At 43.0% G+C, this 72,089-nt stretch overlaps 1 protein-coding gene across 2 annotated transcripts; it reads left to right on the forward strand.

The window, feature by feature from the left end:
• The first annotated feature begins 15,163 nt into the window (after positions 1-15,163).
• LOC141735478 (ubiquilin-1-like) lies at positions 15,164-51,467 on the forward strand. Of its 2 annotated transcripts, none has more exons than XM_074568330.1 (11): positions 15,164-15,508; positions 29,461-29,612; positions 33,083-33,198; positions 34,406-34,668; positions 36,039-36,197; positions 36,814-37,054; positions 37,561-37,703; positions 39,210-39,293; positions 43,356-43,471; positions 43,824-43,983; positions 45,837-47,017. In XM_074568330.1, the coding sequence occupies exons 1-11, from the start codon at positions 15,362-15,364 to the stop codon at positions 45,987-45,989; spliced, it is 1,734 nt and encodes a 577-aa protein (XP_074424431.1). In that variant the 5' UTR covers positions 15,164-15,361; the 3' UTR covers positions 45,990-47,017. The 2 variants fall into 2 exon arrangements, with proteins under 2 accessions (XP_074424431.1, XP_074424432.1); XM_074568331.1 differs by lacking the exon at positions 45,837-47,017 and adding an exon at positions 51,205-51,467 and having other exon boundaries at positions 15,237-15,508.
• Positions 51,468-72,089: the final 20,622 nt, after the last annotated feature.

The raw sequence follows: 72,089 nt of genomic DNA on the forward strand, positions 1-72,089 counted from the left end.
GCCGGCTGTCCACTAACACTCCCAGGTCCTTTTCTGCCGGGCAGCTTTCGAGCCACTCTTCCCCAAGCCTGTAGCGTTGCTTGGGGTTGTTGGGACCAAAATGCAGGACCCGGCACTTGGCCTTATTAAACCTCATCCCATTGGCCTTGGCCCATTGATCCAACCTGTCTAGATCCCTCTGTAAAGCCTTCCGACCCTCAAGCAGATCAACACTCCCACCTAGTTTGGTGTCATCCGCAAACTTACTGAGGGTGCATTCAATCCCCTTGTCTAGATCATCAATAAAGATATTGAACAAGACTGGCCCCAAAACTGAGCCCTGAGGGACACCACTGATGACCGGCTGCCAACCAGATTTTGCTCCATTAATCACAACTCTCTGGGCACGGCCATCCAGCCAGTTTTTTATCCAGCGGAGGGTACACTTGTCTATGCCATGATTCTCCAGTTTCTCCAGGAGAATGCCGTGGGGGACGGTGTCAAAGGCCTTACCAAAGTCCAGATAGACAACATCCACAGCCTTCCCCTCATCGAGAAAGCGGGTCACATGGTCATAGAAAGAGATCAAGTTGGTCAGGCAGGACCTCCCCTTCATAAACCCATGCTGGCTGGCCCTGATCCCTTGGCTGCCCTGCACTTGCCCTGAGAGCTCACTCAAGATGATCCTCTCCATGATCTTTCCTGGTACAGAGGTCAGGCTGACAGGCCTGTAGTTTCCGGGATCCTCCTTCCGGCCCTTCTTGTAGATGGGCATCACATTAGCCACCCTCCAGTCATCCGGCACCTCCCCTGTTGACCAGGATTGTTGATAGATAATGGAGAGAGGCTTGGTGAGCTCTCCCGCCAGCTCCCTGAGCACTCTTGGGTGAATCCCATCCGGCCCCATAGACTTATGCATGTCCAGGTGCATAAGCAAATCATTAACTACTTCCCCCTGGATTACAGGGGAGTTGTCCTGTTCTCCATTCTTATCTTCCAGCCCAAGAAGCTGAACCCCCTGGGGATAGCTGGTCTGACTATTAAAGACAGAGGCAAAGAAGGCATTAAGTATCTCAGCCTTCTCCTCGTCCTTGGTTGCAAGGTTTCTCCCCGCATCCAGTAAGGGATGGACATTCTCTGTCACTCTCTTTTTGTTGATGTATTTATAGAAACTTTTTTTGTTGTCCCTTATGTTAATTGCCAGGTTGAGTTCCAGCTGGGCTTTTGCCTTCCTGATTTTTTCTCTGTATGACCTAACACGATCTCTGTACTCCTCCTGAGTTGCCTGTCCCCTCTTCCAAAGGTGGTAAACCTTCCTTTTTTCCTTAAGTCCCATCAAGAGCTCTTTGTTCATCCAGGCCGGCCATTTTCCCCGCCCTTTAATTTTGCGCCTCATGGGGACAGCCTGCTCCTGGGCCTTTAGGATTTCCCTCTTGAAGAGCGTCCAGCCTTCCTGGGCTCCTTTGTCTCTCAGGACTACCTCCCACAGGACTCTCCCAACCAGGGTTCTGAACAGGCTAAAGTCTGCCCACCAGAAGTCCAAGATGGAGGTTTTGTTAACCCCCCTCCTTACCTCACTATGGATGGAAAACTTAACCATTTCATGGTCACTAAGCCCAAGACGGCCTCCGACCTCCACGTCCCCCACTAGCCCTTCTTTGTTTGTGAACAGTAGGTCTAGCAAGGCACCTCCCCTGGCAGGCTCACCTACCAGTTGTGTCAGGAAGTTACCTTCCATGCACTCGAGGAACCTCCTAGCCTGCCTGCTCTCTGCTGTGTTATATTTCCAGCAGATGTCTGGTAAGTTGAAGTCCCCAACTAGAACAAGGGCTGGCGTTTGCGAGACTGCAGCCAGCCGCTTATAGAATACCTCAGCCTTCTCCATGTCAGTTGTCACCAGATCCCCTGTCTCATTTGTCAGGGGTAGGTGGGTATGGGGGTGTGGGGTGGTGGTGTACAATTTCTTTTGTCTTCCTTTTCTGGCCAACGTACTTGTGGAAGCCCTTCTTATTCTTCACATCCCTTGCCAAATTCAGTTCCAACTGTGCCTCAGCTTTCCTGATCCCACCCCTACACTCCCGGAAAGTATCTCTATATTCTTGCCGGGATACATGGCCCTGGTTTCACTGTCTGTGTATTTCCTTCTTACACTTTAGTTTGACCAGGAGATCCTTACTGAGCCATGCTGGTCTCCTGCCTTACTTGCCCGAAAATGAGTTTTACCTTTTCAGTTTTCTGACCTATAAAGACACTCTAATTTTAAAAATTCAACAAGAGATCCTCCCCTTTCTTCCTCAAAAAAAAATCCGTCGTGCTTGGAGAATCTGAGAATGAAAGCACTGACTTTGCTTTATGCTTTAAAGCGTTAGTTATGTTAGTCTGTTGCATTTTTGCTAACACTTTTTTTTTTCTCCCCTCTGTTTTGTGTTTAAATATTTCAGTTCTAATAAGCAGTCTACATATTTCTCTTAGCTGATCAGGATGCTATTTTCTGGGTACTTCTTTTAGGGAACATGAGAACTGACTGATAAAATGTATAATATAGTGTGCTCAGATGAATTTTTAATTTCTAACAGGAACTTATTTCTTATTTTCAATAAGTCAAGAGCCTATGAAATGTTATGAAAATACACAAAATTCTAACAATTATGCATCATAAAGAAGCAAAAATTACATATGCACTTTTGTGTAAATGCCTTTGTACAATAATTCAGTTTTGGGGAATACTATAATTACTAAAAATCAGTATTAAATTTGTGTATTAAAAGTTCTTTCTGAAAGTGAAGACTCTTCAGGCATACTGAAATAGCAGCTTTTGTAGACTTCCTGAGAATTAACTTTGCTGAACAATTTAAAGTGTATACCGTATCTCTTAAATATACAGTACACATGAGTATAGATAAACAATTTTGCTTTTACAGAAAGAAAAGCATTCAGTTTCCATTATTGCTTTCTATATAACAACCTTTTTCTTAAGATTTTTTTGGCTAAGAATCAAACCTAACATGTAGGATAGTGACAATTTGCTAAGAATGTTGATGCAGATGGGGGGTGGGGGGTAGCACAGGCAGGGCTTGGATTAAAACAGATATCATGTACCAGTCTGTCTGTTTTCAATAGGAGATAAGGTTGTTTGGTATAGCATTGCTGCACACTAATAGCTGTCTGACTCCTGGTGAATGAGTAAGTATATTTTGAGAATAAAGTGAAGGTATGGTATGCCTCCTGGTTTTTAAAGGAAGTGTTAACCTGCCGTGTGTAGCACTTTGCCTTCCTGTGTTTGACTACATTATACTTTCAGATTATCAGATTTTGGACAAAACTTTATCTAGGTTATAGGGGGTATTAGGCTGATAATTCATTCGCTACTTAGTGAAGAGCAATACTCCAGAGAACAGAGTTGATGTGAATTGCTGATTGGCTTAAAGAGTATAAAGCACCTATCAGAAGCCTGCAAATTACTGGACAGGCTAAAATCTGCTGTAGCATATTATAATTTAATTTTTTCTTTATAAAGCTTTGGGAAAAATATTTGGGTATTGACGAAAATTATACCAGCGGGACTTTATTCTTCCAGAAATATGAACACATGGAAAATACTTCACCTCAGTCAAAGTCTGTGAATAAAAAAGAGAAAAGAAAGAGCCAGCAACGAAAAATCAAACCTCTCACTGTATCTCTGAAAGATTTTCAGTCAGACAGTAATATAGGTATGCCTTATCATATTAGTTCATGAGCTATTCTACTTGTAATTTAGACAGCGTGTATATTAACAGCAAAATGCCCTCTGAGTTGGAACTCTATATTTTTGTCTCTGTTCATTAATACTGTGTGTTATGGTTTGAGAAAACCATAAAAACCTGTTGTCATCTAGACAATCATTCTATCACTCGATTACCCCTCCCCACTCAGGAAGGGGAACCGGGGAAAACAAGGAAACATGAGGGTTAAAATATAAATAGATTTAATAGGATAAGACTAAATAATTAACAATAATAATAAAGAGCCAGTATTAATCCCAATATTAATATAAAATAGACAAGGATTATGCTCATCCAATTCTATCAGTAAGAAGCTATGCACTCCAGCAGTGGGCAACAAATATTGGACACTGCGAGCGCTATGGCTTCAGGCAGAAGGGAAGGCCTCAGGGGTCCGGCACTGGGCAAGAAGTTCTCTGGACCGCTGCCATCAAGGGAGAGAGAAACTGCACAGCAAACTTTCTAATTTATACTGAATGTGACATTCATGGTATGAAATAATCCTGTTGGCCAGCCTGGGTCAAATGCCCAGGCCTCGCTCCTCCTCATCCCTGCACCTGGCAAGGCTCGAAAACACCGAGACCTTGAATCCCACATAGCCTAGCTGGTTATAAAGTAAATATTTTCACGAATTCAGACACTGGAGTCTTCTAAAAGTGCAGTTTTCCCCAGCATTAGAAGATAAATTAGTCCTGTGTCGCTCAAACGAGGACACTGTGCTTGAATGCTGTGTGTCCTATTAAGTCTAAAAGCTAAAAGTTCATTATATAACAGTGGACTAGTTTTAGAAGATGTTAGGGAAAACATAATTTCATGTATTCCTAGGATGGGAGGTGGTGGGGGACTCAAATACTCATAATGCAACTTTTTTTTTTCTTTCTTAGTGTCCTTTGTAAGTAGAGGGCTTTGGGGGTTGTACTAAGCCTGAACTTCTTGGGCTACTGAGTTCCTCTGTTCCCTAGGTATTAGCAAGGCACTGTTTGCCTTTCTTCATGGTACTTTTATTAAAATGAGCAAATGTTGAAAGAACTGCTGCTTTCAATTACATAGTCTGAAAGATCTGGGAAAAGATGCAAGTATAGGGATTGACCTAAAACAGTGTTTCATCTTCTCTTCTAATGCTTTAGTATAACTCTTTTTTTTTAATGTAACTTTGAGAGGAGAGATAATGCTGAAGAACTCTAGTAGATTTCTCCCCACTTTTCAAAATGCCTTGCTTTAATAGCGAGATGTACAAGATCTGAGTAACTTATTGTTGTCGCTTCATTTTTTCTTATGCTTTTTCAGATAATCTTGCTAAAAACATGAGTCAATTTTTTTAAATTAAACTAGTTAGAATAAATGTTTAGAAAGTAGCTATTTCTGCAAAAGGTATGGTCACTCACCATAGGAACAATCAAATATATATTCCAAAACTGACCGATCTGCATTTGGAAAATTTGTACAGATGGATACAGATTTACTAGAGTTGTATGTCTGCAGGTCTAGTATCTGAGAACTTAGCAAAAGCTAGCTCTAAGAAAGCCTTTAAGACTATTTGAAAGCAAAAGAAGTAAATTTTGCAATTTTCAGATTTAAAAGCATGTCCAAATGTATCAATTTTAGTACAGAAAAAAGAGAAGCAAAGTAGATAATAAGATACTAATGGTACTATGTTGCAGTACTGTCCGCTGATATTAGAACTCTTAGAGAGAAGAATAGTTAACAGTGAAATAAAACAAATTAGTGTGGGCATGGTACAAAAATATTAAATTCTAATTTAATTCTTTTGTGTAATCTCATCAGTTAAATGTTAATTGATTTCTAGACTCTTCAATTGGAATCATTTTTAGGTGGAAGTCACAGTGTTCTAATGACATTCAACAATAAATCTGGGTTTTGTGCTTTTCTGTGACAAGCTATTTTTTAAACATTTTTTTTCACTCAATATTAACTTATGTGTAAAGGGAGATAAGTTACAATACTTTTTTTTATTTTTGACAGAAACTGAACTCATCTCAGACTTGGTTACGTGATGGAGGGTTTTTCAGGAGGGTGGAAAATGATGTTGTCCTGGTTTGGGGTGGAGCAGACATAACTTTCTGTTCAGTGAGAGAGGCTCTTGCTTACACTTGTTGCTGTGGCAACCAGGGTCAGCTGACTTGGTTGTTTACCCTGTGGAGGGGTTGCACCTGCTGGGAGGAGGGGACAGGTCAGGTGACCCAAACTGACCAATAGGATATTCCATCCCATCTGCCTGCTCAGTATAAAAGCTGAGGGACCAAAGGGGTCAGGTTGGTTCTTCTTCAATGGTTCTTCTTTCTTCAGTGACTGATGTCTGAGGAGGACCCTGTAAGCTTGTCTGCCTTTGATCCTGATTGGTGTGATCTGGAATCCAGTTCCCATTTGTTGCTGAGTCCAGTCTGGAACTTTCCCAGTGCCTGCTGGTGACATCTCCCTGGGAGCTTGATACAGTTTTGTGTATATTGTATCTTTTTCATTATTTCCTTTTATTTAATGTTTCATTAAAGGAGTTTAGTTTTTTCTAAACTCATAACTCTCTTTATCTCTCTTTTTCCTCTCCTTGGAGCGAGAGGTGGGGGAGAGCATCTGCTGTCTTGTCATTGGTCATCTTGGCCCAAACCATGACAGATTTATTGGTGCCAAACACAGGGCGTGAGCTTCCAGCTTGCTCAGGGAATGTTGTTCCTAAGTGGAATGTTATATCATGCCTTTAGAGAGCTTAGTTTGAAGTTAATAGATACAATGCTGCTTAACCTACTGAATATGTTGTGTGGTTTACTTGCTCTTTGTATTTGTATGTGGTGGTTTAAATATGCTATTTTTGTATGGTTTGGCATTCAGATGTATAATATGGTTACTTGGATAATGGCTCTACCTGCATATCTTGGGCATCATGTGATGGATTCTATTGCTAGTTACACTTTTGGTTTTACTTGTAAAAGGTTTATTTTGCCCTTTAATGCTTATGTGAAACAGCTAGGGGATGGAAATGCTTTGGGCTGCTTAGAAAATGAATGTTACTTTCAAAAGCTTGTGACTTTGTTGCTGGTTCTGCTGAATGTGTTGCAGGTGTGTTTTTGTGTTAAAAAAATCAGTGCAGGAGTGAGTATTGTGTGCTATGTGTTGCTGCTACTTATATCCCACAGGCCAATTCACAGCTGGCACAGACACAAACCACTCCCCAAGCTACTGCCCCATCAGTGCCAGCCACTACTGTCACTACTCCAGCTGCTTCAACAATGAGTGCTGCTGCTACACAAACTCCAACAAAACCAGTACAAGTTGCCCCAGTGACCAGGAAACAGAAAAGGAAATCAGCTTGTTCCCCTGCCCCTTGTGACAAAGATCAGCTCAAACTAGACAGCATGGGAGAGTTTTTCTGACAAAGATGAAGGACAGGGTCCTTCTAAAGCAGCTCCAGGAGAGAGTCCTTCTTGGGCAGCATTAATGCAGGAGGAGGACTCAGATGTGGAGATAATTGTTAAATCCTTTTTTATGAAGGACTTGAGAAACATGAGGAAGGACTTCAGTTGTCAAGAAGGGGAGGCGCTTATCTCCTGGTTGCTCCAATGCTGGAACAATGGGGCTCATTCCATAGACTTAGATGGTAGAGAAGCTAGGCAGTTGGGAAACCTGGCTGGAGATGGAGGGATTGATAAAGCAATTGGGAGAAAATCAAGCACTGTTTCTGGAGGCGATTGCTATCAGCTGTAAAGGGCAGGTATCCCTTCAAGGATGATACAGAATGCTGTCCAAGTAAATGAACCAGTATGGAAAAAGGTATCAAGTACTTGAGGGAACCGTCTGTTCGAGAGGTGATTTATGGTGACTGGCAAGTGAATGTAGACCCTGATGAAATGCCATGCAAATGATCTTTGCTAAGGAAGTTTGTGCAGAGTGCACCATCGATGTATTCCCGTACATTGTCAACAGTGGTTTGGGGAGGATTTGATGCTGATACACCAACTGTAAATGAGGTAGCTAATAATGTGCAACAGTATGAAGGCAGTCTCTCTTGTTCCCTTACTCTGGCAGCTGTGGAAAAAATGACTGAGAAAACAGAGGAAATGACCAAGACAATAGCTGAGCAAAATGAGGAAATAGCTAATAAAAATGACAAACTGAAAAAGTGTTTGAAAAATTGTCTGGGATGGAGAAAGAATCCCACTCTTCCCCTCAACAGACCCACATCTCAGTAATTAAGAAAAAAACGCCCTCCTACAAAACCCATTCAAAAGAAACAGGACCTGATCCAGGGTTTTGTGCAGCTTTGCCTCTGGAACTATGGAGAAGACATGAGTAAGTGGGATAAAAAAACCTACCCTGGCCCTACAGGCAGGAGTGCTTGAATTGCAAGGTAAAGCAGATGGAAGGAAGAACTTCTGCAGGAGGGTGGCTGCTCTAGTCCATGGTAAGAGATTTTCTGGACTGTATAGGAACTCATCTTCTAATTGTAGATGTCCTCAACATTAGGGTTGCCCTGCCTCCATCTAGGAGGAGGAGAGGGACAACAGAGTTTATTGGACTGTGTGGATTCAATGGCCTGGCACATTAGAGCCACAAAAGTATAAAGCCCTGGTGGACACTGGTGCACAGTGTACCCTATTGCCATGGAATCATAAAGGGACAGAATCTGTTGCTATTTCTGGAGTGACAGGCGGGTCTCAAGAACTGACTGTATTGGAGGCTGAAGTGGGCCTGAATGGGAAGAAATGGGAGAAGCACCCAATTGTGACTGGCCCAGATGCTCCATGCATCCTTGGCATAGACTACCTTGAGAGGGTATTTCAAAGACCTGAAAGGGTGTTGGTGGGCTTTTGGTATAGCAGCTGTAGAGACTGAGGACATTACACAGCTGTCTGCCTTACCTGGCCTTTCAGATGACCCTTCTGTGGTGGGACTGCTGAAGGTTAAAGAACAGCAGGTGCCAATTGCTACTGCCACAGTGCATCAGTGACAGTATTGCACTAAGACTCCCTGATTCCCATCCAGAACCTGATTCATTGCCTGGAGACCCAAGGAGTGATCAGCAAGACTCACTCACCCTTTAACAGCCCTAGATGGCCAGTGTGAAAGTCTGATGGAGACTGGCAGCTAACAGTAGACTATTTGTGGCCTGAATGAAGTCACAGCACCACTGAGTGCTGCTGTGCCAGACATGCTAGAACTGCAGTATGAACTGGAGTCAAAGGCAGCCCAGTGGTATGCTACAATTGACATTGCTAATGCCTTTTTCTCTATTCCTTTAGCAGCAGAGTGGAGGCCACAGTTTGCTTTCACCTGGAGGGGCATCCAGTACACCTGGAATCAACTGCCCCAGGGGTGGAAACACAGCCCTACTATTTGCCATGGACTGATCCAGACTGCACTGGAGAAGGGTGGAGCTCCAGAACACCTCATACATCATTGTATGGGGTAATGCAGCACAAGAAGTTTTCAAGAAAGGTAAGAAAATAATCAAGATTCTTCTGAAGGCAGGTTTTGCTGTAAAAAGGGGTAAGGTCAAGGGACCTGCATGAGGCATCCAGTTCTTAGGAATTAAGTGGCAAGATGATTGTCGCCAGATCCCAATGGATGTGATTAACAAAATAACAGCTATGTCCCCACCTACTAACAAAAAGGAAACACAAGCCGTAGGTGTTGTGGGTTTCTGGAGACTGCATATTCCAGGTTATAGTCAGATTGTGAAACCTCTCTATGAAGTGACTTGAAAGAAAAATGAGTTTACGTGGGGTCCTGAGCAACGAGAGGCCTTTGAGCAAGTTAAACAAGAGATTGTGCCTTTTAGCCCTTGGAGCAGTCTGAACAGGACAGGACATTGAAAATGTGCTCTACACTGCAGCCAGGGACAATGGCCCTACCTGGAGCCTCTGGCAGAAAGCACCAGGGAAGACTCGAGGTCGACCCCTGGGATTCTGGAGTCAGGGATACAAAGGCTCTGAGGCCAACTATGCCCCAACTGAGAAAGAGACCTTGGCAGCCTATGAAGGAGTTAGAGCTGCTTCAGAGGTAATTGGTACTGAAGCACAGCTCCTCCTGGTGCCCCCATTACCAGTGCTGGGCTGGATGTTCAAGGGTAAAGTTCCTTCTGCTCATCATGCCACTGATGCTACCTGGAGTAAGTGGGTTGCCTTAATCACACAGAGAGCTCGAATAGGAAACCCCAATAGTCCAGGAATTGTAGAAGTGATCTACAGAATACCATCCTGGGCCTTGAAAAGCAATTCTTGTGGTGACATGGTACTCTAGAGAGAATTGAGTCAGACAATGGGACTCATTTCAAAAACAGTCTTATAAGTACTTGGGCAAAAGAACATGGCATTGAGTGGGTCTATCACATCCCCTGTCATGCACCAGCTTCTGGGAAAACTGAGTGATACAGTGGCTTGTTAAAAACTACCCTGAAAGCAATGGGTGGTGGAACCTTTAAAAATGGGGACCAGCATTTAGCACAAGCTACCTGGTTAGTTAACACCAGGGGATCCATCAATCAAGCTGGTCCTGCTCAATCAGACCTTTTACATACAGTAGAAGGGGATAAAGTCCCTGTGGTGCATGAAAGCAATATGTTAGGGAAAACTGTTTGGGTTTTTCCTGCCTCAGGCAAAGGCAAACCCATTTGTGAGACTGTGTTTGCTCAGGGACCTGGATGTACTTGGTGGGTAATGCTGGAGAATGGGGAAGTTCAATGTGTACCTCAAGGAAATTTAACCCTTGCTGAGAATACTCAATCCTGGGTCTCCTACAATAGATGAGACACTGCAATTATGAACTAAATGGACTTAGCAAACTTTTCTGTGTGAAGATAAATCATGAATGAGTGATCTGTGTGTATATATATGTATATCTGTACATGTATATATTTGATGGATAAGAAGTATTAGAGATCTGAGCATGATGCAATTCATATGGAATAAGATGTGGAATGTCCTGGTTTGGGGTGGAGCAGAGCCAACTTTCTGTTCAGTGAGAGAGGCTCTTGCTTATACTTGTTGCTGTGGCAACCAGGGTCAGCTGACTTGGTCGTTTACCCTGTGGAGGGGTTGTACCTGTGGGGAGGAGGGGACAGGTCAGGTGACCCAAAACTGACCAATAGGGTATTCTATCTGCCCCATGCTTAGTATAAAAGCTGAGGGATCAAAGGGGTCAGGTGGGCTCTTCTCCAATGGGTTTTCTTCAATGGCTTTCTTTCTTTGATGACTGATGGCCAAGGAGGACCCTGTCAGTTTGTCTGCGTTTGATCTCCATCAGTGTGTTCTGGAATCCAGTTCCCACTTATCACTGAGTCCAGTCTGGAACTTTCCCAGTGCCTGCTGGTGACATCTCCCTGGGAGCTTGATATGGTTTTGTGTATATTTGTATATATTGTATCTCTTTCATTATTTCCTTCTTATTTTTTTATTAATATTTCATTAAAGGAGTTTAGTTTTTTTCTAAACTCATAACTCTCTTTATCTCTCTTTTTCCTCTCCTTGGAGAAAGGTAGGGGAGAGCATCTGTTGTCTTGTCATTGGCCAACTCGGCCCAAACCATGACAGATGTTCACAACATACTTAAAAAAGGAGATACCAGCTTACCAATTACAGTGGAATGGATAACTGTACATCTCATGAATGCAACCAGGCATGGGAGTCACTTTAAAGTGAAGAAAGCTGCCTAATGAAACTTCTTTAATGATTAGAAGACAGCACCTGATTAGAAGATATCATGAATCAAAAGCATGATAATCCTAAATGAGCACTTTTAAAAAAAGTTTGTATTCTTCTTTTACTGGAAGAGGTATTTAAATCACTTAGTGTTTTGTGGTGTTTTTTTTTTAACAGAAAAGACTTGTGATATTGAAATATTTTTTGCTTCATAGAACATGCCAAAGAACGATATTAAAATGCAACTGATTAATTCCATTAATCATTGTGCTTAAAACATGACTGAGCAGTTGAAGTAGACTTTCCTTTACTAGTGACTTGATTTCTTCTGGATTGATTTTACTATAATCTCTGTTCAGACCCTCAAGGAAGCTGTTCAGTTCAAAGCTGTGCTTTGAACTGTTGGAAATGTAATACTACACCTAAGCAAGTCTTTTGTCATACAATGAATAGGCCCGGCTAAGCTAATACTTAGAAAGTATTATATATGTAACTCTGTGATAACTTTCTTTTGTTGTAACACTATTCATAGTTTTTATAATTCAGAGCTTGGTGTCAAAGATTGAATATATAATATATAAGTAAATTTACTGGTATCTTTATACTTGTTACCTGTAGTTATCCTTTAACATTTCTCATCTTGTGTGAAGTTGTCTATGAGACCAGGCACACTAAATATGTTTGTAAAATTGCCATTGCTTTGAGCAGCCTGGTCTAGTGGGAGGTGTCCCTGCCCATGGCAGGGGGGTTGGAACTAGATGATCTTTAAGGTCCCTTCTAACTCTGACCATTCTATGAGAAGAACATCCACACTGGTAAGAACTAATGTGCATATAGAGAGGTGGATGAAAAAGAGGCTAGCCTATTTAAATTAAAATTTTAAGTTAAAATTTCCTACTTTGAGTTTAGAGTAAATACTCACAATGCATCAGCATTCCTCAGCAGGTGATAACTGGGACTTGAAGGGAGTTGACTTGCCCTGGCCTTCCAGTCCTCAAGGCGTTTGCCTGAGTGGCATCCCAACTCAGGGGAGTTGCTGACCACAGCCTGCTATGATCTAGGAGAGCTCAAAGGATCTTGCTAGAATCACTATGTATAGGATCCGAGATAATTGACTTTTGTCAGGTATTCTTCCACTCCAGCCCAACTGGGATGATGGAATATTCCGGTACTTTCCACCAGTTGTGCAAGTCCAGAACTTGCTAGATCTGCAAGTTCTGGTATCATCTCCCTTTGGGCTATGATCCAGGTGCAGATGTACTAGGTTGTCAGGGAGTGATAGTCTCAAGTGATAGGGGAAGCAGGACCCAGGTGCATTAAGGGAGTGCCTTAATGCTCTCTAGTCCTTTCATGCCTGAAATCTCCTAGGTTGGTATGTGAGCCAGGGATGGGGAATCACACCAAGCACTGAGTGACCAAAGGGGGGTGGGGTTGCACCTCCACAGGAGCCTGTTATACCACTCTCTCTATGAAGAACCTTTTCCTAATGTCCAATCTGAACTTCCCCTGATGCAGCTTCATTCCATTTCCTCGTGTCCTATTGCTGGTCACTAGAGAGAGATCAGCACCTTCCCCTCCACTGGTACCCTTGAGGAAGTTGTAGACTGTGATGAGGTCACCCCTAAGCCTTCTCTTCTCCAAGCTGAACAAACCAAGTGACCTAAGCCACTCCTCGTAAGTCTTGCCCTTGAGACCTTTCACCATCTTGGACATACAGGCTTGATGTCTGTCTTATATTGAGGCACACAAAACTACACACAGTACTTGAGGTGGGGTCACACCAGTGCGGTGTAAAGTGGGACAATCACCTCCCTTGAATGGCTAGCTATGCTGTGCTTGATGCATCCCAGGACACAGTTGACCCTTTTGACTGCCAGGGCACACTCTTGACTTGTATTCAACTTGCCATCAACCCAACCCCCCAGATCTCTTTCTGTGGGGCTGCTCTCTGACCTCTCCTCCCCCAATTTGTATGTATAACCAGGATTGTCCCCGTCTATCACAATAGATGATTATAAAAAGAGGAAATAAAAGCACAGAAGGAAGGAAGTGGGGGGAAAAAAAGTAAAACCAAGAATAAAGAAATGAGAAGTGAAAAGATCTTGTTCAAAATAAAAACAGCCTATGGAGGAGTAAGAACTCAAAATCCTTTGCTGGATCATTTTCATTTTCTATGCATTGTGTATAAGCTGTATTCTGAACTATCTCAATTTGAACATACAAGCATGTTGTCATGTTTCAGGGTATTTTCTACCTTGACACTTTCAGCATAGGCAAATAAACTCCCTTTTCCATTTTATCTGTACCAGAATTAAGATGATTAAACTACCGTTAAAACTTCCTCTTTGCTTAATTAAGGGCTTTTTAGGATTTGCAAGTTATTCTTTTATATGAATTTATATTCTTTGTTCCTCAGGTATTCTCAGTAAATAACACAGATGATTAATTCTTTCATCTGACTTGTAAACATGAAAAGTTGTAAATCTCCACTAAGTTAAAGAAGGTAGCATTTGTGCTATTTCAGTACAAACTGTACTCCAAGTAATAATACCATACATCAATATAAAATGATATAGTCAGCATAAGCTAGCATATAAACTAAGAGCCATGGACGAGGAACATCTTGTCCTTTGATCTGTTTGATTTCTGCTTGAAATCACTAATTGATTTCAGTGCAAAATGATATTTCATAATGGCCCTCATTCTGCCAGTCAATAGGACAACGTATCACTAACATGTGTCAAAGTGCTCTGCTGGATCAGAATTCAAAACTTTGTAGGGTAAAGTTCTAATGTGTGGAAAAGGAAACAGCATGACCAAAGAAAGGCTCAGTGGTTAAATATGCCTGAAATAATTTTACTGTAACAAATTGAAGCTCTAGGAAAGACAAAACTTGGGATAGGCTTTATCCATTTTTTGCTATTCCAGTTTTAAAACCTTTTAACAGGCTTTGAATTGGTTCAGTAAAAATTTACTGAACCAATTTAAATAGTTTCTGAGAAATTATCCCAATAGTAGACCAAGCCAACAAATCACTTGATGAATCAGACTATTGTAGGAAAAGGTAATTCCAGGATAACATAAGGATAAGGAAGAAAGGACATTCGACTCTAGAATTCAAAGCCATCCATATATTTGATACTAAAACAGGGATAGGAATCTGGAATTTCCTATCTAATGGATAGGAAAATCACTAATGTTTTGGGAAAGGACCTAATTTGGTGATACTAAATTTAATTATGGATTAAGGGGGTGGTGGTGGTGGTATGGAGGGAGGGTTTGTGCCTTTTTTTGTCCAAGTTTGAGGAAAGTCTGATTCCCAGCTATGGAATGATGGTAATTTTATTTTTAAAGTAGTAAAAGGTTGTTATTTGAGATATTAAGTTTTACTCTTAAGCTGATGCTAAACAAGTAACCTAGAAGCAAAAGGCAATTTTATGATCTCTCTTTACATAGGTTCAGAAGCTGTATATAACTTTTCTCCCTCTCTTTTTAAGATGAAAGTCATACAGGTTATGGCACGGCTTTGTTACTTCATACAATATCATTGTGCATTATATTATATGCAAGTAATAGTGTAAGTATATGTAGGACATCTACACTTTAATATTGTAAAACTCATAATAATATTTTTAATGTATTTACTTGAAACTTCAGAGTACTGAAGCCACCTGACTATATCCGAAAATAAATTAAAAACTTCCATGTGGTAGCTTAAGGAACTATTTGTCACTGTTTCTTTTTAAGATTTAAAATCTTCAAACGACCGCCCCTAGTGCGCAAGCGCGCCGAAGGCGAACCCACGCCTAGGGAGACAGCTCCCCCTTTCTAGTAACTTCCCCAGTTCAGGGCGTCATCAGTGCGCGCCGTGGGTGGGCTGGGTTGCTTCTGTCCGCCGCTTTGGGAGCGAGGCTGCAGCGCTGAGGACTCTCTTAGAACTGTGCGGTTGGAGCGAGTCAGGCCCCACCCGCCATGTCAGAGAGCGCAGAGAGCTCCGCGGGGGCCCACAGCTCCTCCGAGTCCTCCGCTGCTGCCCAGCCTCGGATCATCAAAATCACAGTGAAGACTCCCAAGGAGAAGGAAGAGTTCGCTGTGCCCGAAACCAGCAGCATCCAGCAGGTGAGGGGTTGGGGGCGGTAGGTGGGGGACGCAGCTAGGGGGAAGAGCCCTGGCCTGTGGCTTACTGCCTCCCACGCTGAAGGGTGAGGGACTTTTGCGATGACAAAACAGTTTCTGCTTATCTGAGCTGTTCTCGGTGCTGTTGGGTGAGTATTGGGGCTGGCCCGGCCTTGTGGAGGGCTGCTGCTAACTGAGGCTATCGGGAGTGGTGAAGAAACCTTCTGCGTCGTCTCCTCCATGGCTCCTCCCTGTTGCGATGCTGAGAGCAGGCCCGGGAGGGAGGTGGACGTAGCTCGTTTCGTAATTCTGAGTTGCCCTGCTGAGCTGACTCAGTCTGGCAGTAGGAGGCTCGCTGGCTAACTAGTACAACTGCAGAAAACATATGTAATCACCTACGTGGCAGTGACAATAATTATCTTGATCTAAAATTTGCTTTAGAAACAGAGTAGGCTATGGCAAAGATCTCTTAATTTTAGAAGAGCCACGTCTTTAGACTGTATAAAACTTCCACTACAAATAAAGCACAGCTTCTGCTGTACTTCAGTGTACTAGTGTCTGATAACTCTGAATTGTTAGGGTCTTTGTTCTAAGTTTTTATGAAAGTTAGTATCTCATTGTGCCTTTGATCCAAGAGAAACAGTGGCACCTACTGAATCATTGACACTGTTTCAGTGTTTTGGAGGCCTTCCATGTGAGTATTTACCAGGACTGAATTTGTTTAGATTAGGAGGCTACAAATCATAGGAAAGGTGTGGTCAAAGTATAAGGCATATATTTATAAAGCCAGTCTCTCCTATTTGTAAAGGATGTAGCTATTGCTGTGCTAAAATACTTGAAAAAGTGAAGTTCCCTGAAGGAGATTCAGAGCTTATTTCATTTTCTATAAAACTTCCCTGAAATTCAATGTATGCATGTTATTTTTTTGTGCAGTTGGTAACTGCAAACCTCACCAAAAAATGGTTACGTGTGTAAGAGTGCAAGTGATGTATAGAAATGGAGCTTTAAATCATTAGTGGCTGATGAGTCAGAAGACACGTGTTTTCAGAGGGGAAATGCAAAACTGAGTTAAAAAGCTCTGAGTGATCTTCTAGCCAGGGCTATACATTTTACAGACTCTTGCGCCACCTAGTTGTAAATTTCTTTGTAGTTGCGTTTTATTTTTTTATAAAACATGTTGCTTCTAATTTAAGGATCACATTTGTCCTGAAAAGCAGTTTGATTGCGATAATATTGAGAACTTCAGGAATTATAAACAAACTCATTTAAGATGTGATTTTTTTGTAATATATCGAACTTTAACAACGTGACTTCAAATGTGAGTCCCAATGGAAATATCAGTTTTTTCTAGTAGATGGTTGTCTTAAAAACTGAAATAGTTATACAAGCTAACAAAACCATAATTTTTTACTGAAAACAGTCATAAAAACTTAAGCAATTAATAGAACATATTGCTTTAAAATGTCTTCATCGTCTATAGATATCTTAAACTTTAAATATTGTCATGGTATCCCTTTGAGCTGATATTAACAGATTAGATTTGCTGTTGAATCTTCCTGTGAAGTAAGACTGCTGCTGCCCCTGTGGGTCTGCCATTTGCTTTGGTTCCTGGACAAATTTACAGCTAGCACAAAAAAATATGCAAGACTGTAGTGTGACTAGTATCGGCTGTTTTTTCTTAAACTGTCAAAATAAGTTGCTGTTAATAATAAGCATTATATAGCATAATAACAATAGATGTGATATTTCTAGAGCCAGCCCTGACAATAGGTTAGCCTCAAATAAACAAATTGAGCATCTATTCAAATGCATATGGGATCAGCAAGTGGGTTGTTCTGTTGGTATAGTCAAGCTGGCAATGTCTGCCCGGGGGGGGGGGGGGCGGCGGCTAAACTCGTATAACTGAATAGCTTTTTTTATTTTGCTGTGTGTTCCTGTAGCTAATATTATGACTTATTGACTAGTGACTTGCTGTTGTTTACAGTCACTTCAGGATACAGCTGAACCAAAACCCTAAAACTTTTAGATAAATATTTTGGGTTATTTGGGCTAAATTTAGGGCTATACAAAGTGTATTTTATGTTGCTCCGTTGATGTAACTCAGGTTTGCAACCATTCGAAGTTGAGGAAGATTTTCCTATGTTAGAAATGTAAAGCCTATGTTGTTCAGTGACACAGGCTTTGTTATTGCTGATCCTATGTTGTCCCTCTAAGAACAGGCAGTATGTAAGTTAGAACGGAAAATAACCCTCAAGTACCAAACTGCCCTGGGAGGTCAGCTGATTGTAAATGTCACCCATCTGTCTTTATTTTCTACTGAACTTATTTGATTATGTTGAGCACAGCTTGGCTCAGTACTAGGACAAAGACCAAATATTTGCATTCTTGACTTGGTATGATACTGAACTTGCAGGCCCATACATTGTTATGTACAAAGACTTCTATTCATGGTAGGTAAAGATTAATACCTATAAGCCTGCTGATTTGAAATCCCAATACACAGGAGACTTTAGCTCAGCTCTGTTTGTCTTTCATTTTTTTCCTTTGTTTTATTTTGTGGGTTCTGTGGGCTTGACTTAACAGTGTGTTTTGGTAAAATTTATATACACAGAGAGGGTGAGGAGTCATGTTACAGGCTACTCCTGTGTCCCTGTCCTTCTTAGTGAATGACTTGAATTATTTGAGTGATGAGGTGTTGAAACCGGTTCCATTAAAAGCAATTTTACTTTCTTCACGTAGTCTGTTGTGGTGGGTTGACCCTGGCTGGATACCAGGTGCCCACCAAAGCCTCTCTGTCACTCCCCCTCCTCAACTGGACAGGGGAAGAGAGAAAATATGACAAAAGGCTCATGGGTCAAGATAAGGACAGGGAGATCACTCAGCAATTACCATCACAGGCAGAAAATACTTGACTTGGGCTAATTAATTTAATTTATTACCAATCAAATCAAAGTAGGATAATGAGAAATAAAAATCTAAATCTTAAAACACCTTCCCCTCCGTCCTTCCCTTCTTCCTGGGCTCAACTTCACTCCCAATTTTCTCTACCTCCTCCCCCCGAGTGGTGCAGGGGGACAGGGAATGGGGGTCGTGGTCAGTTCATCACACATCTCTGCCACTCCTTCCTCTTCACGCTCTTCCCCTGCTCCGGCATGGGGTCCCACCCACAGGAGACAGTCCTTCACAAACTTCTCCAATGTGAGTCCTTTCCACAGGCTGCAGTTCTTCATGAACTGCTGCAGCACGTTAAGATCATGTAAATTTGAGGATATTTGGTATGGAAATCTTTGAGTGTGTTAACAAGAAGTGGTAGAGTGCTGCTAAAACATTCTCAGGGTAAAAAAATCCTATACTGTTCCTGTCCTTAAGAAAACCAACAAACACCTTCCCCCCCCCCCCCCCAAAAAAAAAAAAAGCGGGAAGGGGGAGTTCTTAATAGAAAGTAGTTAACTTAAGGTGAAATTATAATGCAGGCAAGGCACTTCAAGACTAGCATCAGATCTGCTCTAATTCATGTCAAATTAACAAGTTTTTATGCTTTTAAGGAGGCTGTGACCTTGAATTAATTCACTTTAGTTAATGCTTTTTTTTTTTTCTTAGGGAAACTAGGCCTCTGTCCATCTACATGATAATTGTGTGTTTCTGTCTTAATGCCCCCGTGTTTTCTTCTCACCGATGCCCCTAACTATTATGTCAAAAATTGATATCACTTTTTACGTTATTGTTGCTGTATTCAGTTACTAGAGCAGTACAATCAACTAGTTTCTGTGAATGTTAGGCGCTAGGTGGGGAGAAACATTACTTTTCTACAATTTCAAGCCCTTTCTTATGTTTCGGTAAAACTGAACATTTGTGGTATTGTAATGGCTAGTACTATTGCAATGAAGTCAAGCTTGAATTTTTGAACAGCAAAACAAATTGGTTGAAACCGTTGTTTGTAGTATCTACATATTAATAAAAAGGGAAGAGTTAGTGCAGTAGGAGAATTAGATGGAAATTTTCATCATTCCCAGCCAGCTGGCAAGACTTTGACCTTTACCTGCTTCTGGTTTTCCTAAGTGCCAAACTATTATAAAGCATTATCTCTAATTTACTGATAGCGTTATCTAGTTATTTAGTTCATTTGTACAAACTGAAGACTTAACTACTCCATAGTTTCTTTTCTTACATCTGCCTTAATATGTATGAATTCCCATTTTTGTCTCCTTTCCCTTTCTTCATTTGCTGTCAATTGCATACGTTAAATTTGAGACACTGAGATCATGATTGCCACTTAAAGTTCTGTTTAGAGTAAAGAAAATTGAACTAGTTGTCTTCACTGCTCACATAGAGATTACATCCAGAATGAGCTGTTCCATCACCTTTCCAGGGATGGAGGTGAGCCTGTAGTTTCCTGGGTGGTTCTTCTTGCCCTTTTTGAAGACTGGAGTGACGTTAGCTTTCCTCCAGTCATAGAATTATAGAATCTTCATGGTTGGAAAGGACCTTTGAGATCATTGAGTCCAACCATACACACACAAAAAAACCCCCTACAATCTCTGCCACTAGAGCATGCGCCGAAGTGCCACATCTAGACGCTTCTTAAATACCTCTAGGGATGGTGACTCAACCACCTCCCTGGGCAGCCTGTTCCAGTGCCTGACCACTCTTTCAGTAAAGTAATTCTTCCTAATATCTAACCTAAACCTCCCCTGCCACAACTTCAGACCATTTCCTCTGGTCCTGTCATTATTCACCTGGGAGAAGAGGCCAACACCCACCTCTCTCCAACCTCCTTTCAGGGAGTTGTAGAAGGCAATGAGGTCTCCCCTCAGCCTCCTCTTCTCCAAGCTAAACATGCCCAGCTCCCTCAGCCTCTCCTCATAGGACCTGGTCTCCAGACCCCTCACCAGCCTGGTAGCTCTCCTCTGGACACGCTCCAGCACCTCAATGTCCCTCCTGTACAGAGGGGCCCAGAACTGAACACAGTACTCGAGGTGAGGCCTCACCAGTGCCGAGTACAGAGGCACGATCACTTCCCTACTCCTGCTGGCCATGCTATTCCTGATACAAGCCAGAATGCTGTTGGCCTTCTTGGCCACCTGGGCACACTGCTGGCTCATGTTAAGCTGGCCGTCCACCAGCACCCCCAGGTCCTTTTCTGCTGGGCAGCTTTCCAGCCACTCTTCCCCAAGCCTGTAGCGTTGCTTGGGGTTGTTGTGGCTGAAATGCAGGACCCGGCACTTGGCCTTATTAAACCTCATACAGTTGGCCTTGGCCCATCGATCCAGCCTGTCCAGGTCCCTCTGTAGAGCCTCCCTACCCTCAAGCAGATCAACACTCCCACCTAGTTTGGTGTCGTCTGCAAACTTACTGAGGGTGCACTCAATCCCCTCATCCAGATCATTGATAAAGATATTAAACAAAAGTGTCCCCAAGACTGAGCCCTGAGGGACACCACTGGTGACCGGCCACCAAGAAGATTTCACCCCCTTAATCACAACTCTCTGGGCACGGCCATCCAGCCAGTTTTGAACCCAGCGAAGAGGACACTTGTCTATGCCATGATTCGCCAGCTGCTCCAGGAGAATGCTGTGGGGGACGGTGTCAAAGGCCTTACCAAAGTCCAGATAGACAACGTCCACAGCCTTCCCCACATCCAGAAGGCGGGTCACATGGTCATAGAAAGAGATCAGGTTGGTTAAGCAGGACCTCCCTTTCCTAAACCCATGCTGGCTGGCCCTGATCCCTTGGCTGCCCTGCACTTGCCCTGAGAGCTCACTCAAGATGATCCTCTCCGTGATCTTTCCTGGTACCGAGGTCAGGCTGACAGGCCTGTAGTTCCCCGGATCCTCCTTCCGACCCTTCTTGTAGATGGGCGTCACATTAGCCACCCTCCAGTCATCTGGTGCCTCCCCTGTTGACCAGGATTGTTGATCAATGATGGAGAGAGGCTTGGTGAGCTCTCCTGCCAGCTCCCTGAGTACTCTTGGGTGAATCCCATCCGGCCCCATAGACTTATGTGTGTCTAGGTGCAGAAGCAGATCATTGACTACTTTCTCCTGGATTATGGGTGGGTTGTTCTGCTCTCCATCCTTATCTTCCAGCTCAGGAGGCTGAACCCCCTGGGGATAGCTGGTCTGACTATTGAAGACAGAGGCAAAGAAGGCATTAAGTATCTCAGCCTTCTCCTCGTCCTTGGTTGCAACTTTCCCCCCCGCCTTCCCCCCCGGCATCCAGTAAGGGATGGAGATTCTCCCTGGCTCTCTTTTTGTTGATGTATTTATAAAAACTTTTTTTGTTGTCCCCAGGCACCTCTCCTGTTCTCCATGAGTTTTCAAAGATGATGGAGAGTGGCTTTGCAATAACATCTGCTAGCTCCCTCAGCACTCGTGAGCGCGTCCCATCAGGGCCCATGGATTTGTGGGTGTCAGGTTTGCCTAAAATGATCTCTAACTCAATTCTCCTCCACCAAAGGATAGTCTTCCTTTCTCTAGACTTTTTCTCTTACTTCCAGGGTCTGGGGTTCCTGGGGGCCAGCCTTAGGAGTAAAGACTGAAGCAAAGAAGAGGCATTCAGTAACTCCGTCTTCTCTGCATCCTCCATCACCAGGGCACCTACCTCATTCAACAGTGAGCCCACATTTTCCCTAGTCCTCCTTTTGCTGCTGATGTACTTGAAGAAACCCTTCTTGTTGTCCTTGACATCCCTTGCCAGGTTTAATTCCAAGTCGGCCTTAGCCTTCCTCATTGCATCCCTGCATACTCTGACAGCACTCCTATACTTCTCCCAAGTGTCCAGTCCCTTTTTTTCCACATTCTATAAACTTCCTTCTTCCATCTGAGTTTTTCCAGAAGCTTCCTGTTCATCCATGCAGGTTTCCTGCCTCCTTTGCCTGATTTCTTACTCCTAGGGATGCACTGGTCTTGAGCTTGGAGGAAGCGGTGCTTGAATATTAACCAGCTCTCCAAACCCATGGGATTCCTCAAAGTAGGTCTTTGAAGAGGCCACACAGGATCATGAATTCCACCATCTCACGGTCACTGCAGCCAAGGCTACCCCAACCTTCACATCCCCAACTAGTCCTTTGTTTGTCAGCACAAGGTCCGGTAGCACGCCTTTCCTCATTGGCTCCTCCACCACTTGTGTCAAAAAGTTATTGTCAGTGATCTGCGGAAACCTCCTGGACTGTGCGTGCCTGGCTGTGTTGTCTTTCCATCAAATGTCAGGGTAGTTGAAGTCCCCCATGAGAACCAGGGCCTGTGATCATGAGGCTATTTCCAGCTGTCTGTAGAAGGCCTCGTCAACTTCCTCTTACTGATCTGGTGGTCTGTAGTAAACACCCACAACAGTGTCACCCATACTAGCCTGCCCCTTAATTCTTACCCATAAGCTCTCAACACATTCTTCATCCACCCCTAGGCAGAGCTTGGTACATTCCAGTTGCTCTCTCATGTAGAGAGCAATTCCACTACCATACCCTGCTGGCCTGTCTTTCCTAAAAAGTACGTAGCCATCCATGACAGCATTCCAGTCATGTGAGCTATCCCACCATGTCTCTGTAATTGCAATGAGATCGTCGCCCTGCGACCGCACACAGATCTCCAGCTCTTCCTGTTTATTCCCCATGTTGTGTGTGGTGGTGTTCAGGCATTTGAGAGAGGTAATCAAGCATGCAGGTTTCCCTGTAGGGGGAGCAAGAGGATCCACCACAGCCATTCATACCCTTGAGGTGGCTGGCTTCTTGGGAGTCAGCTAAGGAACATTTGTCGCTGCTCTGGTTAGCCTGGCTTATTCCCAGATTGAATGCTATGATGTGAGCATTGCCATTTTGGACACCACCCCCAACCCCCGAGTCTTTCAGTTTAAAGCCCGCCTCACCAAGTTGGCCAGCCTGCTGCTAAAAATTCCCTTGCCTCTTTTAGACAGGTGGATTCCATCCCTCTCTAACAGGTTATAAAAATAAAGAATTTCTTCCTAATATCTAATCTAAATCTCCCCTCTTTCAGTTTGAAACCATTACCCCTTGTCCTATCACTACAATCCCTGAAAGAGAGTCCCTCCCCATCCTTCCTGTAGGCCCCCTTTAGGTACTGGAAGGCTGCTATAAGGCTTCCCTGAAGCCTTCTCTTCTCCAGGCTCAACAGCCCCAACTCTCTCAGCCTGTCTTCCTAGGAGAAGGTGCTCCAGCCCTCTGATCATCTTCATGGCCCTCCTCTGGACTCACTCCAACAGGTCCATGTCCTCTTTACATTGTGAGCTCCAGAGCTGCACGTAGTACTCCAGGTCTGGGGTCACATGGGAGCACAGTAGAGGGGCAGAATCACCTCCCTTTAACTGCTGGTCACCCTGCTTTTGATGCAGACCAGAATATGGTTGACTTTCTGGGCTGCGAGCGTGCATTGCCGAGTCATGTTGAGCTTCTCATCCACCAACACCCCCAAGTCCTTCTCTTCAGGGTTGCTCTCAAGCCATTCTCTACCCAGCCTGTATTTGTGCCTGGGATTGCTGTGACCCAGGTGCGAGACCTTGCACTTGGCCTGGTTGAACTTCATGAGGTTTGCATGTGTCCGCCTCTCAAGCCTCTCTAGGTCCCTCTGGATGGCATCCCTTCCCTGCAGCTTGGTGTCATCGGCAAACTTGGTGAGGGTGCACTCAGTCCCACTGTCCATGTCACCAACAAAGATGTTAAACAGCACTGGTCCCAGTACTGACCCCAGAGGAATGCCACTCGTCACCACTTGAACATCAAGCCATTGACTGCAACTCTTTGAGTGTGACCATCCAGCCAGTTTTTTATCCACCGAGTGGTCCATCTGTCAAATCCATGCCTTTTCAATTTAGAGACCAGGATGTCATGTGGGACAGTGTCAAATGCTTTGCACAATTCCAGGTAGATGTGCCAATCTGATATTGATGGTATCTTTGTTAACAGTAATCAGGAAACTCATTTGCAAAGTATCTTAGATGGTAACCTAGGTTTTGTATGATCTTTTGTTGTGGATGAAACATCAAACAGAAGGACTGGTTCTGTTCATACCTTTTCATTCAGAAGTATCAAGGTTGTACTGAATGCAAGTGATGCTGATGAAGAGACCTGACGCTTTTTTTTGCGGCTCTCTTGGGCTTTTAATGTAGATATGCTTCAGTTAGACAAAAGTGTGGCTCAGTGTTCATAATAGTCGCCTTATGCTGGTTGGAAAGAGATCCCTTGCAGATGTGGATCATCCACATTCATTATTGTAGGAGTTCTTTTGTGGTCCTGGTACACAGGCTATTGTATTAATTTCTTACTGTAGTGTTCTTTTTACAGACCATCTAATTACAATAGCTGCATGTTAGTAGAGAAAGGGAAGTGTAAATGCTTTGATACCTGCATACTGGCAATATTAGATACCGTGTGGTTAAGCTCTCTATAAGTGTCTTGTTAACTGCATGGAGAAATAGCTCCTTCTAAAAATGTGTAACAAGGTTTAGGATAAAGTAAAAAATGTTGATTATACTACTGCATTAGCATTCTTAAGACAGCTAAGTTGGGGGAATTCACTGTGACAACCTATTGTGGAAAATGCAATAGTAAATGAGTTTGGATAAACATCATTACTCTCTGGTCCAGCACAATATGGTAGTTCTTTATTCTTATGCATTTACTTTGTACCAAATTATGAGGATTTCTGCTGGTTTTATGTTACAATGGAATGTGTATTTGTACTGGTTTTGGCTGGGATAGTGTTAAATTTCTTCATAGTAGCTAGTATGGGGCTATGTTTTGGTTTTGTGATGAAAAGTGTTGATCACTAAGACACCCCTGTGTTATCGTTAAGCAGTGCTTACACAGAGTCAAGGCCTTTTCTGCTTCTCACCCTTCACAAGAATTTGGGAGGGGACAAAGCTGGGATAGATGACCCCAACTGACCAAAGGGTTATCTTGTACCATATGACATCGTGTGTAGCAATAAAAGCTGTGGGGAGGAAGGGGGGATGTTTGGAGTTATGGCGTTTGTTTTCACAAGTTAACTGTTACGTGTGATGGGAGCCCTGCTTTCCTGGAGATGCCCCTAAACACCTGCCTGCCAATGGGAAGTAGTGAATTAATTCCTTATTTTGCTTTGTTTGTGTGCACAGCTTTTGCTTTACCTATTAAACGGTCTTTATTTCAACCCACGAGTTGTCTCGCTCTTAGTCTTCCAATTCTCTCTCCCATCCCACTGTGGGGGAGTGAGTGAGCGGCTGTGTGGGGCTTAGATGCCGGCTGGGGTTAAACCATGACAGTATTCTTAAGAATAACCATAAAAATGCAGAGTGGGAAGTAACTGCCTGCATAATTCCTCTGCAGAAAAGGGTCTAGAGGTTATAGCTGTTAAATGAGTCAACACTGTTAAACTGATGTTTTCCCACATGGATTTTCTAACTTATAAATGGGAATATAGCTTGCAAGATTCTTTTGTTCTAAGTGTGGATAAGAATTCTGTCCTGATTTGAGGTAAAACAGAACCAATTTTCTTTTCAGTAATTTTACTTTTCAACTAAGCTTCTTCTAACTAACTGAACTCTCTGAAATTAACAGCATGTTTTTCAGACAGTATCCACTTCCAGAGTGATAAGACCTGTTTTAATTGTTTACAATTAGTGCCAAGGAATGGTACGCAGAGAGGCTCTTGCCTTATTGCTATAACAATCAAGGTCAGCTAACTTTGGTATTTGCTGTATTGGAGGGTTGGAAATGGAAAAGCATAGAGGGGTTGCACCTGCAGGGAGGAGCAGACAGACAGGTGACCCAAAATTGACCAACAGGGTATTCCATCCCATCGGCCCCATGCTCAGTATAAAAGCTGAGGAATCAAAGGGTCAGGGCTCTTTCTTCGGTGGCCAGCGTCCAAGGAGGACTCTGTCTGTTCATCTGCCTTTTGATCCTGATCCACGCATTCTGGAATCCAGTTCCCATCTGTCACTGAGCCAGGTCTGGGACTTTCCCAGTGCCTGCCAGTGATGTGATCGTTGTCCTGGGAGCTTGATAGTTTTGTGTATCTTTTATATATTTCATTATTTTCTTTTTATTATCTTATTAATATTTTCGTCAAAGTAGTTTAGTTTCTTTTTAAACTCGTAAGTCTCTCTTTTTCTCATCCTTCTCTCCCTGAATGGAGATGCTCTCCCTTCTCTGAAGGGGAGAGAAGTAAGAGAGAGCATCTGTTGTTCGTTTCAGTGGCCAGTCCAGCCCAAACCATGACAAATTCACATGGAATATTGTGGCCAGTTTTGAGCCCTGCACTTACAGAAAGATATGGCTTAATTTGAAAATCCAGAGAGCGACATGAATGATTAGATTAGAAAACACAACACTCAAGGAAAGATTAGCTGTATTGTAACCCTTTATTCTGAGGAGAATGACAATCTGTTTGCCATGTCCATGATGGACAGGACAATGAAAAATAGGATAGTGAAGCACTGAAATAAATTTCTTAGAAGAAAGCTATGGAGTCTCTGTCACTGAGGACCTCTGAGAACAGGATGGATAAACATGTCTGTATTGGGTTTGTATGGTAAGGTTTTGGTAGCTGGGATGGTGCTGCAGGGGTGGCTTCTGTGAGAAGATGTCAGAAGCTTCCCCCATGCCTGATAGAGCCAATGCCAGCCAGCTCCAAGACGGACATGCCGCTGGCTAAACCTGAGCCAAGCAGCAACAATGGTAGCACCTCTGTGATAACATATTTAAGAAAGGGTAAAAACCACTGCGCAACAGCAGCTGGAAGAGAGAGGAGTGAGAATATGTGAGAGGGACAACCAAGGTCAGTGAAGAGGGAGGAGGAAGAGGTGCTCCAGGCACCAGAGCAGAGATTCCCCTGCAGCTTGTGGAGAAGGCCATGGTGAGGCAGATTGTCCCCTGGCAACCCGTGGAGGTTAATGGTAGAGCAGGTATCCACCCTGTGGCCTGTGGAGGACCCCATGTTGGAGTACGTGGATGTGCCCTGAAGGAAGCTATGACTCCATGGAGAGCCCCTGCTGGAGCAGGTTTTCTGGCAGGACCTGTGGCCCTGTGGGGGACCCATGCTGGAGCCAGTCTGTTTCTGAAGGACTGCACCCCATGGAAAGGACCCATGCTGGAGCAGTTCATGAAGAACTGCAGCCTGTGGAAAGGACTCACATTGGAGAAGTTTGTGAAGGACTGTCTCCTGTGGGTGGGACCCCATGCCGGAGCAGGGGAAGAGCGTGAAGAGGAAGGAGTGGCAGAGATGTGTGATGAACTGACCACGACCCCCATTCCCTGTCCCCCTGCACCACTCGGGGGGAGGAGGTAGAGAAAATTGGGAGTGAAGTTGAGCCCAGGAAGAAGGGAAGGACGGAGGGGAAGGTGTTTTAAGATTTAGATTTTTATTTCTCATTATCCTACTTTGATTTGATTGGTAATAAATTAAATTAATTAGCCCAAGTCAAGTATTTTCTGCCTGTGATGGTAATTGCTGAGTGATCTCCCTGTCCTTATCTTGACCCATGAGCCTTTTGTCATATTTTCTCTCTTCCCCTGTCCAGTTGAGGAGGGGGAGTGACAGAGCAGCTTGGTAGGTACCTGGTGGTGGCTAGCCAAGGTCAACCCACTACAATGTCTGAATAATTTAGGTAAGTAATCCACTTCAGGAAGGAACAGATTAAATTGCTTCCTAGAATGCTTGCAAGTCTAAACATTAGCAGTATAAAGGTTGACTTAAAAGATGTTTCTCTAAGAACTGGAACCAATTCTGTGTGAGCAGACTTCTAACTGACGATATGCTACCTGCTACCCAGGCATAGAGATTTCTTTCCTCTGTTGTGTCTCGGGCTCATATTTTGGGGATCTGTTTTATCTCTTCCTATACTATAAACCTTTTCAATTAGGAACTCGCCTTCAGAGAACAATACAGTGGGGTTTTCCTTTTTTTAGCAGTGCCTCTTATACAATATAATTATTAAATAATAAGTCATTGCAAGATTAATATTTGAGGTTTCTGTATGAAAGTTCACTAAGATGTTTGGAATAGGAGTCTTAAAAATAAAGTTGACTGTACTACTTGAAAAATGTTAAATATTGTGAACTTCTGGAGGGCTTCCTAACTGCCTAAGATCCTTTCAGAAACATTTAGTCTACTGACTCATCATGTTGAATAAATTTATTTGATTTTCTTATATTTGCCTTTTTACATTTTGTGAACTAATTGCTTTTTCTGCGAGAGTATTTTTCTGCAGAATAATGAATCTCAGTCAGACATCAGTCAAAGCGTAACATGGTTATTATTGATTAAGAAGGCAGGAAGAAACACAACTGCTTTTCCAGGTTCAGTTGTATTAATGAAGGTATGATTTCACAGTCAGCTGAAATATGTGGCTATTCACCGTGCCCTGGAAGCACATTTCGTGTAGCTGTCATGAGTTGGATGAGAGAGCAGAGACACCTAAGAAATAATTTTTGACTGTATGGAAAGGATTTATAGTTTTCACATGTGAAAGGTAGCAGTAATATGTCCATGAAGAAAGGATACTGCTCCTTTGAGTGCATGCACAAATGTGGGCTGCATTAACATAACATGTTGTTGCATCCTTAGCATGTCAGCGACGGATGGTTTCAATGGCATGTGTGCTACTATATATTTATTGTGTCATAGATACATGCCTGACTGAAATGACAGTATAGTCTTTAAGTGGAAGCCAACTTTTGTTATTGCCAACTATATACTTAGTGATCTAGATATGAAGCACTTGACTTTAATTGTACGGAAAAAGAATGACTTGATTTCCCATCTTCCTTTGGATAAAAAGAAAGTTGAGATAACTTAGTGAAGTGTTTCTAGGTTGTATAAAGCGAAACATATTGTGCAAGTGGATTAATATAATAAATGTGAGCAAAATAGTTCTTCCTTAAATTATTAAAAAATTAATAGTTCAGTATTCAATTACATGACTATATAGTTAACTTCTTAATCATATAATTAACTTCTGTTTAGTTCAAGGAAGAAATCTCTAAGCATTTCAAGTCCCACACTGATCAGCTTGTTTTGATATTTGCTGGAAAAATTTTAAAAGATCAAGATACTTTGATTCAGCATGGGATTCACGATGGACTCACTGTTCACTTGGTCATCAAAACACAAAACAGGTAACTTGACTGATAAGCAATCTTCTTACCTCGAAGTAGTAAAAATATTCTTAATTCCTAGTGTGATAGCTTTCTGTTGGACAAACCTAAGCTTGACTAAAATGCATTCAAAAGCAGTACAAATACTCCTGCTATTGAACAAGAGAAGCAACCCAAATCCTGTAAGGTTGTGTCCCTAGATATCATACATACGCCTTTTGAAAGTTAATGTTATCTTCTAAACTGAGCCATTACTATTAAATCACTTGAATTGGCTCCTTTGTCTTCAGACTGTTGTTCTGCACCAACTTTAACAATCTGAACAGTCCTTGATCTGTTTCACTGCATGGTAGCACCCATGCTTATGCCCCTGCAGTAGACAGGTGTGGTAAGCATACAAATTGGGCAAGCAGCTTTTAGTGCTTGTGCTAGTTTATGATGGCATTAACTTTGTGTAACTACATTGTTACTATGCTCTTACAGTCTTAAAGAATATTGAAATTCTGATATTAGTCTTGTGATGAAATAAGACTTTAACTTAATTTGATGTTCCGTGGTGGGTCCTACTAAAGGTGTGGTATGGAATAAATCCTGTATTATAGATCTTGCTAGCCTTCTCTTCTTAAATCCCTGGACATGGAATTAGTACTATTTTTGAGGGGGTAGCAGTACATCCAGATCCCTAAAGCAAAGTGAGGACTGAGGAAGCAATTCATTGACAGGCATCCCAGAGATAGGATGAAAAGGTGGTAACGGTTGCAGTGATGCCCATCCATTTTCTTAATGTTAGAAACTACTGTTCTGAAGAAGTGATGAGATTATAGATGTCTGAGAACCACAGTATGATTGAGGTTGGAAGGGACCTCTGGAGGTCATCTGGTCCAACACCCCTGCTCAAGCAGGGCCACCTAGAGCCAGTTGCCCAGGACCACATCCAGACAACTTTTGAACATCTCCAAGGAGGGAGACTCCACAAGCTCCCTGGGCAGCCTGTTCCAGTGCTCAGTCACCCTCACAGTAAAAAAAAAAAAAAGTCTTTCCTTATGATCAGACAAGGACCTCCTGTGTTTGTGCCAATTGCCTCTGGTCCTGTCACTGGGCACCACTGACAAGAGCCTGGCTCCATCTTCTTTGCACCCTCCCTTCAGGTATTTATATACACTGACGAGTTCCCCCCCGAGCCTTTTCTTCTCTAGGCTAAACAGTCCCAGCTCTCTCAGCCTGTCCTCATAAGAGAGATGTTCCAGTCCTTTCATCATCTTTGTCGCCCTGCACTGGACTCTCCAGTATGTCCATGTCTTGCTTGTACTGGGGAGCCCAGAACTGGACACAGGACTCCAGGTGTGGCCTCACCAGTGCTGAGTAGAGGGGAAGGATCACCTCCCTCGACCTGCTGACAACACTCCTCCTAATGCAGCCCAGGATACCATTAGCCTTCTTTTGCTGCAAGGATACGTTTTTGGCTCATGTTCATTTTGGTGTCTGCCAAGACCCCCAGGGCCTTTTCTGCAAAGCTGCATTCCAGATGGTCGGCCCCCAACATATATTGGTGCCTGGGGTTGTTCTTCCCCAGGTGCAGAACTTTGCACCACTTTCTCTTGTTGAAATGCAAGAGGTTCCTGACAGCCCATTTCTGCAGCCTGTCAAGTTCCTTCTGGATGCAGCACAGCTCTCTGGCATATCAGCTACACCTCCCAGTTCTGAGTCATCAGCAATTTTCCTGAGGGTACGCTCTGCCCCATCATCGAGATCATTATTGAAGATGTTAAACAGGATCGGAACCAGTATTGACCCCTAGGGTAGACTGCTAGTCACTGGCCTCCAACCAGACTTTGTTCCACTGATCACCACCCTCTGGATCTGGCTATTCAGCCAGTTTTCCATTCCCCTCATCCAGCTCCTACCTCATCAGCTTCTCTATGAGGATGCTATGGGAGACAGTGTCAAAAGCCTTCCTGGAGTCTAGTTAGACGATATCCACTGCTCTCCCCTCATCTACAGGGCCAGTTGTTTCATCACAGAAGGTTATCAGATTGATCAAGCATGGTGAATCCATGCTGATTACTCCTGACGGCTTTCTTGTCCTTCTTGTGCCTGGAAATGGTTTCCAGCATTAGCTGCTCCATCACCTTCCAAGGGATCAAGGTGAGGCTGGCTGGCCTGTAGTTCCCTGGGTCCACCTCCTTGCCCTTCTTGAAGATAGGAGTGACAATTACTTTCCTCTAGTCTTCAGACACTTCTCCCAGTCACCGTGATGGATCAAAGTTTATCAAGAGTGGCCTTGCAGTGACAACTGCTGGGTCCCTCAGCCCTCACGGATGCATCCCACCAGGGCCCATGGACTTATGTATGTCCAGTTTGCTTTAAATATTCCCTGACCTGATCCTCTTCCACAAAGGGTACATCTTCCTTGCTCCAGCCTTTTTCCCTGGTCTCAGGGGCCTGGTATTCCTTACGGTCAGTCTTGCTAGTAAAGACTTGAGGACAAAGAAGGCATTCAGTACCTCAGCCTTTTCAGTGTCCTGTATAACCAGGTCTCTTGTCTCATTAAGCAACAGTCCCACGTTTTTCCTAGTCGTCTTCTTGTTACCTATGTACTTATAGAAGCCCTTCTTGTTGTCTTTGACATCCCTTGCCACATTTGATTCCATTTGGGCTTTGTCTTTCCTAACTCTGAGAGAGAGAGACTTGGACAATGTCTTTGTATTCCTCCCAGGTTACCCGTCCTTGCTTTCACCTTCTGTATATTCCCAGTTTGAGTTTGGCCAGGAAGACATCTAGAGATAATAGTTTATTTATTTTAGAAATAATAAAAATGTAAATTAAGCTTCTCAAGTATGATACTGTTCCTGTATTAAATGTCATTATTACATTATATTAAATGCCAGATCTTGTGTACTGGATCTGGCTTGGATGGAGTTTTACTTTCTTCATAGCAGCCTGCATGATGCGGTGTTTTGGATTTTTGACCTAACAATGTTGATAACACACTGATGTTTTAACTATTGCTGAACAGTGCTCGCACAGCATCAAGGCCTTCCTTCTCTCTCTCGCTCTGTGCCTTCTCCCTCCCCTCAGTGAGTAGGCTAGGGTTGGGAAGGGGACATAGCTGGGACAGTTGAACCAAGCTGACCAAAGATATTGCATACCATATAATGTCATGCTAAGCAATAAAACTGGGGGGGAACGCTTCCGAAATAGCTGTTGTTCAGAGACTGGCTGGACATTGGTCTGCTGGTGGGAGGTGGTGAGCGATTGCCTTCGCATCACTTTTTTTGTTGTTTGCTTGTTTTTTTCTTCACTTATTAAACTGTCTTTATCTCAACCCATCATTTTTATTTTTTTTTTTTTCATTTTTGCCCTTCCCATTCTCTCCCCCATCCTGCCTGGGGTGAGGGAAAAATAATGTAACTGGGTGGGGGTTTAACTGGCTGAGGTCAACCTACTACACCTTGTTCAACTTGTAATTTTTTTTAACTTGCTTTTTATAGGTCACAAGACCATCCAGGTCAACAAACACACACCACTGGCAGTATTGCTACTACATCAATATCAAGCAGTAGTACCTCAACACCAACTTCAACAAATAGCAACTCTTTTGGCTTGGGTAAGAATATTTGTTAGGTAACATGGTGGGTATCTTGATTTCAGGTAAGTGTCCCTGGAGCTTTATTCTGATGTCAGTGGTTTTTTTTAAAAAAAGTTATAAAATTACTGATTACAAAAATCTGTGATACTGGTTGTAATAAGTTTCTGATCAGTAAGTTGTCAGAGGTAAGTTGTTTCCTTAGTCTTTATGTACAGAACTTCAGGCTTGTGCTGTTTCATCTTTAGTAGTAAGGTGCAACTGATCTCATATTCTGGCACTATAGGTAAACAAACTCCTTACAGTCTCCTCCTCCTTAACAGTATATTTGAATGGGCCTGAAGAGAGTATTGAAGTTGGACCCATAACATCATGACTTGGAACAGAAATAACAAAATTACTTCTATCGTACAAACCAGTGTTTCTCAGGTTCTGAGTCTGATTTGCATTATCAGTCTTCTCTTTCAGGAATAGAGACAGAAGTCTAATGATTTAAAAATATTATCTCTTTCCATAGTTACTGGGTTTTGTTATTCATGCTCTTTCATTGTTTGCTTTCTTTTTAAAAAACAAAAACAAAAAAACCAGAAAAACCCAATCCCCCCCCCCCCCCCCCCCCCCAAAAAAAAAAACAACCCACAAAACAAAAAGCTGTGTTACAGTGTTAAGTGCTTGGGGTTTTTTTAGTTGTAAACGGTTTTCCAGACTGACTAGTACCTTCTAAAAACGTGAAACTTTTGTTTGCTGCACTCTGCAAAGGAGGAGAATTTAAAGCATTATTAGTTCTTGTTGTATCAGCAAAAAGAGCAGCTCTACTTTTTGTTTAGAATAAGGAGCATGTATCGTATTAAGAGATTCCTCGTGGTGGTGGTCTGTCTATAAATGATTATTACAAATGTATTGGAAAGTGGTGGGAATTAACCTGAGGGCCCCAAAACTCAAACATCCCTTGTACCTCAGCTATAGTAAAGTAGAAGAAAAGCTGTTAGAGTTGTAACAAGTTATATTTCAGATGTGGTTTGGATTTCTAGGTGTCTCGTTATGTAAAGAAGCAAACTCTTAGTGGATGACTCCTTAACAGCCTTGCAAAGATAGAATTTCCATTGAGTTTCATTATTTTGAAGTGTGGGTTATGTTTATGTATTTTGTACTTAGACAGAACCTGGATGTGTTTTAGAAATATACTAGAAGCTGAAAGTTTAATTTTTTTTTTTCTTTCCTCTTAAAGGTGGCCTTGGAGGTTTGGCAGGCCTGAGTAGCCTGGGCTTAAATGCATCAAACTTTTCAGAATTACAAAGTCAGATGCAACGACAACTTATGTCCAACCCAGAAATGATGGTTCAGATAATGGAAAATCCATTTGTTCAGAGCATGCTTTCAAATCCTGATCTGATGAGGCAGTTAATTATGGCTAACCCTCAAATGCAGCAACTGATACAGAGAAATCCAGAAATCAGTCATATGCTGAATAATCCAGATATAATGAGACAGGTATGTAGAAAGATCTCTAAGTTCATGACCTTTGATTATACTGTAACTGTGAACAAAAGAGCAAGAATTGGACATGCTTAGATGAGTGCTGAAATACTGTTGAGGAATTTAGGCTTGTTAGACAATCTGTAAAAGGTCATTATGGACACCAGTGGCTAGAAATAAAAATATCATTTTCTTGAAATAAGATGATAATTTAAAAAAAAAAAACAAAACCAGCATAGTTTTGAAAGATGATGATGACTGTATAATCATATCCTCTGAGTTTAGAGTTGGATGCCACTTGAAATCTTCTGTTGTCTAGTGAACAGTGAATTTACTATAAAGTAATAATTCTCCAAAATACTGCTAATTTCCAGTTTATGTAATTGTGGGTACTTCTGATTGCTTCTAAAGTTATGTGTTATGTAAGGTATGCCTTATATGGCAGAATGCATCAAGAAACAAACGGAGGCTTTGGAAAATTAAGGTACTTATTTTTCAAGTTCATGTTATAAGCTGCATGCTGTACCAATGTTAGAAACAGTAGAAATATATTGTGTTGAGAAGAGACAAGAAAGAACAGAATGGTACATTCAAAGGTGTTTTCTTCTGTTTAGTCAATGCTTTCTGACTTAGCCAGCATACTGACAGTTGTGGCAGAATGTTGTCTAAATATCACATTCTATTGAATCCCCTCCCACTAAATTGACATCTTAATTTGGCTTTAATCCTAATTTCAAATGGAGTTAGATATTAGTAACTGAGGTACTGTTAAATGCTGATGTTTTCACAGAATGGTAGGGGTTGTAAGGGACCTTCAGAGATCATCTAGTCCAAGCCCCCTGCCAGAGCAGGGTCACCTAGAGCAGGTTGGACAGGAACGCATCCAGGCAGGTTTTGAATATCTCCAGAGAAGGAGACTCCACCACCTCTCTGGGCAGCCTGTTCCAGTGCTCTGTCACCCTCAAAGTAAAGAAGATCCTCCTCATGTTTAGGTGGAACTTCCTGTGCTCAAGTTTGTGCCCGTTACCTCTTGTCCTGTCCCTGGGCACCGCTGAAAAGAGCCTGGCCCCATCCTCTTGGTGCCCCATCGTCTTGGTACCCCACCCTTTAGATATTTATAAGCATTGATGAGGTCCCCTTTCAGTCTTCTCTTCTCCAGGCTAAACAGACCCAGGTTTCTCAGCCTTTCCTCATGAGAGAGGTGCTCTAGTCCCTTGATCATCTTTGTAGCCCTTCGCTGGAGTCTCTCCAGTAGTTCCCTGTCCTTCTTGAACTGGACGCAGTACTCTAGATGTGGCCTCACCAGGGCAGAGTAGAATGTTCTAAAGTTTTCACTTTAGAATGGATTGTTTTATTAATAAAAATTAAATGTTTTACTTCATTAGACACTAGAACTTGCTCGAAACCCTGCAATGATGCAAGAAATGATGCGAAACCAAGACCGAGCCTTGAGCAACCTTGAAAGTATACCAGGTGGCTACAATGCCTTGCGACGTATGTACACGGATATTCAGGAGCCAATGTTGAATGCAGCACAGGAACAGGTGAGAAATGATTGTAGGGGCCACTGAAAGTAAATGTTGAGAGTTTTTTGTTTGGTTGTTTTTGTTGGTTTTTTTCTTTCAAAAATTAAAGAAGATAAATAATGTAACTTTTCAAATGTGTACTTGACAAAACTTAATTTCTTGAAGCTTGAAGTCAGTGTGGCTTGTTCCTATGCTCTTTTAAACTTGAAGGCATAAAGATTATTTTGTGAGTTTGATAAGCTATTTCAATGTTAATAATTTTTTCTTTATTTTCAACTCTTGGACTTATAAAATTCCTGAGGTCCAGGAAAAATGAAGAGTGTGTTTAGTAACTTGGAACCTAAGGTGGGAATTAAAAAGGCTTTGAAATTTTTCTAAGTTGGAAAATGCTATGCAAGATATAACTTACTGTGATCAAAGTACTAATGTAGTAGCAAATGCTGTGTTTAAAACGAGGTGTGATTAACTTATCTATTTTGTTGTTGTTGGAGATAATATTTCTTTCAACATTGGTATCTCTTTCAGAATATTTACAATAGCTTATTGTGTAATTTTGGAAAGGTAACTTGCCATTTCTAGCAGACTTAAAAGTAGTTGACTAATAGATGATATGTGTTTGTTTCTCCTTTTGTAGTTTGGAGGTAACCCATTTGCTTCCTTAGTAAGCAATGCATCATCAGGAGGGGACAGTCAGCCATCTCGTACAGAAAATAGAGATCCTTTACCAAATCCCTGGGCTCCTCAGTCCAGCTCTCAGAGTTCCACAAGTACCAGCACCAGTGGTGAGAGCAGTGGCTGTAGTAACGTCGGAAATAGCACCTCTGCTAGTATGGGACGGAACTCAACTATACCAAATTTGGGACCTGGAATAGGAGGTGTGTCTGTTATTGCAATTGTATATATTTGCAAATATTCAGGAGTTTGCTGAAATGATTCTGTTATTATAAAGAGATGTTTTGATTCAAAGTTTGTATTGCTGTTTATTTCTGTAGAACATTTGACTGGTATCAAAATCCTCTGTAGAAAAACAACCATGAAAAGTAAACCAAGAGTACTAACAATACTTGTGTACTGCCTTAAAATAACAAAAGTAGGGAATGTGTAGATGAATGACAATATCTTTTTCTGTTTGGAGACAAACAGGAAAACAGCTAATAATGTAGATACTTAGTGAGATTGCTTGTTGGATATGACCTCTGGCTTAACTTGTTTCTAGGGCAGATGCATCTGTGTAAGCAGAACCACGTTGAGATGTATTTAAGGGGCTAAAGCTCATTTAAAAAAAAACACACAAAACAACACCCCCCCCAGTTGTATCCCAGTAATTAATCTGATTATAGTCAAGACTTTTACTGAAGTGACCTTTTACTTTTTTTTAAAGTCGGTATGTTCAACACACCGGGAATGCAGAGCTTGTTACAGCAGATAACAGAAAATCCACAGCTTATGCAAAATATGTTGTCTGCACCCTATATGAGAAGCATGATGCAGTCGTTGAGCCAGAATCCTGATCTTGCAGTACAGGTAAATGCTTTTGGTGTAGCAATGTGTTGTGTGCACTGAAGTGAAAAAAGGAGTTGAATTTATGATACGGTTATATTTTCAATGCAGCTTAATTGTGCCAACTTCTCAACAGTAACTTGTCTGTTGTAAATGGTCCAGTTTTTAATGTATATTAATGCCTGACTTACTGAAACTATTATCTAGTTACCTTTATCAATCTGTTGCAGTAAGTTTCTTCAATTTGTAGTTGGACATCATGTCAGGCATTCTCTTGTAACAACTTGTAAGTTTGTATATATTTCATAGGGCTCTATAATTTTGTGGCTTAGCATAAGAACCAGTTAAACAAAACAAATGCTTTGATTGTAAATTAAGGTAGGCCTGCTAGTAAATAAATACCCACCCTAGCTTGGGAGGACAGCAGTGGAGGGGAAGGAGTTGGTGCCATATCTAGCTGTAATTCTGGTTTTCATTTTTCATCTGTGATCCTTGCTCACAATAAAAGTGTTGATACTTACTGCTGTTCTATGAATGATAATGTAGAAGTACTTTCCAATTTTACTTACAGCAATAATATCCAAAGTCAAATCTTGAACTGAGATAATATTATCTTTTGCATGTTAAACACTTAATTGGAAAATATCCCAGGCTTTTTGCAGACAATGTTTACAGGGAAACCATCACATCACGTCCAGAAGAAGAGCAATGAAGCTGGTGAGGGGTCTGGAGAACAAGTCTTATAAGGAGCAGCTGAGGGAGTTGGGGTTGTTTTAGCCTGGAGAAAAGGAGGCTGAGGGGAGACCTTATCGCTCTCTACAACTACCTGAAAGGAGGTTGTAGAGAGGTGGGGGTTGATCTCTTCTCCCAAGTAACAGGCGATGGGACAAGAGAAAATGGACTCAAGTTGCTCCAGGGGAGGTTTAGACTGGATATTAGGAAAAATTTTTTATGCTGAAAGGGTTATTAAGAATTGGAACAGGCTGCTCAGGGAAGTGGTTGAGTCGCCATCCCTGGAGGTATTTAAAGGATGGGTAGACATAGTGCTTAGCGATATGGTTTAGTGATGTTTTTTGTCAGAGTTAGGTTGATGGTTGGAATAGATGATCTGAAAGGTCCCTTCCAACCTAGGTGATTCTATCTGTAGTGGAGGCTGACCAGAAAAGGCTTTTCTTGTTATGTAAATGATGTTGCTTTGGTGAGGATCTGGCAAGAATTCACTTAAAAAGTTTAACACCCACAAACCCCAAAAAAAACCCCACAACAAAAAACATACCCAAAAATACCAAACAAAACCAACCCCAACTCCACACCACCGATGATTTCGGTCATTTCTCAGGCTGGGTGATTCATTGTTTCAGAACAAGTTTTGGCCAAAGGAGAAGTGGGAGACAATTACTCTGAGGTTATCATAAACTGTTATCTTGTTATCTGATTCATATGTGGTAAATAGTTGTCTTAAAATCCACTCTAGTATTTACTTTTCGATTTACTGCTTGATCTATGATGTAAAATATTTTTGTCCCATAGATGATGTTGAATAATCCTTTATTTGCTGGAAATCCTCAGCTTCAGGAGCAAATGAGACAACAGCTTCCTACTTTCCTTCAACAAGTAAGATGAGATACTAAGTGTTGCTAATAAGTATCTGAAATTCAATGAGCAATTTTTGCAATAAACTGGTGCCTTTCCTTGATTGTTATGTGTATTCTCATTAGCTTTAGACACTGAATTCCATTGTCCCTTGATAATTAAATGCTTGATTTATCTCTCCATCCTTTTTGAAAGTTAAATCTGGCTTTAGTGGATCTTTTTGTTTGTGACTAGTACAACTGCCTTGATTTGCTGTTGTGTCTGACTTCTTGCTGTGCACCAAGCCAGAGAAAACCTGTTTCCTACATGATTTCTTTTGCAAATTAAAGAAAAAAGATTATTACTTTTCCCGCTACAAAGTTAAGCTTTTACAGTACTTTTCTCATACCTCCTCCACCCTGTCCTGATTATTTGGTGTAAAGAGACCTTACAGCATGCTTAGAAAGAGGCAAGTCATAAGCTAATTCAAAAGCAGTGGAATGGGTTCTGAAGATATTTGCCTCTAAAGATTGCCTTACCACCAGCTTTCCCTCTTAAACCATTGTGGTTGCAGCCCTGGTATTTGCTTTATCTTAACTGTCCCGATGTATACTAGGACTGCATCCTATAAATAGGACTAAGCAAAATTTTTAGGAATTAAAAATTTAATCCAGTGCATGAGTTCCATCATTAGGCAGTCCTTGCACATCAAAGTAAATGTGTGTTGCTAGGATCTCATTACATGTAGGCAGTGTTATGAGTAAAATAAATAACAACATGAATTTCATGCCATTAATGATTGCCCAATGCTCCAATCTGTCTAGATCCCTCTGCAAGGCCTCTTGTCCCTTGAGAGAGTCAGCAGCTCCTCCCAGTTTAGTATCATCAGCAAACTTGCTAATGATGCATTCAACTCCTGCATACAGAACATTGATAAATATAGTGAACGGAACTGGCCCTAGAATTGAGCCCTGAGGAACCAGGACTGGTGACCAGTTGCCAGCCAGATATAGCTGAATTCACTACAACCCTTTGAGCCCTGCCCTTCGGCCAGTTCTTCACCTAGCGCACCATGAACCCGCTCATCCCACAGTTGGACAGCTTGTCCAGAAGGATGCTGCGAGGGACAGTATCAAAAGCCTTCCTAAAATCCAGAAAAACTACATCTACCATGTTCCCTTCATTTATTAGGCAGGTGACCTTATCATAGCAGGATATCAAATTAGTTAGGACTTTCCCTTTATGAACCCATGTTGACTGTGCCTGATGATTGCATTGTCCTTTTAATAGTACCCAGTATGATCTTCTCCATAACTTTTCCAGGTACTGATGTGAGGTCTCCCTCGTTGCCCTTCTTGTAAATTGGAATGACGTTGGCTAGCTTCCAGTCAGCAGGGACCTCCCCAGACTCCCAAGACCTTTGGTAGATGATCGAGAGGGGTCCTGCTGTAACACCCACTAGCTCCTTCAGTACTCTGGGATGAATCCCATCAGGCCCCATGGACTTGTAAACATTCAGCTGATGCAGCTGGTTCCTTACAATTTCAGTGTCTGCAAATGGAAAGTCACTGTTCCCACACTCTTGGCCCTCCAACTCAGGGGACCGGGCAGCCTGAGGTCTATTGATATTATTAAAGACTGAGGCAAAAAAAGCCTAGAATGCCTCTGCTTTTTCTTCATCCATATTTTTCAGGTGACCATCTTCAACAAGTATTGGTCCAATGTTTTCTTTAGACTTACTTTTGCTATTAACCTACTTTAAAAATGCCTTTCTTGTTGTCTGACACAACACTGGCTGGTTTCAACTCTAATTGAGCTTTATCCTTTTGTGTCTTCTCCCTTCTTCATATACAAACCACGTCTCTGTAATCTTCCTGCAAAGCTTGACCTCACTTCCAGAGATCATACATTTTTTTTCGTTTTGAGTTCCAAGAGGAGTTCTTCTGCCCCACTTGCTTGACTTATGACACAATAGGACTGCCTGCTCTTGTGCTTTTAAAAAGGTTGTTCTTAAACACTGAGCAGCATTCATGGACTCCTAAGCCCTCAAAGGCAGATTCCCTGTGTACTCTGCAAAGTAGCTCCCTGAGTAGCTTAAAGTTTGCTCTCTTGAAATCCAGGGTAGCAACTCTGCTGTCCTTTTTTCTCATTACACTGAAAATTTTAATCTTGTGATCACTGCGGCCAAGACAGCTGCCTACTATCACATCTCCCATGAGTCCTTCTCTGTTCACAAACAACAAGTCTAGGGGGCTCACTCAGTACTTGTGTCAAGAAATTATCTTCCACAAACTTCGAGGATTTCCCAGACTTGCTCGTCACAGCAGTATGGTATTCCCAGTTGAAATCTCCCATAAGGACAAGGGTCTACCAATCCAGAGACTTCTTTTAATGGCCTATAGAATAACTCATCGGTGTTAACATCCTGGCTGAGCGATTGGTAGTAGATACCTACTATAACATCTGCTTTGTTTTCCATCCCCCTAATCTTCACCCAGATGCTCTTAATGCTTTTGTATCTCTTTCTGTCAGTATCACTTTGGGGTTTATCTGCACAGCTAGTTCTCTGCCATCTTCTCCATGTTAGGTTGGATGATCAACAACATTTACAGAGTAAACTGGAGAAATACCTGGATGTTCTCAGAATGTTGGTGGTATCACAGCCTGTACTTCCTCACTCATCTGTTGCCGTTATGTTATGGGATTGGGTGATGGAAACTGTGAAACATTTCTATGTTTAATGGAAAGCACTTGCAATAAATGGCTAGTTGCTCAGCACAACTAGGAAAATACATCTGTGAGCTATTCTTTCTACTGCTTTTATGCTTTTACATAAGTTTTACCCAGAATTGCTGCTACTATACAGCTTGAATTAAAAACATTAATTGAGATCTAAGTCACTTAAGTGTTCAAAGGATCGTTGAGTCATTTTTCTGTAAAAACAACTCTAAATATCAGACAGTAAGTCATGGCTTAAAGGTTACTTTCTTAAACAAAATAATTGCAGCAGCTTACTTCAATGAATCTAAAATGCTTTCCCCCTTTAAAGATTTGGATTAATTTCACTAGCTATACATTTAGTTATTGTCATCTGACTTTTAGCTATCACAAAGATACAAATCTGAGAGACAAATGGAGCATGTTTAAACACTTGCTATGCTCAAGTCTCATTACACACCCATATTTCAGGACAGAATCAACATTTGGTCTTTGTGCCCTATTCTCCTCTTCTGTTTTGCACCAGAGGAAGCTTAATTTGTGCAGTTCTTTGAATCAAAAAATGTTTTTGCAGCAGAAGGAATTTGGTCTAGTTGCCAAGTGAAGGCTGCTGAGATTAATCAGCCTGTCTGCTATTTGAAGCAGGTCTGGCTACCAAGACTTCTAACTGAAACAAATAACTTGTCACTTACGTGTGGCATCTATAAGCAGAGGTGAGCATAAACTGTTAGTTTTGGGTTTGTATCTGAAATAGTCCGATTTTTAGACTTTTAATTCAGAAATCAAAAGTACGTCTTTTATCTGTGGATCCGAAAGCCAGTTTTTAGTTGAATTTGCAGTAGAATGAGGTTCCTTGAATATTAGATGTTTGTTAGTATGTTTTGCAGAGTATTTGTATGTCTGTAGGTGTTGATGGTACTACAGATACAAATACATGCACAAATTATTATGATCAAATAGCTGTAGTCTGAATTTAGCTTGAAAAAGATGTTTTATAACTTTCTGTATTAGATACCTACTAGTCAGGTTTCACTGTATTGAGCCCTGTTGCTTACCAGTAGTATGATATAGGAGACTAATTTAGAATTACGTTGAACTAATACAGTCCTATGGCTTTGGAAGATGATAAAGCGTACTAGAAGAAGTAATGAGAAATACTTTTCCTTACGTTCTCCTTATTTAAAAGGAGTCTAGAAAGCTCGTTGATCACCTTCTATGAAAGTTTTCTCAAAAAAAAATCGGAAAGATTTAATGTAAACATGCAAATACAAAGTTGAGAAACAGCAAGTTCAGAAAGGATGTCAGATTCTATAAAACATCTAGTGATAAAGATCAACTTTGAATGTCTATATATTATTCAATTATGAATGTCTCTCCTGGTTTTAGATGCAGAATCCTGACACGTTATCAGCTATGTCAAACCCTAGAGCAATGCAGGCTTTGCTACAGATTCAACAGGGCTTGCAGACACTAGCAACAGAAGCACCGGGACTTATACCAGGGTAAGAATCGGTCATACAAATTTATACAAGAACTTTTCTCTTGTGTGTGGTTTTTTTTTTTTTCAGCTTTTTGTCTTTCTTTTTAATACGTAGAGGTTTATGCAGTTTTTACAGACTGTTTCTCTTGCGTTTTTTAGTTTCAGTAAACTTATTTTAGAATCTGTCACACTCTTGTCTGCAACGTGCTTTTAAGCAATGATGGCTATGGTCTTTGTTTTGGTGCTTTACTTAAGTTGTCATCCATTTTTTATTTAACAGAATTTTTACTTAGTAATTACATATAATGGGAAGAGATATTTTAACTAAGCTATTTTCTATGTTAGTGTTGTATTTCTTTTTGTTACTTGTACAGATTCAATCCTGGTTTAGGTGGCTTGGGAAGCACTGGAGCTCCTACAGGATCCACTGTACCTAGTTCTGTTCCCAGTGAAAATACATTAGGGGCTGCTGAACCTGGTCACCAGCAGTTTGTCCAACAAATGTTGCAGGCACTTGCTGGTGCAAATGCTCAGGTAAAGTAGATCACTCTATTCTGGTGGGGGGTTGGTTGTTGGTTTTGGGTGGCTAGTGGTTTTTTTGTTTGGTTGCTTTTTTAAACACCCAGGCACGCGCACCCACACACACCCCAGTGTAAACCAACAGAATGCTTCTGGTCAAAGGAGAGCAGAGGAAGCTTAAAAGTGACGTTCTAGCTGTGCAAATAAATGCTGGGAATAAATCGCATTTGAGTAAAAGTGTCCTCTGAATGGTTGATCGTTGTACACCTATCTTCATACCCTTGAGTTTCTGAAGTGCCTGGAAAGAAGCAGATTAAGGTGTTAAAGGGAAGACTGGTTCCCTGGCAAGTGAAAAGTGGGCTCAGACAAGAAAAGAACTTAAGCGTACTGAACATTGTTATCTGTACTTTGTATCTGTGTTGCTGGTTGTTACTCTGTAGCTGTGACAGCCTCTGTTCCATGCTTCACAATAGCCATGCTCAGGTTATCTGGGGCCTGAATTTGTAGCATGCTTCCTTGACATCCTGCAGGTCCAGACTGCACAGTGTACATTGTGTTAATATACCAAGTGGGATTCAGGCTTTCTGGAGAGCTCCAGAAGTCAAGCAAAGGTGGTAGCTTTGCAGGTAAATGTAGGGTGGTGAGCAAGACTGGCTTTAAAAGGGGGTGGTACACCCATAACAGTGGAGAGGTATCTCAAGAGTGCTGTGTGAAACAGCACCATTACACTGCAGTACATATCCAGTGTAATGGCAGACTTCTGGTAAAAGGGACAGTCCTGCTCTTACCTCCTCTGTTGCCGCAGAATAAGGTATTTCAGCTTGATGATCTGACAGAAAAATGTTATTTTTATGTAATCATGAGAAAGCGGTGGTAGGCATAGCTATAGGAAGCCATGTTTCCATATATATTTTTATCCTGCCAGATCTTACGCTACCAATTCAGTGTTTTGCTTGGGGGAAGCAGATGGAGGGGTGGGCGGGGAGAGGAATGTTTAAATTTCAGCCACTATATCTGCATTTTATTGGTTTGGAAGTATATGCGGTTTTTAAATACTGGGAGAAATTTCTCAATGGATGAAACTTTAATTGGAACAAAAGGAAAACTAGCAGTTGCTGCATAAATCTTGTGTTGATATGTAAACTGTCTCACTCAATTCAAAAAGTGGCTTCTAAGTATTACTCTGACCCTATATACCTAAAGCATATTATTTTCATGTAATTGTTCTGTTTCAAAAATGCCTCTGAGTGGAAGATCGTACAACTGCAATTATTGAGAATTTTGCCATTAGTTTATGAGCAGTTTATTTGAGCAAGATCAGCTCATAAAGCACAGCTGTCACTTTGCCTTAGGCTGAAGTTTTTCTAACTAAAATTTTGGTAAATTTAGTCAATAACTACTTGGAGCGTTAAAGAGGTGAGGTAACTTTTATGTCAAGGAAAAAAAAAAAGCCTACCACATTCACTGTTTCCAATAGTGAAATTCTCAAAATCCTGCTCTGTCCCACGTTACTAGATTAGACTCTTTTATTTAAAAAAAAAAAAAAAAAAAAAAAAAAAAAAAAAAGTCTGCATGCACATCTTTAAGAAACTGTTCTTGGGACAAGAACAATCAAACAAGCAGCTACTCTTGTAGTTCAAAAATGTCAAATAAGTGAAGATACTGTTAAAATTTGAGGCTAATCTGACTTGTTTGATCAATAATTTAATTGTGAATGAAATTTGTCATAGTCTAGTTTGGGGAACTTGAAGAAGATGCATTCAGAAATTATTAAAGACGAGAAGTGGTTCAGAACCAACTGTGTTTAAATCTTGTACTTTTCCAAATGTGTATTATGCTTTTCTAGCTTGAGATTTTTCTTCTTTCAGTTACAAAATCCAGAAATTAGATTTCAGCAACAACTGGAGCAGCTGAGTGCAATGGGCTTTTTGAACCATGAAGCAAACTTACAAGCTCTAATAGCAACAGGAGGAGATATCAGTGCAGCTATTGAAAGGCTGCTTGGTGCTCAGCCTTCATAGCAGTGTTTCTTTAACTTGAAAAAATGTAATTTATTTTTGATAACAGCTCTTAAATCTTTAAAATAGTTGCTCTATTTCATTCTGACTCTTGGGATTGTCTTGTTATAACTAAAATCAGTTATGCGTTTTAAGGTCAAGTGCAGTAGTTTTCTTCTAATGGGGAATTGATGCATTTTCACTCGGTTATTGCATGCCATAACTCTTGTTCTTCATTATTAATTTTTTTGAAACAGTATCAGCTTTCACAGTTGGTTGAGCAGGCTTTGTCTGACTTACAGCTGTCCAATTTATTTCCTATTAAACCATTAGCCTTCAGTAGTAATTTATGTAGGATACAAATTAAAAAGGAAAAACTTGAAGGCTATAATTTGTGGGTACCGGTGCTGCTTATGGTGATTTCAGCATATATTTTTTTGCTAGCAAAATGCTGTAAGATTTATACCACTTGAGTAATCTACCATTTTTGCTTTTATTTGTATGAAGTATAAACAGAACATATAAAATGGAGACAGCTCATTTCTGGAAACTTACACATTGCGATAGAATGAAATTATAAGTAACCAAAAAAGGCCAGGGAAAAAAAATAAGTAGTAAGACATGGGTTTTGGTGTAGAATCTTCCAGCATCTTTGGTAAACATCTCAGAAAAAATGCTTAGGCAAGTTCATTTAAAATATACTAGAATTGCTGTTCTAGTTATCGCTTCACATCTAACCATAAAGAAACTTGCACTGTAACATTGTCTCATTGTAACATTGTTACAGATTAACTGAAAATTACCTTTGTGCAAATTAAAGGAGCAATGCCTTGTGCTCTGAAACTCTTTCTAAGGCATTTTGGCTTGTTCCATTGAGATTCTAACATGTATTATGATTTCTAATTGGAAACAATTCTTTCAGCCATTGTCATGTGATATTCTAATTACTTTTAACCACCATGTAAAAAAATACTGTATACTCTTGAGTTTTTATTGGTAGTTACCTCTTGTTCACAGGTAATAAATGAATTAAAAAGTATTTAAGCATCTTGTTTCAGTGTGTTTGCAATTGATGATTATCCAACATTCAAGATGACTGACCTTTCAGTGTTAGCTCTGGGACTATTTACAGACTTTGGGCTAAGATTAGCAAACAATACTTGGAGTATAAAGTGGAGGACAGAGAGGAAGGGTCATATGATACTGAAGACTATTTAGATAAATTGAGAGTAGTGAAGTAAAGCATTCTGCTGTGTGTTACTGAATAGCATTTGCTTTTTATTGGTCTTTGGTGTCAGTGTAATTGTGAACATTCTGATTTAATTCCTGTATTGCATTAAACACTTCATTTGAACAATCTTTTCTTTTGGTGCAAATATAAAGCCAGTTAGCTCTAAAAACCATTGCTTGCAAATGGTTTAAACTTACCGGCCTTGACTCAAAATTGTTAATAAGTTAAATTAAACAAATTTATAATGGGATATAAAGGAGGGTGTTGAGCACACTTTTTTACATACAATGAAATTAATAAAACTCTTGGCAAAACCAAGCACGCAGATTTTACGTGGAGTAACTGTGTTGTATTCTTCTCTCAGAAGTTTTTGCTGTCCAGTAATCTTGTCTCTTACTTCAGCAGTAAGTAAATATATCAAATACTGCTGATGCACAGTACTGGGTAGAATTCAAGAAAATGTCTTGGTTGGCAGGCCTCTCTGCCTCTGGATCAAAGTCTCATAGATACAGCAACATAGAGTATTAAACAAACAAATCAATTAAAATAGAATCTCCTGATGATTTCAGTTTTATATGGTCTCATATGATATGACGTGGTGCTTAGGGACATGGTTTAGTGGTGGACTTGGCAGTGCTAGGTTAATGGTTGAACTTGATGGTCTTAAAGGTCTTTTCCAACCTAAACGATTCTATGATTCTATAAAGCCTTTTAAAATACTTAAAGTTTGGGTAGGAAATTATTATTTTTGTTTCCTAGGCAATGATAGTAAACCTGCAAGGGACTAGACCTTCATAGTGCCTTCTGTTTGGGTAGGTAGCTTTCACTGCACTGTATGAGACTGGGATAGGGAAGTGACAGCAAGTAGTTTCTGTAGAATAATCACTACTTTTTCACAATTACTTTTACAATTACTCTTAGGATCTTCAAAGTAACTAATTTGACTTGACCTTATAGTATGCCTTATAGGAACTTTGCTTTTAAAAAGTGAGATCTCTGGTCATTCAGAAGGTATATCCTTCTAAGAATACAGTCCATAACTTGCAAAAAGGCCACTGTCAAATGGAAAGAGCAAAGCTGAAGTAGGGAGGGGAGTGATTTTTGCCAAGATTTACTAAGATACTAAAGCACTGAATCTGAACTCCATGAACGTTCTTTTGAAACAAGAACCAGTTCACCTACATAAATAAAACAGATGTGATATTTGAAGTCAAATTCTATTAGAATTTAAGAAAAAGTACAGTTTAGGTTAAATTCTACAGTGAACAGTTGAGCCAAGTTTTCTACTTGAGGTACAATTAATAATTAATTTAACTATGTAACTATTGTCAACTAGTAATAACAATTAGTAACTGAGTAGTGGTAAAACACTGAGACATCTTAAGTGTAGAAGGAATTTTGGTTTTGTTGGAGAAGACCTTAACTGCTAAAAGTGGCAGTAGGCAGAACAAGGTTTGTAGTAGGGATAAAAATGAATTGTCTTTAATATCAGATGATTGACAGACGTGCTTGCCAAGCCACTTTCCATGATCTACCTGAAGTCATGGCTAACTGGGGAGGTCCTAATGGACTGGAGGGTAGCAAATGTAGCACCCATCTACAAGAAATGCAGAAAGGAGGATCCGGGAAACTATAGGCCTGTCAGTCTGACCTCGGTACCAGGGAAGGTCATGGAGCAGATCATCTTGAGTGCCATTACAAGTCATATAATGGACAAGCAGGGGATCAGGCCTAGTCAGCAGGGTTTATGAAAGGCAGGTCCTGCCTGACGAACCTGATCTCCTTCTATGACAAGATGACCCGATTATTGGATGAGGGAAAGGCTGTGGACATTGTCTACCTAGACTTTCGAAAAGCATTTGACGCAGTCCCCCATAGAATTCTCATGGAAAAACTGGTGGCTCATGGCCTGGATGAGCATACGATCTGCTGGATCAAGCACTGGCTGGATGGGCGGTCCCAAAGAGTGGTGGTCAATGGAGTTAAATCCAGCTGGTGGCCGGTCACAAGTGGTGTCCCTCAGGGCTCCGTGTTGGGACCATTTCTGTTTAACGTCTTTATTGATGACCTTGATAAGGACATAGAGTGTATCATCAGCAAGTTTGCAGATGACATGAAGCTAAGCGGGAGTGTTGATCTGCATGAGGATAGGGAGGCTCTACAGAGAGACTTGGATAGATTGGATCGATGGGCCAATGTTAACGGTATGAGCTTCAACAAGGCCAAGTGCCGGGTCCTGCACTTGGGCCACAACAACCCCATGCATCGCTACAGGCTTGGGGAAGTGTGGCTGGAGAGCTGCCTGGCAGAAAAGGACCTGGGGGTTCTAATTGACAAGCGGCTGAACATGAGCCAGCAGTGTGCCCAGGTGGCCAAGAAAGCCAATGCCATCCTGGCTAGTATTAGAAATAGTGTGACCAGCAGAAGGAGGGAGGTGATTGTCCCCCTGTACTCAGTACTGGTGAGGCCACACCTTGAGTATTGTGTCCAGTTCTGGGCACCTCAATATGAGAGAGATCTCGAGGTGCTGGAGCGAGTGCAGAGGAGGGCAACGAAGCTGGTGAAGGGCCTGCAGAATAAATCTTATGAGGAGCGATTGAAGGAGCTGGGACTGTTTAGTTTGAGGAAGAGGAGGCTGAGGGGAGACCTCATCACTCTCTACAACTACTTGAAAGGACATTGTAGAGAGGTTGGTGCTGGTCTCTTCTCACAGGTAATTAGCGATAGAACAAGAGGGAATGGGTTCAAGCTGCAGCAGGGTAGGTTTAGGCTGGACATTAGGAAAAAAATCTTCACAGAAAGAGTGGTCAGACGCTGGAATAGGCTGCCCAGGGAGGTGGTGGAGTCACCATCCCTGAATGTGTTTAAGACTCGTTTAGATGTGGTGTTAAGGGATATGGTGTAAGGGAGAACTTTGTAGAGTGGGGTTGATGGTTGGACTCGATGATCCCAAGGGTCTTTTCCAACCTAAATGATTCTATGATACATCACACTTGGTTTAATGGCATAATAGTATCTTTGTTTGCATGCTCGCTCTCTTGCCACTGTCTCTCTAGCCTTTTATGCACTCACTTTTGAAAATGTCCAATTTATTTTTGGTTATAAGTGTTTGAAATTTAATATTACTGCTTGGTAATATGTCACACAGCTGCTTTCTATCACTATGTAGTTTCCTGAATTATTTAGCTTTATTGTGTCTGAGGAAAAAGTAAGCATAAATCTGTATTTAATAGTGGGTGTGTTAGAAAAGCTCTTTGCTTGTAAAATGGTATACTGGGAAAATATGAAGACTTCATTAAAAACAAAGGTACCACAAGAGGGTGACATTTCTTTAATTTTCATAGTGACTAAATTTGCATGGCAGTATTAAAAATAATAAACCATGTACAACTGTATATGGGGATGAATCTATTCAGGTCTGACTTGTAGAATCTTACAGAAACTATCTGCAGAGTTTTCATGAAGTTAAGTTAAAGAGGCATCTCTTGTGCAACAAGGGCTTTAAAAAAACAAACACATTTTGGCAATTGAAAAGAGGATTTTAACCTTAGGTTCTGTGAGTTATGTAACTGACTATATTCAGAATTTTCTGATCACAAAAAAATTGAAATATGTATTTGAAGTTGTTTGATTTTAAGTTTTAAAGCAGCTGTATTAAAACCTATCTGTAAGTGTATTATATTGTACTGGGTATAGCCTGAGATGGAAGAGTAAAGACAGACAGAAAGGGGAAGTAAAGGAGAAGGTCCAACTCTGACAAGAATGAGAATGAGTTTGGTTTGTGTTGTGGTGGGTTTTTGTGTGTTTTCGATTGTTTGCTTGCTTTAAAGAAGGAAATATCCATCAGTCTTGTACTGGGTGATTTGCTCTCCATTGCGTTTCATCGACTGGATATGCTTTACACATGAAAGGCAATATCATGCCCCTTACAACTTATCTCCATGCTTTCCAGAGAGTTGTATTTTGTGTATTGTCTCCCTAACATCACTTCCCCCCCCCTTTTTCCAGCTTGGTGTTCAGTGCATATAACAAAAGTTCATGAAGTCTCAGCACCCTGGTGAGGTTGGCAAGGGCACAAATACAGAAGCTACAACTTGTTAAAAATCTGTCAGTGAGCCAGCAGTAGTGCCAGGAATGGAATTCATCATTCAAGTTCCTGCCTTTTATACTTGTGGAAAAAGAAATATATTTCTTTTTATATAGCTGTAAAATATTTCATCGCTGTGCCCCTCCCCATGTTTGACAGAATGAAAATTAAAACTAAGAATTCCAATTCCTGTGTGACTCTTGATGGGAGTTTCAAAAGCAGGCTGGGCTCAGATAGCTTCCCTTTGACCCATAATAATGGCATTTTTAACCTCATAGGGAGCGTTTAAACAATGGTTGATAGTTTTTGAAAATTTCATCTTACGTGTCCTTTAAAGTCATGATAGAAATATTAGGAGTAATAAACCAGCTCTTAATATTGTAATCCATTTAAATATTGTGAAAAATAAGTTGTTTTGATTAACTTAAAATAAACATTATTTCATTAAGACATTTTACTAGACAGAGCAGTGGGGAAAAAAATAATTTTTTTGGACAGACTTTTGAAATCAAATTTATAATGTAGTTAATGTGATTTGAAACTGAAGTCAAGCTAGCCTAGCTCCTGCTAAAATCTCTTAGTTTCTAATTAGCCACCATTCTTTCAGTTCAATTAAATTCTAAGTGCCATGAGCACTTCCTTAATTCCTGAGAACATGAGCAACTGAATATCACAGAATGATAGAATAGTTAGAGTTAGAAGGGACCTTAAAGATCATCTAGTTCCAAACCCCCTGCCATGGGCAGGGACACCTCCCACTAGACCAGGCTGCTCAGAGCCTCATCCAGCCTGGCCTTGAACACTTCCAGGGATGGGGCATCCACAGCTTCCCTGGGCAACCTGTTCCAGTGCCTCACCACCCTCACAGTAAAAAATTTCTTCCTAATATCGAATCTAAATCTCCCCTCTTTCAGTTTAAAACCATTACCCCTTGTCCTATCACTACAATCCCTGATAGAGAGTTCCTCCCCATCTTTCCTGTAGGCCCCCTTTAGGTACCGGAAGGCTGCTACAAAGCCTTCTCTTCTCCAGGCTCAACAGCCTCAACTCTCTCAGCCTGCCTTCCTAGGAGAGGTGCTCCAGCCCTCTGATCATCTTCATGGCCCTCCTCTGGACTCACTCCAACAGGTCCATGTCCTCTTTACATTGTGAGCTCCAGAGCTGCACGTAGTACTCCAGGTCTGGGGTCACATGGGAGCACAGTAGAGGGGCAGAATCACCTCCCTTTAACTGCTGGTCACCCTGCTTTTGATGCAGACCAGAATATGGGGATATGGTTGGCTTTCTGGGCTGCGAGTGCACACTGACGGCTCATGTTGAGCTTCTCATCCACCAACACCCCCAAGTCCTTCTCCTCAGGGCTGCTCTCAAGCCATTCTCTACCCAGCCTGTATTTGTGCCTGGGATTGCTGTGACCCAGGTGCGGGACCTTGCACTTGGCCTGGTTGAACTTCATGAGGTTTGCATGTGTCCGCCTCTCAAGCCTCTCTAGGTCCCTCTGGATGGCATCCCTTCCCTCCAGTGTGTTGACTGCTCCACGCAGCTTGGTGTCATCGGCAAACTTGGTGAGGGTGCACTCAGTCCCACTGTCCATGTCACCAACAAAGATGTTAAACAGCACTGGTCCCAGTACTGACCCCAGAGGAATGCCACTCATCGCCACTTGAACATCGAGCCATTGACTGCAACTCTTTGAGTGTGACCATCCAGCCAGTTTTTTATCCACCGAGTGGTCCATCTGTCAAATCCATGCCTTTTCAATTTAGAGACCAGGATGTCATGTGGGACAGTGTCAAATGCTTTCCACAATTCCAGATAGATGACATCCTTTCATTTATGAACCATCTGCTATGGTTTCAGAGTAGGCCATCACATCGTGGTCGCTCAATTTTGTGGACTTTTAACTCTTCTCAACATCAGTTGGATGTGGAAAGCTTCTGTGTGGAGTCCCTGTTGACTGTCCAATAAACCCCTAAAATGGAAGAAGGCTTAGAGGAGATGGGCAAGGGTGATGTGTCCATGAAAAGAAAGATGTGTCCGTGCCGCAAAGAAAGCTGAACTTATCTCCCGGCAAAGGGGAGCAAAGGTTGTATTCCATGAAACAGGAAAATTTCTAAATAGGGAACAAGCAGGTCTCTGCATGGATGCTCTTTAAATCAAGAGGGGGATTAAGAGGATGCAATATGTAATTCCTTATAGGAATTTTAGCCTTAACCACTCTACTGCACATCATAGTAGGACTCCAAGATGCTATAAATAGTTAACAGAGCTAGCTTATGACAAGGGAACTGATCTCAAGCAATGCTAAACAACTCCTACAGAGTTTTAAAAGTCTAAGACACAGACTTAGAAAATAAGCCTTTTTACAATTATTCAAAGACTTTTTTCTGAATCTAGATCTGTTGGGGGGAGATAGAGTCAGATGCTTTACTTTCTTCTCATTTTTAAAAGACATATTTTGCAGGAGAAAATTATGTATCCTTCTTTATGATCTATACTTTTTCTGTGCCCCCAACCCAGGTTGATTTGATTTTTACTTCTGAATTGTAAGAACTTATTCTTACAATAAGAGAGTCTAGTTGGAGGTCCATGACAAGTGGTGTTCCCCAGGGGTCGGTACTGGGTCCAGTCCCGTTGAATGTATTCATCAATGACCTGGATGAAGGGATAGAGTGCACCCTCAGCAAGATTGCTGATGATACAAAACTGGGAGGGGTGGCTAATACAGCAGAAGGCTGTGCCACCATACAGCGAGACCTGGACGGGTTGGAGAGCTGGGCAGAGAGGAACCTTATGGAATTCAATAAGGGCAAGCGTAGGGTGCTGCACCTGGGGAGGAATAACCCCATGCACCAGTACAGGTTGGGGGCTGACCTGCTGGAGAGCAGCTCTGTGGAAAGAGACCTGGGAGTCCTGGTGGACAACAGGATGACCATGAGCCCTTGTGGCCAAGAAGGCCAATGGCATCCTGGGGTGCATCGAGTGTGGCAAGCAGATCGAGGGAGGTCATCCTCCCCCTCTACTCTGCCCTGGTGAGGCCGCATCTGGAGTACTGTGTCCAGTTCTGGGCTCCCCAGTTTAAGAAGGACCGGGAACTGCTGGAGAGGGTGCAGCAAAGGGCTACCAAGATGATTAGGGGACTGGAACACCTCTCTTATGAAGAAAGGCTGAGGGACTTGGGTCTTTTCAGTCTGGAAAAAAGACGACTGAGGGAGGAATCTTATCAATGCTTATAAATACTTAAAGGGTGGGTGTCAGGAGGATGGGGCCAGGCTCTTTTCAGTGGTGCCCAGTGACAGCACGAGAGGTAACGGGCACAGACTTGAACACAGGAAGTTCCACCTAAACATGAGGAGGAACTTCTTTACCCTGAGGGCGGCAGAGCACTGGAACAGGCTGCCCAGAGAGGTGGTGGAGTCTCCATCTCTGGAGACATTCAAAACCCACCTGGACGCGTTCCTGTGCAGCCTGCTCTAGGTGACCCTGCTCTGGCAGGGGGATTGGACTAGATGATCTCCAGAGGTCCCTTCCAACCCCGACCATTCTGTGATTCCCCTCCTTGTTTCCTTCTCAAACTGTTTTTTAGTAAAAGTCACTACAGCGTGTGAGGAAAGACACATAATCTCCTTAGCATTAGGTAAGGTTTTTTGCAGCCTAGAGGACTGTAGAGCTTATGTTATATGAATGTTGACATTTTCTGAATCATACTTGGTACAGTTCCCAAAACAAAGACATCTCTGCTCTTTTAGGTTTGGCAAAATATAAACTCCCAATAAGACAATTTCATCCATGAGAAGAAGGACAACATATAACCCCCGTAGATCTTCAGAAAGCCACTGTAAATTGCACCATTTCAAAATAAAGCTGAGATTTTTGAAGAGTTCATGCAAATAACTACATATCTTCTATCATAATTTAAGTATTTGAATTTAGTTGAAAGCAGCCTATATTACATATAACTTGCCTTGATTAGACTCCCACTTAGCTTAGTTACAAATCACCTTCAATAATGGTTGCAAAAAATATATACAGAAAGCAAACATTGGTCCTCTTAGTTTCCTTTACTTTGCACCAGAACAATGAAGATGTTACATCTCCTAATAAAACATAATTCTCTTGAAATGGAAATCAAGTAACAAAGATATTCCTTTTATTCCTATTTCCCCTTCTCACGTCCCACTCAGAAAGGAGGGGGAGGAAGTAAATCAGATTTGTAAATCCCCAGCGGTGCGGACTAAGGTGAAACAAATCTTAAGGTCCGTATACAAACATTTATTAGTTTAGTAACCAAGTCTTAACTAGGTCCATGATAATTAGTTAGGTATATAACAAATTATGGCAAGCGGTAAGGTATGCATTGCATTAATTAACAACAGGTATACAACAAACTATGGCAAGCGATACTTAATAACAGATATATGATGAAATATAGCAAGCGGTATGGTATGCCTTGCATTACTTCTTTGAAAGGAAGTAATAAACCACAGATAGACATCATTCTGAACTATATTTTCTTCATGGATAAAATTAAGGGGGAGGCTGCTATGTTATAGAAGATGCTCAGATTTCCTGAATGCTGAGTATCTGCTTCTACATGAGACAGTGATAAAGCTGGGTTCTGTTATTTTAAAATATTTTATGGAATAGATCCTAGACCAAATGAAGACCTGGCTCTTCTGCTTGGTCTGGAAGAACCTATAACCCCGCTAACCTCATGCCCTAAATATGCAGTAAATTATCATAGAATCATAGAATGTGTTGGGTTGGAAGGGACCTCTAAAGGTCATCTAGTCCAACCCCCCTGCAGTAAGCAGGGACATCTTTAACTAGATCACGTTGCTCAGAGCCTCATCAAGCCTGACCTTGAATGTCTCCAGGGATGGGGCCTCCACCACCTCTCTACATTTCACATTTCTCTACATTTCTACATCTCACCTGTTGGAGCGCCTCTCCTATGATCCATGGAGGATGATGGGATCCCTATGATGGGATGGAATACCTGTGTCCTGGGGAGAATTAACCCTATCCCCACTGGAACCAGGACAGCCCCCTTCAGGTATTGGAAGGCTGCTATAAGGTCTCCCTGGAGCCTTCTCTTCTCCAGGCTGGACAACCCCAGCTCTCTCAGACTGTCCTCATAGGAGAGGCGCTCCAACAGGTCCATGTCTTTCTTGTGCTGAGGACTCCAGAGCTGGATACAGTACTGCAGGTGGGGTCTCACCAGAGCAGAGTAGAGGGGCAGAATCACCTCTCTCGATCTGCTGGCCACGGTTCTTTTGATGCAGCCCAGGATGCAACTGGCCTTCTGGGCTGCAAGCGCACATTGTTGGCTCATGTCCAGCTTTTCATCCACCAGTACCCCCAAGCCCTTTTCCATAGGGCTGCTCTCTATCACCTCATCCCCCAGCCTGAATTGATAGCGAGGATTATCCCAACCCAAGTGTAGGACCTTGCACTTTGCCTGGTTGAACTTCATAAGGTTTGCACGGGCCCACCTCTCCAGCTCATCCAGGTCCCTCTGGATGACATCCCGTCCCTCGGGCATGTCGATCACACCACTCAGCTTGGTGTCATCGGCAAACTTGCTGAGGGTGCACTTGATCCCACTGTCTGTGTCATTGATGCAGATGTTGAACAGCACCGGTCCCAGTACGGATCCCTGAGGGACACCACTTGTCACCCCTCTCCATCTGGACATCGAGCCATTGACCACCACCCTCTGGATGCGACCATCCAGCCAGTTCCTTACCCACCGAACAGTCCATCCTTCAAATCCATATCTCTCCAACTTAGAGAGAAGGATGTTGTGGGGGACCGTGTCAAAGGCCTTGCAGAAGTCCAGATAGATGATATCCGTAGCTCTCCCCTTGTCCACTGATGCAGTCACTCCATCGTAGAAAGCCACCAGGTTGGTCAGGCAGGACTTGCCCCTGGTAAAGCCATGCTGGCTGTCTCAAATCACCTCCCTGTCCTCCATGTGCCTTAGCATAGCTTCTAGGAGGATGTGTTCCATGATCTTCCCAGGCACAGAGGTGAGGCTGACAGGGCGGTAGTTCCCAGGGTCCTCCTTCCTACCCTTTTTAAAAATGGGTGCGATGGTTCCCTTTTTCCAGTCACCAGGGACTTCACCTGACTGCCATGACTTTTCAAATATCATGGAGAGCGGCTTGGCAATGACATCAGCCAATTCCCTCAGGACTCTCGGATGCATCTCATCAGATCCCATAGACTTGTGTATGTTCAGGTTCCTCAGGTGGTCACGAACCTTGTCTTCACGTATAGTGGGAGGGACTTTGTCCCCCAGGTCCCCATCTTGCGGTCCTTCAACTCGGGAAGCATGAAGAGGGAGAGAGGCTGGCAGTAAAGACCGAGGCAAAAAAGTTGTTGAGAACCTCAGCCTTCTCCTCGTCTGTTGTTACCAATTTGTCTGCTACCACCCCGTCAGTGCCCGACTGCACGGTCGCTGGCAGCGGGTATTGTCTCACATTGGTAAGTTTTGATGGGGGCAAGGGTATAGACATCTCTAATAAATTTATACTTTTTGTCTCATCCCCTCCTGCATTAACTTGCCCAGCGAAGCTCCAAACTGAGCCATCAGGGAGTTTCCATGTTCTGCCAAATAATAAATCAAATCCCAATATGTTAGTATTGGCTGCACCCACCAACACTTCAGTTCGAGTCAATTTATCTTCCCCTGGGAGCCATAAAGTGATCTTTGCAGTGGGACATTCCTTTATGATCCCATCAATTCCTGTGAATTTTAGCTTACGGCGACTGGGTTTAACATTTAGGCGTTCTGCGGTCTTTTTAGTAATCACTGATATTTGGGCACCGGTATCAATAAGAAAATTTACAAAAACTCTCTGGGGTCCCACTGGTATAGCGATAATTGGTTCATGATGTTTATTAGAGAGCCACTGCATGGCTAATACCCTCCAGGCAGGGTGGCTCACTGTCCTCCCCGGGGGCATACGTTTTTTTGCAGTGTATCTTTCCTGTCAATCAAATCCCTCTGTGGCCCTGAGGGTGTGAGTTTGCCAGGGGCTATACGCCTTCCTGGTGACTGATCTCTCCTTTGCGAATCAGTTCTCCTGCTCAGCAATTTTACCAGAGCTCGGAGATCAGCAGTGGATGAGCCGTGTAACAACCGTCGAGACACTCCCATCGCCACAGCCTGTCGCCAGAGGTCATTGCGCTCCTTATCAAATTTGGGTTTGATCTCTGGTTTTGGCTTAGGAGTATAGACTTGATGGGCTCGGCGAGGGGGAGGGTCGTGGGGCCTCTCAGTGGTCGAGCCAACCCAACCCATCCTGCATCCATAATCTACCAGTTCCTGTACAAAATCACCCCAAGTAGTTACATGAGCCTGTTCTGCCTGGTCTCTCCATCGCGTACCACCCTGTTGCACTACATTGCGGGTGGCTTGTATGCGATCTTGCGCATTTGCCACATACGTCTTTAGACTATCTGGGAGTCCACGGATAAGGGGGATTAATCTAGCTGGATCAATAGGGGCTGACATTGGGGATTTCCTTAACGAGTTCTGCTCATACATTGCCTGTATACAGGCTGCCTTTTGCACAGATGCAGTCAAGTCAGCGAACCCTGAAGTCTTTATCACACGAGGGTCTCCCCTATCTTGTGGCTCAATACCACCGGCCCAGTAAGCAGCCCGTGTGGTCAATGAATAATTATGATCACCCGGCATGGTGGTTAAAAATACTCCAGGACCCCAATAACCTCCTGCTGCTTCTTCACTTAACAAAACGTTATCCCCTCCTGTGAGGGATACATGCCACACGTACTCAGTCTCGGACTCCCCTGGACGCCGCGAGTATTTTTCCCGCAGCTTAGCTAAATCTGTAGGAGACCATGGGACAGTCCGCATAGTGGTACGATCGCTCCCCCCCTCATTTGTGACTTCAGTTTTAATGAGTGGCCGTACGGATACGGGCTCTGGGGTATAATCATAATTGGAACCCTCCTCCAGTTCATCAGAGTCATCATCATCATACCAGGTATCTCCATCCCATGTCTCAGGGTTAGTATGCTGAACTATCCTGCGGATCTGTGCTGTGGAATCACTAGCGGTCGGCATCGATTCCAGCACAGAGCGCAACTTTTCCCGAAATGGACTTTCTATGGATTTTTCACCAATAGCTAATAATAATGTCTTAAGCAACTCATTTTCCTTCTTTAAATTTGCAATTTCTATTAGGAGAGTATCTACTCGCGTTCCTAACTGTTCCCGTTCAAAACTTAGAGATTTCTGTAACACTTCATTGTATGACTTTAAAGTAGCATATTCCACATCTGCAATTCGTTCAGGAGGCGGGGATTCCTTAGCCTCCTGCTGCGCACATGATAAACAAGCTCCTAAAATCGCACAGACAATTCCTTTACCCTTATTACCTTTAACCTTCTGCTCACTCCTGCACTGTTCAATTCGTTCGATTATTTTATCTTCATCTTTCCAGAATTTCTGGGCCCACTCTAGTCCTGCTTGGGACGGTGCACACTTATATTTTTGTAGCAGTTTATCCATGGCAAATCCTGCTTGACTACGCCAATTTTTTACTGTCGCGTTAAAAGGACTGTAGTTTCGATATTTGTCTGCCAGAGTCCCAGGACTTTCACTGATTTACTATCAGAGTCCCACCAAAGGACTTCCACTGAAGCAGATTCACAAATAATCAAAATTAGTTACTTTATTGAGAGCGGCAGTCGCAGATTCGAGATTGCCGTTGATAAATTCACTGACTACAATAGCGCTAATTACTTAAGGTTAATATTGCTAGCAAAAATAACGATAGTACAACAACCCGGGGTAACATTCACCAGGGGGTGAAAGGCGCAGCGCTTACCCAGAAAGGCGTCCCTGCCTGGGGTGGAGGGAGAGAACACAGCCCATGGACTGGTCCGTCAGGTATCAGGTTTCTTCTCTCCCAGTTTAACAGTCGTTTTCTCCATCCTTTTATCCCCAAAATGACGAGGTTTCCCTCCCCTAGGTGACGTGTAGTATGATTTGGGTGGAGAGACGAGTGCTATAGTCATATATGTTTAGCGTGATCTCTAAAATCTTCATTAGCATATACAGGGGTGTCAACTTTAATATGCATTTCACAGGTAATGAGGCAAAGGTCAATTACCGGGCATGGTAGCCTCTCAAGGAAACAGAGAGCTACACAAGGTCTCTGTTATCTTGATTTTACTGTCTCTGCTGATGAAAAGCAGGGCTGTCCTGGCTCCCCAAGACTACCCCGTTATTTATGTATCCTGTGATAGCCGGACAAGCCTTCACTCCCCTGGGTTGCACAAGAGATAGCAAAGCCAGTCTCAATTGCTCTTTGAGCACAGAGACTTCACCTCATTATCCAAATTCCACAGTCTGTTGTTACCAATTTGCCATTCTCAGTCATCAGGGAGGGTACGCTTTCTTTGACCTTCCTTTCCTGGTTGATGTACCTGTAGAATCATAGAATCATAGAATTGTTGAGGTTGGAAGGGACCTTTAAGATCATCGAGTCCAACCTTTAGCCTACCCTGACAAGAGCCACTTCTAAACCATGTCCCTCAGTGCCCCATCTACTCTTTTTTTAAACACCTCCAGAGATGGTGAATCCACCACCTCCCTGGGCAACCTATTCCAATGTTTAATAACCCTTTCAGTGAAAAAATGTCTCCTAATATCTAATCTAAACCTCCCCTGACGTAACTTGAACCCGTTTCCCCTCGTCCTATCACTTGTCACCAGGGAGAAGAGGTCAGCCCCCATCTCTCTACAACCTCCTTTCAGGTAGTTGTAGAGGGTGATAAGGTCTCCCCTCAGCCTCCTCTTCTCCAGGCTAAACAACCCCAGCTCCCTCAGTCGTTCCTCATAAGGTTTGTCCTCCAGGCCCCTCACCAGCTTTGTAGCCCTTCTCTGGACACGCTCCAACACCTCAATGTAGAAGCCCTTCTTGCTATTCTTAGCATCCCTTGCCAAGTTCAGCTCCAGCCGCGCCTTGGCCTTCCTGACCTCATCTCTACATAACCGGGCAGCATCCCTATACCCTTCCCAGGCTACCTGATGCTGCTTGAACTGCCTGTGCAGTTCCTTCTTGCCTTTTAGTTTGACCAGCAGGTCCCAGCTCAGCCATGCTGGTCTCTTCCCTTTCTTGCTTGATTTCTTACACCTGGGGATCGAGAGCTCTTGTGCTCTATGGAAAGCATCCTTGAAGAGCTGCCAGCTCTGTTCTGCCCCCTTGTCCCTGAGGACCGTTTCCCAGGAGGTCCTGTTGACTAACTCCTTGAATAGCCGCAGATCTGCTTTCCTAAAATTCAGGGTCCTGACTACGCTCCTCATGTGACACATATCCCTTAGGACTGTGAACTCCACCAGTGCGTGGTCACTGCAGCCCAGGCTGCCTCCAGTCTTGACATCCCCAATGAGCTCACTGGCATTGGTGACTATGAGGTCCAGTATGGCATCCCCTCGGGTAGGGCTGTCTATTTCCTGTCTTAAGAAATTATCATCGAGGCACTCCAGGAACCTCCTGGACTGTCTACAGCTCGCCGTGTTCCTTGTCCAGCAGATGTCGGGGTGGTTGAAATCCCCCAGCAGGATGAGAGCCTTCGAGTGCGATGCCTCCTGAAGCTGGAGGAAGAAGGCTTCATCAGTAGGCTCCCCTTGATCAGGCGGCCTGTAGTAGACACCAACCACAAGGTTCCCCTTGTTGCCTCGGTCTCTAATGCCTACCCGTAAACTTTCAACTTCCTCTTGGCTGTTCTTTAGGGACATCTCTTCACTCTCTATCCCTTGCTTACCATAGAGGGCAACACCTCCGCCCCTCCTTCCTCGCCTGTCCCTTCTGAACAGCCTGTAGCCACACTCCAGTCATAGGATTCATCCCACCAGGTTTCAGTAATGGCCACTACGTCGTAGCTTTCCAGCAGCACCGTAGCTTCCAACTCCTCCTGTTTGTTGCCCGTGCTGCATGTGTTCTTGTAGAGGCACTTCAGCCAGGCTGTTGGCTGTGACGCCTTCTTAGAGGAGCACCCCTTGGGGTGTTTCACGGGTGTTTCCCTGCTGACTCAGACTACCTCAGGAGCCCCTGGCTCGTCTCCGTAAGACTTTGACTGTAATGCAGCGTCCCCAGCATGCCTCGGGGCAACAGGTTGAAGGCCCTTAACTAGTGCCCTGTCCCTCTAACCCCGATGTGATGTCCCACAGCTTGTCACAGACAAGCCTGATATTATTATACCCCTCCCCCTTCACATCTGCTTTAAAGCCCTGTCATATTTTGTATCACTCCACTAAATCAGAAATCCCATGTAACACCATCTATCTTTAAATCAGTAAATTTGATAATAAGCTTTACACCGTCCACGAGTGGAATATCTAAAAGAACCAGGTCAAAATACTGGATTTTGACAGTCCCACATGACAAGTCACAGAAACTGTCAATGGGGAATGTAAGTCAGTCTGCAGAACTGAAAGCCATCCAGCTGGTCCTGGAGACTGCTGAACAAGAAACACCAGTTTTCCCACATTTCAGAATTTTTCTCCAACCTAGGACAATTAGCTCAATTATCAAAATTTTTCACATAGTCAAAAATTCTAAATGCTCTATAAAGAAATATTGAAACTTTTCATTTTGTATATTCTCAAACTCAGACAAGCGTTTCAACAATCCTAAATCAAAATGTTACATTTTGGTATCATGCTCTGAAAGAGACATATTTAGGGTGAATTAAAGCTGGTATTTTTGCCTGCTTGAGCTCCCCCATGGATTATGGAACAAAAGGACTGCAAATTAGCTTTTGGAGCAACTCAACAACCTCAGCACAAAAATATTATATACAAATAAAAGGGAGGCAAGCATCTAAATGTCTACACTAAATGCCAGGAGGATAAATTTTCTGTCAATTTATATATATGCGTGTGTGTGTACATACATATATACACACTATTATTTTTATATAGCTTAGCTACAGAAAGAGCCAATCAAGAATAATACATTAAAAGACAGGATTAAATGCATAATTTAGGCAGTTTCCTTTGGAACCACAGATATAGCCCTTTCTGTGCAAAGACAGAGACTATGCAGTATAATATAAACTACAATAGAGTCATTGGCACTTCAAAGAAAAAAAAAAAAGGCAACAGGAATTTTCTGCTACCCGCATCAGTATCATTAGTAACTCTCCTAAAAATGTTATGCTTCCTTGTTTCATCTTTTAGTATATATATTCTTTGAAAGAGACTTCAGAGTATTCCTTGGATACAACCTCGTGTAGTGATCCTGACAGGAAGCCCCTTGTACATCGAGAAGTTCGTGATGTGCAATACAGTTAACCTGAGGAGGCCCAGGCCTGTGCTGTGCTGCACTGTGGTGCAAGTACAGCGTGGACTTCAGGCCTGTGTTGTGTAGCACATATCCCTTTGCCGCAGGATAAACTCAGCCAGCTCATTTTAACAGAGGAGCCTGCTGGTAGCTCCCACTTGGTACGGGCAATTGCGCCACCTGTGTGGCCTTCCATTTATCTAAAAGTGCAACAAGTTCTCATGGGAACGTCCTTCCTGTTTGACAGTAGAAATAATGAATACGGTTGATTTTCTTGTAAGAAAATCCTATAATAGCTCGAAGGACCAAAAAGGGGAAACCTCTCCACAGACAGAATCTGGGCAACATGCTGTGGGAAAATTCATACGGTTTCTGTCCGATGCAGCACGAACACAGGATTCCCAGCATCTGAAGGGATGTAAGATATACTCGCTACCTATATTCCTCTCTTTATTCTGTCTTATTAAAACAACTATTTTGTTAAGCCAGTTGTTGTTGGACATTTCTTATTGAGCTCCAGAAAGAACCCTGCGTTGTCTCTCCTTCTCACTGTTTTCAAACCAGAAATTAAATTAGAAGTACTCCAAAACATTGTTGTTTGACATTATGCAGATGTCAGGAGCATGTGATCTGTGACTTTATTCAAGAGCTTATGGCCAGTGTAAAAATCAGGTGGACGGAGCCATATCGCAGTGATCCCCTAGAACTTCACTGTGTCGTGGTTTTGGCCAAATTGGCCAATGGCCAGCGACAGATGCTCCCCCCCCAGCCTCTCATGCACGGAGAGGAGGGGGAGAGATAAAGAGAGATTTATGAGTTTAGAAGAAACTAAAGTACTTTAATAAAATATTAAGAATAAAATAAAAAGGAAAATAATGAAATAGATACAGTATATACAAGACTGTATTAAGCTCCCAGGATGATGTCACCGGCAGGCACTGGGGAAGTCCCAGGCTGGACTCAGCGACGGGTGGGAACTGGGTTTGCAGAGTTGGAGTCAGGAACACACCGATCGGGATCAAAGGCAGATGAACAGGCAGGGTCCTCCTCGGACATCAGCCATTGAAGGAAGAGAGTTGACCCTTCGATCCCTCAGCTTTTATACTGAGCATGGGGCAGATGGGATGGAATACCCCTGTTGGTCAGTTTTGGGTCACCTGTCCTGTCCGCTCCTCCCTGCAGGTGGGACCCCTCTACTCCCCTCCCCTTCCCACCCTCCAATGGGGCAAATAACAAAATTAGCTGACCTTGGTTGTTATAGCAATAAGTATAATCAAGAGCCTCTCTGCATACCATTCCTTGGCACTTCAGAGTATTCCTTGGATACCCTCTGTGTAAAGAAGTGTTTCCTAATGTCAAGTCTGAACCTCCCCAACACAGCTTTAAACCATTGCCACAGGAGAAAAAAAATATATTGTGCCAGAGCCAACAGCTCGAGGGAGGTGAGGCTGCTACATCTCCATGTCTCCAGATCCAACTGGTAGTGAGGCTGAAGGTGTATTCCCAGTAGGCACACACACGCACAAAGCGCACATGCTAATGATACTAAACTGTGAGGAGCTGGTGACTCAAGTATAAATTGGGAGAGCAGTGTCTGGAGAGCAGTCTCTTCAGACACTGTGCTCCCAAGTCTGCACTGATAGCAACACAGGGTGTCTGTCTGACAGGGTGTGACAAACACCGGTCCCCTCCCCCCCCACCCCCCCAATATGCAAATGGCTGGCTGCTCTGGCGGGAAAGGACCAGTCCTTAGCCTAAAAGCCTCACGGGTAGTAGCATTTAAATTGACAACCAGATACCCCTATGGTGCCTTTGTAGCATCTTCAAATGCTTTTAAAATGAACGGGGCCTTTCCAGGATACATCTGCCTGGCTAGGGATGCAACCTGGAGCTTATCTTGGGGGTTCTTAAATAGCACTATATATTTTGTGTTGGGAGTGATGGTGTGGCTCTTTTTACCCTGGCAAGAAACATTCTGGACAATTTACAGGATGCTAAGATTCCTGTGACGCACATACTTAGTAAAAGCTTTCTCAATTTCATCACTCTCACAAACAGAGTTCATCAAATCATCGAACACAACCATATTTACTTTATTAGAGGAAATAAAGAGTTATCACTAAGACTTTCACATAAGTCCTCCACAAATTTCATAAAAGGATATTTACAGAGTGGTTCCTGGTACAATGGCTACCAACAGCTGTAACACCACACAGTATTCTCAGGCATAACAGACAGCAAGCGGTCGGCATTCTCCAAAAGTTATTTACAAAATAACTTTTCCCACAGTTCCTAGGGCCTGCCAGAATAGCAGAAAAGGGCTGTTTCCAGAGCATGCCCGTGATCAAAAAACATAGAGGAGGCTTTTAAAATTTTTAGTCAGTACCCTTTTGTCATAGACCACCTTCTGCGTCTCCCAGAGGGGCCTGTTTCTATTCTGCACTTCTGCTTGTTCCTAACAATAGAGCGCTGCACTATCACGGTCTTTTTCGGGTTGTCACTGTCTGGATTTACGCCATAATCCAACACGAGATCCCTTAGGGTCTCTAAATTGATCTGTTTTCTCTGTTGCATTTAGAATGATGCCTTTGACATTTAAACAACACTTTCCTCCAGACTGCAAAGTAGCTGTAGGATTTGGGGCGCTCTAGGTGAAGCATGCTATAAAAATGTTAGTGTCGTGCTCCAGGGTCACACGTCCTTTGGTGTGCTTCCATGAGACAGTGGCCGCATCCTCATCAATAAAATCCAGGAGGACACATTGTAAACTGCAGAAAAGAGGTTAACCATACAACTCATCTGGTTCTTTTACTGTGGTGGTGTTGGGTAGGTTGGATCGCTGTCTGCATTTTCCCCCACAAAGAATTTAAACACAGTTTTGCAGTTTGGCGTTTGACAGGGTTTTTCTTAATATGTTCAGGCTGCAAAATGACATCTTCTTTCTGCCTGTAAACATCAACATATTTAGCTTTTTGGTCATCATCTGTGCACCAGGCTGGGTAGCCTGAAGCTTACTGCTTCTGGCGGAGGTGGAGCTTTATATAATCTGAGAAAAGACTGCTAATCCTCTGTTCAAAATGCCAAACCTCGTAGATTTCACAAACTCTGTAGCCCTTCTCCAGAACCTTGTTCAGTTCCGTGGAACGCCAGGTACCCACAAGGGCTTCATCACTGTGGGTGCATAGGGCCTGGTAGGTTTCAGCACAAGTGTGGCACAAGGGAAACAATAGCTTGCCATTTACCCTCATGGGAAGCACAGGGAAAAAGAGCTCATGAGGCGGGTACACCTTTACTTTGACCATCTCAAAATAGGCTGTCAGGATGTCAACAGTCTCAAAAATAACTTTGGGGTGCCCAAGAGGATATTGTTTTGTTTTGTTTTGTAAAATCATAGTAATATATCTTTTCATCAGGGGCTGCTTTGTAATGCAGACAAATGGCATTTGTCCTGCCACCAAAAAGCACATCTTTGGGGATTAGTGAGGTGGGCAGTTTGATCTTGGCTAAGAACTCTGCAAGCTCTCCATCTGATTTTTGTCATAGCGACCCACTCCTGCTCCCAATGAGAGCTGATGTTAAAACCCCCTCTCTTTCGGTGGTCCATCTTTTGTTGTGCTGTGTAATACAAATATCCAAAGATGGCCCCCCCGTCAAAGGATTCCAGTCATTTTCATGGTAGCATTTGATACAGCCATGCGAAAAGCATCCATCAAATTTGAAAGCTGTCGGCACCCCATCAATGACCACATAGCCATCCAAGAAGCAGGATCCTACTTGATATTCACCACTTCGTAATTCATGACAGATTTGAATATTTTCCTTTTCGGCCACATAAATAAGCTATTGAATAGAGGTAGCTGAATAGCTCTTTTTCCTCTGATGAGAGCCATCTGGAGGGAGGATTGCTATCATGTTAGGTTTAAGGCACATAAAGCAGTATGTGGCTATGCAAGTAGAGGCCAGCGTAGTGTACTGAAAGGGATCTATACAGCAATAATCCTTCACCTTTTCATCACCCTCTTTTTCATAGAAAGTGCGATGGGTCTTCACCATAATCTCGTGCCTGTATAATCAGCAGGCCTCCCTCAAAATTTTTACATCTTGCTGGCAATAGTAACTCAGTTCTTTTTGCAAGTCAAAAATCTTCTCCTGCTTAGCTTGTGCCATGCCAAGAATTGCTTTTTCTCCTCAAGCATCATGCTGTCCACCCTATAATATTCCGGTGGTGGAAGAGGGCCCACATAACTTTGTGTTTCAGCAGTGTTGAAAAAAAGGAGGGAAATAACCTTTGCAGCCCTTGATACTCAAAGCTTGTGGAAGGCTGCTTAGTTTCGTGGGTAAAATTTTAAAGAGTCTATGAAACTCAGGCTGGATACTTCTTTATGTCGTGGTTTAGCCTCAGACGGCAACAAAGAACCACGTGCCGCTCGCTCGGGCCTTCCTAATACAGGAAGAATCAGAAGAAAAGGCAAGACTCTTGGGTTGAGACAAAGGCAGTTTAACAGAACAGCAAAGGGAACAAGCAAACAACAACAATAACACGGACAGAGGCATATACAAACACGATTACGGAACCGCCGCTCCCCGCCGCTCACCCACCGGACCCGGGATGCCCCAGCCCGCTCCAAGCGGCGACTTCCTGCCCCCTCCCCCGGCAGCTCAGGGTGGGCATGGCTCACATGGCATGGAATACCAGGGAAAATTAACCCTATCCCCACCAGAACCAGGACATTATCCACCCCTTATTCCATACCATCTATGCCATGCCCAGATCTTACAGGTTCCAATGAATTGCCACCACTCTCCCCTGTCATATATATATTCATGTGGATATAATGCCCTTAGTTTATGGGCCATCCCTCCAAAAGTGTCCGTTGAGTTCTTGTAATCCATGGCTTTGGGCTCCATCTGTTAGAACAGTCTCTCAGGGCAGGTGAGATGCTGGGTGGTGCTGGCCTGTTGCATGCTGTATTTTTCGGAGCTTGTGACTGGTGCACCCAGTGTGGCTCATGCACACAGTCCATGGGCTGAAGATGTAGATCTTGAGGAAGTTGCTGGGCGCCAGCTGCTGAGGTCAGTTCTGATCCCATCATCCCTGTGCCTTACTCGTAGTACAACTGATAGCAATTATAGCAATGAGGACATACAGTGACAGGGTTACTTAGCAATTAACAGCACACAATCTGATTCATTGGCTATTCTCACCCAAAACCAGATCCCCATGAGGTACACATCGGACTTCCTCATCCTGCCGCATCACCCACCAAGTGCACCCAGGTCCTTGGGCAAAAGCAATCCCACGGATGGGTTTGCCTTTGCCTGAGGCAGGACTAACCCAGACTGTCTTCCCTGACATATCCTTCATGTGCACTACGGGGACTTTATCCCCTTCTACAGTATGTGGAAGTTTTGATTGGGCAGGGCCAGCCCGATTGTTAGATCCCCTGGTGTTAACTAGCCAGGTAGCTTTCGCTAGATGTGTATCCCAATGTTTTAAAGTCCCACCACCCATTGCTCTCAGTGTAGTTTTTAACAGTCCATTGTATCTTTCTATCTTCCCAGAGGCTGGTGCGTGATAGGGGATGCGATATACCCTCTCAATACCATGCTCTTTGGCCCAGGTGTCTATGAGGCTGTTTCGGAAATGAGTCCCGTTGTCCGACTCAATTCTCTCTGGGGTGCCATGTCTCCAGAGGACTTGCTTTTCAAGGCCCAGGATAGTGTTCCGGGCAGTGGCATGGGGCACAGGGTATGTTTCCAGCCATCCGGTGGTTGCTTCCACCATTGTGAGCACATAGCGCTTGCCTTGACGGGTTTGTGGCAGTGTGATATAATCAACCTGCCAGGCCTCCCCATAGTTATATTTCAGCCATCGCCCTCCATACCAAAGAGGCTTCAAACGCTTGGCTTGTTTGATCGCAGCGCATGTCTCACATTCATGGATGACCTGTGCAATAGTGTCCATGGTCAAGTCCACCCCTCGGTCACGAGCCCATCTATGTGTCGCATCTCTTCCTTGATGGCCTGAGGAGTCATGGGCCCACCGAGCTATGAATAGTTCACCCTTATGTTGCCAGTCCAGATCCACCTCAGCCACTTCAATCCTAGCAGCCCGATCCACTTGCTGGTTGTTCTGATGTTCCTCCGTGGCCCGATTCTTCGGTACGTGGGCATCTACATGGCGTACTTTCACAACCAGATTCTCTATTCGGGCAGCAATATCTTTCCATAGGTCAGCAGCCCAGATGGGTTTGCCTCTGCGCTGCCAGTTGCCCTGCTTCCACTGCTGTAACCACCCCCAGAGAGCATTTGCCACCATCCATGAGTCAGTGTAGAGATAAAGGACTGGCCATTTTTCTCGCTCAGCAATGTCCAAAGCCAGCTGAATGGCTTTCACCTCTGCAAACTGGCTCGATTCACCTTGTCCTTCACTGGCTTCTGCAACTTGTCGTGTAGGACTCCACACAGCAGCCTTCCACTTTCGATGCTTTCCCACAATCCGGCAGGACCCATCAGTGAACAGGGCATAATTCTTCTCATTTTCTGGCAGTTTATTATATGGTGGGGCCTCTTCTGCACACGTAACCTCCTCCTCTGGTGACATTCCGAAATCCTTGCCTTCTGGCCAGTCCATGATCACTTCCAGAATTCCTGGGCGACTGGGGTTTCCCATTCGAGTTCGCTGTGTGATCAGTGCAATCCACTTACTCCATGTAGCATCGGTTGCATGATGTGTGGTGGGGACCCTTTCTTTGAGCATCCAACCCAGCACCGGCAGTCGAGGTGCTAAGAGGAGCTGTGCTTCTGTGCCAACTACTTCCGAAGCAGCTCAAACCCCTTCATATGCTGCCAATATCTCTTTTTCTGTTGGAGTGTAGCGGGCTTCGGATCCTCTGTATCCCCGACTCCAAAACCCTAGGGGTCGACCTCGGGTCTCCCCTGGTGCTTTCTGCCAGAGGCTCCAGGTAGGGCCATTCTCCCCGGCTGCGGTGTAAAGCACATTTTTAACATCTTGTCCTGCCCGGACTGGCCCCAGGGCCACTGCATGGACTATTTCCTGTTTGATTTGTTCAAAAGCTTGTCGTTGCTCAGGACCCCATTTAAAGTCATTCTTCTTCCGGGTTACTTGATACAGAGGGCTTACAATTAGACTGTAATCTGGGATATGCATTCTCCAAAACCCCACAATGCCTAAGAAAGCTTGTGTTTCCTTTTTACTAGTTGGTGGAGACATAGCTGCTATTTTATTGATCACATCCATTGGAATCTGACGGCGTCCATCTTGCCATTTTATTCCTAAAAACTGGATCTCCTGCGCAGGTCCCTTGACCTTACTTCGTTTTATGGGAAAACCAGCGTTCAGAAGGATTTGGACTATTTTACTCCCTTTCTCAAAAACTTCTTCTGCTGTGTTTCCCCATACAATGATGTCATCAATGTACTGCAGATGTTCTGGAGCTTCACCCTGTTCCAGTGCAGTCTGGACCAGTCCATGGCAAATGGTGGGGCTGTGTTTCCACCCCTGGGGCAGTCGATTCCAGGTGTATTGGACGCCCCTCCAAGTGAAAGCAAACTGTGGCCTGCACTCTGCTGCCAAAGGGATTGAGAAGAATGCATTTGCTATATCAATCGTGGCATACCACTTGGCTGCCTTGGACTCCAGTTCGTACTGGAGTTCTAGCATGTCCGGCACAGCAGCGCTCAGTGGTGACGTGACTTCATTCAGGCCACGGTAGTCTACAGTTAGCCTCCACTCTCCATTAGATTTTCACACCGGCCATATGGGACTGTTAAAGGGTGAGCGAGTCTTGCTGATCACTCCTTGAACCTCTAGTTAACGAATCAGCTCATGGATGGGAATCAGAGAGTCTCGGTTAGTGCGATATTGCCGCCGATGCACCGTTGTGGTAGCAATTGACACCTGTTGTTCTTCGACCCTCAACAACCCCACAACAGCAGAGTCCTCTGAGAGACCAGGCAAGGTAGACAACTGTTTAACTTCCTCCGTCTCCAAGGCAGCTATGCCAAAAGCCCAACGGTACCCTTTTGGGTCCTTAAAATACCCTCCCCTGAGGTAATCTATGCCAAGGATGCATGGAGCCTCTGGGCCAGTCACAATGGGATGCTTTTGCCACTCATTCCCAGTTAGGCTCACTTCCGCCTCCAGTACAGTCAACTCTTGGGATCCCCCTGTCACCCCAGAAATACAAATGGGTTCTGCCCCTCTATAGCTTGATGGCATTAGGGTGCCCTGTGCACCCGTGTCCACTAGAGCCTTATACTCCTGTGGGTCTGATGTGCCAGGCCATCGAATCCACACCATCCAATAAACCCGGTTGTCCCTTTCCTCCACCTGGCTGGAGGCAGGGCCCCCCTAATACTGGTCATAGTATCCATTACTCACTTCTTGCATAAATGACTTGGAAGTTCCTTCAAGAGGATCAGAAGGAAGATCAGGCCTTCTGCTCTGTCTGGGGAAC

This window comes from Larus michahellis, chromosome W (genome assembly GCF_964199755.1).
Source record: "Larus michahellis chromosome W, bLarMic1.1, whole genome shotgun sequence".
Taxonomy (NCBI): Eukaryota; Metazoa; Chordata; class Aves; order Charadriiformes; family Laridae; genus Larus; species Larus michahellis.

Excerpts from the sequence above, each read along its gene's own strand:
- LOC141735478 (XM_074568330.1), top strand. The coding sequence starts at position 15,362 with ATGTCAGAGAGCGCAGAGAGCTCCGCGGGGGCCCACAGCTCCTCCGAG. Across the intron at positions 36,198-36,813 it reads TGAATGCAGCACAGGAACAG|TTTGGAGGTAACCCATTTGC; the intron begins GTGAGAAATGAT and ends CTCCTTTTGTAG. Across the intron at positions 37,055-37,560 it reads TTTGGGACCTGGAATAGGAG|TCGGTATGTTCAACACACCG; the intron begins GTGTGTCTGTTA and ends TTTTTTTTAAAG.